General features: G+C 38.6%; 1 protein-coding gene and 1 pseudogene across 1 annotated transcript; one reads left to right on the forward strand and one right to left on the reverse strand.

The window, feature by feature from the left end:
- Window positions 1–1,130: 1,130 nt before the first annotated feature.
- On the reverse strand, window positions 1,131–38,020 carry LOC105734011 (zinc finger protein 267-like). Its single transcript, XM_021670092.2, is given in 4 exon segments — window positions 1,131–12,792; window positions 34,027–34,122; window positions 34,660–34,786; window positions 37,925–38,020. Coding segments are annotated over 3 exon segments (1,872 nt in total). The 5' UTR covers window positions 34,694–34,786; window positions 37,925–38,020; the 3' UTR covers window positions 1,131–11,050.
- A 24,359-nt stretch (window positions 38,021–62,379) lies between these two features.
- LOC105734012 (lysosomal cobalamin transporter ABCD4-like) lies at window positions 62,380–63,922 on the forward strand (annotated as a pseudogene).
- Window positions 63,923–72,089: the final 8,167 nt, after the last annotated feature.

The following is a 72,089-nucleotide window of genomic DNA, read 5'->3' on the forward strand; positions in this document are numbered from 1 at the left end:
TCAGGGATTCAATTTCTTCCCGGTGCAGTCCTGGGAGGCTGTATGTTTATAGGAATGTATCTATTTCTTCTAGGTTTTCTAGCTTGTGTGCACAGAAGTTTGTAGTTGTCTCTTAGGATATTTTGTATTTCTGTGGCATCAATGGTTTTCTAGCTTGTATGCACAGAAATTTGTAGTTGTCTCTTAGGGTATTTTGTATTTCTGTGAAATCAGTGGTATTGTCCCCCGCTTTTTTTTTTATTCTTTATTTGAAACTTCTCTTTTTTTCTACTCTTCTAGCTAGTAGTCTACCTAACATTAATTTTTTTAAATAATCAACTTCTGAATTTTGATTATATGGGCTTTTTTGATCTCCGTTTCCTTCAGTTCAGACCTGATTTTGGTTACTACTTGTCTTCTACTGGCTCTGGGGTTAGTTTGCTCTTATTTCCCTAGTTCCTCCAGTTGTGATGTTAGATTGTCAATTTCAGATCTTTATAACTTTTTGATGTGGGTGTTTAGTGTATAAACTTCTGTTAACACTGCTTTAGCTGTGTCCCAGAGATTCTGGTATGTTGTATCTTTATTGATGTTCTGTCTGATAGTCAGTGTCTATTTATTGTTGAAAGTGTGGTATTGAGGTATTTATTTGTTACTGTAGAATTGTTCATTTTCTCTTGAATTCTGTCAATTTTTAACATTGTATATTTAATATATTCCATATATTTGAGGGTTCTTCTGTAACATATGCATATGCTTATAATTTTTATATCTTCTTACTGGATTGACCCTAATATCAATAAATAATGCCCTTTGTCTCTTGTTACAACTTTGATGTAAAGTCTGTTATTTTCTGATATTAGGATACCGACCACCATTCCTCTGGTTACTATTTGCATGTAATATCCTTTTTTATTCTTTCATTTTTAAACAATTTGAGCTTTTCAATGTTATGTAGACAGCATACAGTTAGATAATGGTTTCTATTATCCATTCTGTGCCAGTAAATGGCACAGAGTAACAAGTTAGACAAAGAAGCAAGATCCGATAGTATCTTGCTGTCTTTGAGTGAAACATCTCACAGGCAATGATACCTGTAGGCTCAAAGAAAAGGGATGGAGAAAACTCTACCAAGCAAACAGAAAAAAGGCTGGGATTCTTATTTTATTCCAGACAAAACAGACTTCAAATTAACAAAGATCAAAAAAGACAAAGAAGGACATTACGTAATAGTAAATAACTCAATTAAACAAAAACACCTAACTATCCTAAATATATAGTCCCATATCACAGCAGTACCCAGGTTCATGAAGCAAATTCTTAGAGATCTGTGAAGAAACTTAGATAACCACACAATAGTGGGAGACTTCAACAACTAATTCAGAGTTATTAGATAGATCATTGAGGCAGAAAACTAACAAAAGTATTCAAAACCTGAATTCGCCACTTGACCAAATGAACCCAATAGACATCTACAGAATTCTCTTCCCCCAAACACCAGAATACACATTCTTCTCAACTGCACATGGCACACATATTCTAAGACTAACTGAACAATTACACATAAAATAATCCTCAGCAAATTTTTAACAAATCATACCAACCACACTCACAGACCACAGAGCAAGAAAAATAGAAATTAATACTAAGAAAATTGATCAAAACCATACAATTACTTGGAAATTAAACAACATGCTCCTTAATTACTTTTGGGTAAACAATGAAATTAAAGCAGAAATTACAAAATTCTTTGAAACTAATAAAGCCCCTGTAAGCTCAAGGCCACTCCTGTCCCCTGTGTCCAAGCTGTGCCATATTAAGGCCTCCAAGGCCCTGAAGAAGATGATCTGCAGGTTCCAACCCACAGCCCTGAAGGTCATGACCATGGTGTGAGCAGCAGTGACTGTCAGGAGAAGCCTGGTGCACACAGAGGCCCTTTCCATGCAGTGTCCTGTGCATGTCCAGGTTTCAGTGTCATCTTGCCAAGTTGCTTTATCTTCTGAGGCCACTGTTTAACAGGAGTCCCCTCAGATGGACTCTGCCCTGTTGAGTATGGCCGTGAGTCCCCATCCCAGTGAAGACTTCCATCCAGAGCTCTGGTTTCAGATGCCAGCAGCCTCCCTGGGTGACCTAGCATCTCTTCTCAGTGTCTCCCCAGGACACTGCTTCCCAGCAGGTACCTTGTTTCTGCATTGCCATCCTCCCATGTATAAATAAAGTATAAGATAGTCAGTAAGCAAATTTCAGATAACGAATTACATATAGAGTATCCAAATACTTATGCTACAGAGTTAGTAGCTGTCTTTCTGTTTTTAGGATGTAACTGTGTGTCTGGTAGTTTTACCTGCTGAATCTATGAATAGCAGCATAAAATAATCATAGGATCTGAAAACATGATGCAAACCTGGGAGAAAAGCAAAAGAAGAAAAATCTGCAGAGGTCACATAGATTGGAATGAGCATGGAGGAGAATTGGGTCCTATCTGATACCATACAAACATGTGGATCTGAATGCACATCTCAGATGGCTCTGAGCAGTGACAGTTTGTCCTTGGGCTGAGGGTGAAGCCCCTGAGTACTCTCAGAGACAGATAATGCAGATCAAGTTCATCTTCCTTATTCTTACTTTCATCTTAGCTTGTTTATGATATTGCAGGCGTGAAAGCATCTATGCAATCATGGAAATGTTAGGGAAAACATCATCAAGTGAACCAGGAACTAAAAACTAATCATAAAGTCTATGTGCTTAGATTAAATGTCAGAAAAAAATAAGGACTTCAAAGAAAGAAACAAGCCATTTCCAAAACCAATGTTATTTCATATTGTGGAATGTTATCTTAGACAAAAATAAAGTTTTACAAGATTTATTTCCTCAGTTTTATAATAATATCTACTGTTTAGTGTTGCATTATAACCAAGCCCCTTGAGATTTCAGCACCCCAGCATTTTTAGTGACTGAAATAATAAAATGTATAATTAAATCCTTGCTTGCTTGCACAAAAGCCAGCATCCCTTGTTTCTACAATAAAATTATAAATTGTTGAGGTACTGTTCTCTGTCAAGCAGGAAGAGGTAATTTTCTTTGTCAAGCAGGAGGGTCACAAAAACATTCTGCAGAAGAAATACATGCCTTGAAGGACATTGTTACCAGCTGATGACACTGAGAAGTCTTGTAGGTCAAGTTATCTGAAACTGAAGAAATACAGACTTTTCCTTTCAATTCCCTTAAACTCCCCTTTCCTTATCTTCTAGATGAATAAATATCCCCTCATGCTGCTTCTTTTTTTCAGGTGGATTTGAGAAATTTTCTCTCCTACATTCTTACTTTGGCTCCATTGAATAAACCTTTCTCTATCTCCAAGCACTAGTGACACTGTCTGGTCTCAGCTGTGCATCAGGTACACAAGCCAGAATTTGGAATTCTACAATATCATTTTATGAATAATATTAATTGTTACTTGCATTCTTCTGACATATTTAAGTATAGCTATATATCACAAAATATCCTGTGTTTTATTAGTATAACAATCAAATGCATCATATTCCTCATCAATTTTACTGTATCTTATAAATAGCATTGAAAAACATATGACTACTCATGAACAGCACAAAGCAATTATGAGAACTGCAGATTACCTGGTTTGGTGAAGGAAAGGTTTTTTCATTCAGTGGCAATAGTGGGAACCCAAGACATACAGCTGGAAATAGCAGAAAAGGGAATTGCCCTTCCTGGCTAGAACAGTTTTGTTAAATATTTGTGTAATATACAAATGGCAAGATAAGAATTATGATACTTTAGATGCCATCAAAAAATTGAAATGCATCTACTATTCCTTCATTATTTTTTTTGTTTTATTCTTTTTTTTTTAAACTTTAAGTTCTGGGTGACTTGTGCAGATCTTGCAGGACTGTTACACAGGTATACGCATGCCATGTTTACAATAGCAAAGACCTGGAACCAACCCAAATGCCCATTAATGATAGACTGAATAAAGAAAATGTGGCACAGATACACCACGGAATACTATGGAGCCATAAAAAAAGGATAAGTTCATGTCCTTTTCAGGGACATGGATAAATCTGGAAACCATCATTCTCAGCAGACTGACACAAGAACAGAAAACCAAACACTGCATGTTCTCACTCATAGGTGGGTGTTCAACAATGAGAACACATGTACACAGGGAAGGGAACATCACACATTGAGGTCTGTTGGGGATGGGGGGCTAGGGGAGGGATAACAAGGGGTGGGGAGATTGGGGAGGGATAACATTGGGAGAAATACCTAATGTAGGTGATGGGGGGGTGGAGGCAGGAATCTACCATGGCATGTGTATGCCTATTCTTTCATTATTCTTATTTTTTCTTTCATTATTTAACACAGTAAGATACATTGGAAATCATGGACACTCACAATCTTAAGACATTTTATTCTCAGCTCATGTGAGAAAAACATGAGCCAGAGAAGGTAACTGCAGCGTTAGGAGACAGAAAAACATTGGACACAAATCCTGAGCTACAAATAATCGGAAACTTTAAAAATCCTGTCTGCCAGTGCATGGTTCTGACCACAAAACCGAAAAAGATGAGCAAAATATAACACTTTTTTCTTCCTAAAAGATTTAAAGGTCTTTTAACCTCCTATTTCTGTGTAGCACAGTAACAAGATTATAGTAATATGAACTACATCAAATATTACATCAGGAATGAAATGGAGGGTATGTCCTCTGTGCTTAGGAACCTGATTAAAATTAGTCAAGACCCATGGTCTCAGACACTCCAGTGTTCTCTCCTTGACTGTGGCCAAACTGTTTATGAGAATCCCAAAAGAGGAATATGTTCTTGAGATTTCTTTCACAACATGGTGACTCATTTAGATAAACAAAATTCAGGAAAGTTTAACAGCATTTTAACATCTTTCTATGTAAGTTTTAATGTATAGTTATAATATTTTGATTAGATATGCTGGCCAATTTTTTGGAAAAGATATATTTAACATTATAAACAAGGCAGGTTCTGGTGTCCCTGGAAGTGCTGGTTTTGATGTCAATGCTTGTTTACACTTATAGATTCTACACTGACCACCCGAAGCCCTTCACACAATGGCAGCAGGTCCATGAACAAGCTCTAAAAAATTCTGGGGGCCCCACCTTGAGCCATCCTCCTGCTTTATGGAGTCTATATTGATCTCTCATGATACAAGACAGGTCTGCCCTGCGTTTTCTGTAATCTTGACTGAAGGCTGCTCTTTTTTTATGAATTTCAGGGGGACACAAATTCCCCTTATATGCAAATTCTGTGGGAATCACACCTGTTCTGTATTCTTGGGTTTGACAGCAATAAAAGTTGGAGAAGAGATTCCTCCCAGGAAGGCTGCTATAGAATATTCTGAAGAGCCCCAGGTCCTGCATTCAAAATTTAGAGGTGCAAATTTAGGTCACCAGAGAGGCAGGGAAGTAGAAGAGGCCAACTCAATGCACAGGTACTTGTCTGTTTGGGCTTCCAGGCCCCATGTTCTCTGAATCTATTTCTGTTATAAAGTCTCCAGGTGCATTGAAAGACATGGCTGGAACTGATGATTGCCACTTTTTGAGGTTATTTTATTACAAATCTTTTCTAACTGTGCCCCAGATGGAAATGCAGAGTCCAAATAGGCAGTGAGCTCATACTACATTCAGATTTTGAGGGCAGGCAAGATCTTCACTGAACAATTGTGGCTTTGGGGAAGAAAGCCTGAGAGAAAATTTGCTGGGTATTTGCCAAAGGCCCTTCTAGTAGGAAGCCTGTGAGTACCTTTTACATTTGATCTTGTATTTCTGAACAGTGCTTGGGAAAATAATTAAAACAAAATTGTCTCCCAATCTAGAATGCCTCTCTGCAAAGGTAGAAGAGAGATAAAACTGTTTTATATAACTCAAAACAGAATGTGATGTGCATCAGAGGCAAACATAGTGTTTAAACGTCATAGTCTGGTTTGAGTTATAAAACATATGTGTTGTCAAGATTAATAATAATAGTCCTCAAGTAGGAAGATTTGACAGCACCAGCTGCCATGGTTTATCCCAAATTCACCTGGTAACCAGAAAGATGATCTAGGCTTGGTAATTGGCTTTATTAAATGGAAAAAAAAACTTCTAATCTTTGTGATAGAAAACGGTTTTGCAACTTGGAGCTAAGTTCCTGATGAAATTAGGCTTCGATCCTACTGCAAAATTGTGAAATCGGGCACTGTCTTTTTTCATATTTACATTTCAAATACATTGTTCCCAGGTCCTGGAGAAAAGCATTTCTGAGTTTGTTTTCTAAAGCTTTTTTTTTTTTTTTTTAAAGAGTATCAAACCAGCCAGCTAAATGTCAGAAAGTTGCATGTTTTGGAGACTGATTTAGTTGGATAGGTGGGCTTCTTAACTTAGCTTGTTTCTTAGATTGCTGGCTTCAGGGTGGAGCCACTTCATAAAGCAAAGAAAGCATGCATGCAGTTTTTAGAGCTTAATATTTAAATATGTGCAAAGCAGGAACAGCTGGAAGGCGTAACACTTAGATCCCCAAAAATCAAGAATCCCATTTTTACATTGAATTCTGGACTCCGAAAACAAAGGTAATGCCAGAGGACTGGACAGTTCAATGATTCCACAGTGCACCTCAGTAGAGAGACACTCCTTTGAGGTTGGTGGGCAATCCTATGCCAGTTAGCACACACTATGATGAGTCCATCCCACATGGGTGTCCTACCCCTCAATGAGGTGGCTGGGAATGTTTCTGTAGACTCTAGTTTCCAAACCATGCTTTTTCTATCCAATCATCACCCAAAGAAATAAGCAACTCTCTAGAGTGATAAACATTTACCGTAAGCAACTGCTGCCAGCCTCTAACACCGCAGCTCTTGCCAATGACTCACCAGCAATTACATGCACCTAGTCAAGTTCTCTCACAATATACAATGTAATCTCTGACATCCCCCAAAGCCAAGGAGATCAAGTGATGCAATACAAAAAAAGGGCAGAGTGTTAGACCTCAGAGGAATCTGTCTGCTTACAACTCTGAGGGCCTCATGAGAAAAAGCAGGTTCCTTTTGGGAGGAACCTGCTTTTCTGTTTTCCTTAAGTCACTCTAGGCTAGAATTCTGTTAGCAATCTTTTCTTGGGGGGTCCCCTCATGTGGCATTTGGGGTGGTGAGAGAAAGGAAAGACAAGTAAATGGAGAAACAGAATTCATTTGACTGATTGTTTTACAGAGAAGCTTAAAATAATGCATATGAGTATGTACATAGACTAAATATCAGTTTTAATAAGTCAACGTTTGACTGTAGAGCTCTTTAACAATCCTTTTCTTAATTATAATTACTACTCAAGCCATTATACTTTTGCTGCTAGCTGGACCTCTGTAGCCAAATGAGGAGCTGTTAAAACCTCAGTCATTGCTCACCACCCTTCCTCACTGCAGTGTGAGAGACAGCTCTCAGATAACAATCATGCTAAACCTGCCAGAAGTATCCCAACCAGTGACCCTATCTTGAATAAAGGCCAGGTAAAGCCAAACTTGTGGCTGGGCATGGTGGCTCATGCCTATAATCCCAGCACTTTGGGAGGCCAAGGTGGACAGATCACCTGAGGTCAGGTGTTCAAGAACAGCCTGATCAACATGGGGAGACCCTGTCTCTACTAAAAATACAAAAATTAGCCAGGTGTGGTGGTGGGTGCCTGTAATCCCAGCTACTCAGGAGGCTGAGGCAGAAGAATGGCTTGAACTGGGAGGCAGAGGTTGCACTGAGCCAGGATCACACCATTGCATTCCAGTCTGGGCAACTGAGCGAGACTCTGTCTCCAAAAAAAAAAAAAAAAAAGCCAAACCTGCAAACCTGCTGGATTACTTCCCAAGGGGGTTGGGCGCTCTTGCTCCCAAGATATTTATGCTTGAGACACTGAGTTAATGATGTTGACCAACTCAATAAAACTCAGAACTTATAAAAATGTCACAGTATTTTAAGAAAAAAAGCATTAAGTTTTCCTTTAAAAATAATACACTCATAGATTCTTGCTAAAATCAATAGTAACATAGAAAAGTAACAATACTAATAGCCTGTCACAAGCTGATTACAAGCCTCTGTAAAAAAGTACACTATTCTTCACCTATATAACCATTTGAAATGGGTGGATTTCTCCTCTTGCTTTCTAAGGAAGGCCTACTCTAATGGAGTAGTAGCTTTCAATAAATTATCTCTTCTCACAGCAAGGCATTCCTCTTCTTGTTTTCTGAGGCTGCCCTACTCTGTAACTGAGTAATCTCTAATTAACTATTATAACTTTACTTTACTCTGCAACTCACCAAGAATTCTTTCCTGTGTGAGATCCAAGAAACCACTCTTGGGGTGTGGGACAAGATCATCACATCTATTCTAGAGACTCTGCCAGAACTTCAGTGAGGTGAAGTCCCAACCCAAGGAATGAGGTCCCAACCCAAACGAAATGGACTCCACAGAACCAACTGGCTGACACAAACTCTGGCTGTAAATTTTTGACAAATAAATAAACCCATATGACCTCCACCTAGTTTAGAAACAGAACGTTTTCATCGTCTTTAAAAAATTCACTTGTATTTTGTCCCAGGAATCTTTTTTTCCTCAACCAGAGGCTATCAGTGTGATTTATTTCACCATAGGTTTATTTTGCCTGAAATAATACAATACAAAAATACACAAAACACATTTTTTTTTTTTTGAGACAGAGTCTCATTCTGTCACCCAGTGGCATGATATCTCACTTCAACCTCCGCCTCCCAGTTCAAGTGATTCTCCTGCCTCAACCTCCTGAGTAGCTGGGATTACAGGCATGCACCACTATGCCTGGCTAATTTTTTGGATTTTTTTTTTTTTAAGTAGAGATGGGTTTTCATCATGTTGGTCAGGCAGGTCTCAAACTCCTAATTTCATGATCCACCCGCCTCAGCCTCCCAAAGTGCTGGGATTACAGGCGTGAGCCACCATGCCCAACACGAAACACAATTTTATGTCTAGCTTTTTTCATTTAGGAGGTCTATGAGATTCCTCTGGGGTGTGAGCTTTAGTTCTTTGTTTCTTCATATGGCTGAGTTGTATTCTGTTATATGAATGCTATACAATTAATTCAAACCACTGCTTTAACCCAACACCTTTTGGTGAACTACTTACGAACTGGCTCTCAAATGAATGTAAAACATTTGTTGCTAGGTTGTGGCCTTTCAGTCTTACTTGCATTAATCTACTCATAACAAGATAGTCACTATGAGAAAACTATTCTCCAAATTACTGAAAGTTTAAGTCCTCCAAAAAAGAAATATTAGGAAGACATTTCACAGTTATCCCATAGTATATTATTTTCATCTGTTGACCACAATCTTAGATAAGACAGAATAGTTTAATATTAGTGGCAGTACATTTCATTCATTGTACATCAGTGTCAAGACATTAAAAACCATCTAATTTTATTAAAAGAAATGTAAGTTCACCCATAGTCTAAGCAAAGCATTTTAAAATCCACTATATTCTTCCTGGTCAAAATACAGTTGCAAGTACTCAAGAAGCATTCTTTTTTCCCAATATACTAATCTTGCAGTTCTGTTTCTATGATTTTTAAAGTGAGGCTAATTAGTGAATGTTGACAGGAACTATCTTCATATTTCCCTGATATAGTTGAAGATGTTATTTTCATCACATCATATACTCAACTCTTTCAACGTCTTCTATCACATCAAATAATACTAAAGACACCTACTTTATTCTATTTTAAGGATATGTTAGTACTTTAACTCAGTGGTCTCTAACCTTTTTGGCACCAAGGACTGGTTTTATGGAAGACAATTTTTCTACAAACCGGCAAGGAGAGAGACGGTTTCGGTATGAAATATTCTATCTCAGATCATCAGGCATTAGTTGAAGTCTCCTACGGAGCACAAACCTAGATCCCTCACATGCACAGTTGACAATAGGGTTTGTGAAAATCTAATAACACCACTCATCTGAGAGGAGGCAGAGCTCAGGTGGTAATGCTGACTCACCCACCACTCACATCCTGCTGTGCTGCCCAGTTTCTAACAGACCACACAGACCACACACTGTACCAGTGTGCAGCCTGGGGAATGGGGACCCCTGGTTTAAATGAACTTTGTTTTCTTTTGTTTTGTTTTACTTACAGGGGAATTGGTGAAGTAATTTGTCTTAAAATTTCAGAATATCTCTCATTATAATACAGAAAAATGCTCTGAACACATATCATATATTTACATCAATTACCACTTTATTCAAACACAAAGAGCATATTTTTAAACATTCTCTTCATGTGTTTTACATTTGGCATTAAACTTCCATGAAAAATGTGGATAATAATGATGTTCACCTACTGTAGAAGGATCTCACATTGTTCTGATGCAGAAAAAAAAAAACAGAACACATATTTTCACATGAACACCATGGATTAAGGAAAAGCAGCAATGGATTTGAGAGCTGAATTATATAAATAATATTTGCTTTCCAAAAACCTTGAATACTGTAAATACAAATGAAGTATCCATGAAATGTACCTGTCAAAATATCAATGTTCTAGCTACTTTAAAACACATAAGCAAATAATCTAATTATTTTGCCTTTATTCTGTATAAAAAAATACTCTTATTTAGCGTAAAGGCTGAAAGTGTCTGTGCTTCAGTCCTTTCTTGAGTAAATTCTGACACATTTAGACTTCATTTTTTATTAAATACTTCCTCACATTTATCACATCTGCAAACTTTTTCTATGAACCCCTAGGTAACTCATAAGTTTGATATCTTGAGTAAAACTTTTCACATTTTTATATCTATACTGTTTCTCTAGTATGGATTACCTTGAGTAAGGGTTAATTACGGTTTAAATAATTTGCCACATTTCTAATATGTGTGTGGCTTTTTTCCAGTTTATATTCTCTGCTGTTGTCTAAGGCTTGAAAAATTGTTAAAGGTTATGCACATTCTTAACCCTCGCAGAGTTTCACTCCCATATAAATTATCTGATGCACAATAAGACATAGGTAACAAGTAAAAAAAATGCACCATGTTTTATATTTTTAAAGTTTTTCTCTAGTATGACTTCTCTGATGTGTAGTGAGGTATGACCTATAGCTAAAGGCTCTGCCACATTCTTCACATTTGTAGGGTCTCTGGCGAGTATGAATTCTCTGATGCTGAATAACATCTGAACTATAACTAAAGGCTTTGCCACATTCTTTACAGGTATAGGGTTTCTCTCCAGTATGAGTTACCTGATGCACAGTAAGACTTGAGGAGTCACTAAAAGATTTGCTACATGCTTTACATTTGTACGGTTTTTCTCCAGTATGAGTTCTATGATGCTGAATAAGGTGTGAACTATAAGGAAAGGCTTTGCCACATTCTTTGCATTTATAGGGTTTCTCTCCAGTATGAATTCTCTCATGCACAGTAAGATTTGAGAAACAAGTAAAAGGTTTGGCACATACTTTACATTTGTAAAGATTTTCTCCAGTATGAATTTTCCAAGGTTGAGTAAGGCATGAACTACGGCTAAAGACTTTGCCACATTCTTCACACTTTAAAGGCTTCTCTCCAGTATGAACCCTCTGATGCATAATAAGATTTGAAGAACGAGCATAAGATTTGCTACATACTTTACATTTGTAAAGTTTTCCTTCTGTATGAGTTGTCTGATGTTGAGTAAGGCATGAACTACAGTTAAAAGCTTTGCCACATTCCTTACATTTATAAGGTTTCTCTCCAGTACGAATTCGCTTATGTTTAGTAAGGTATGAATTAGAGCGAAAGGCTTTGCCACATTCTTCACATTTGTAGGGTTTCTCTACAGTATGAATTCTCTGATGCACAGTAAGATTGCAGGAACGAGTAAAAGATTTGCTACATGCTTTACATTTGTAGAGGTTTTCTCTAGTATGAATTCACTGATGTTTAGTAAGGTATAAACTACAGTTAAGGTTAAAAACTTTGCCACATTCTTTCCATTTATAAGCTTTCTGTTTGGTAGGAATGATCTGATTTTGAGTAAGGTACAAATTATGGTGAAAGTTATCACCACATTTTTCACATTTGTATGGTTTCTCTTCATTATGGATTACCTGCTTTCTAAGATTTGATGATTGACTAAGGACTTTATCATATTTATTACATCTACGTGAGTCTTCTCTGATAGGGATGGTCTGATGTTGAATATGTTTTAATGACTGGGTACAAGCTTCTACACATTTATCACATTTGTAAGACTCTTCTTGCTTCTCTTGCACATGCATACTCTGAAGAAAGACTTTCTCAAATTCTTTATATTTGTATTGTTTCTCTAGAAAATAATTTTCCTGATGATTTTTAGGGCTTGACCTTTGGTTCAAGATTTTATCAGAATTATTGCACTGATAATTTTTCTCTCCAATAAAAATATCTTGGTAACCATTTAGAGTAGAGACCTGCCTAAAGAACACTGAAGGTTTATCATATATGTGATATTTTCCCCAAATATCAATTTCCTGTTGTTGATTAAGCAATGATGAATGAGTAAAGATCTTCCTATATTGATCAAAGTTATAGCTTTTGGCAAAAGAAGAAAGTATTTGTTGCTGAAACAAACTTTCAATAGAGGACTCATCAAGTTGATCATATTTAAAAGTCTTTTCATCATAACACCCACCGTGCCCTTCACACTCCTCCCTTTTCCAACTTTTCCTTATATGTAAATTCTCAAGATCACAGCTCTCATGTCTCCTCGGTATCACTTTTTGGAATGACGCCTCTGTCAACAGGTCCTTGTTATAATGCAAACACATATCTGAAAGATATAAAAATTTTAAGAATTCCAATTACTAGATTCAGGTACATGTATTTTATAAATCTAATATACAAAATTATGCTAAGTTAAGAACACAACAGTTGAGTAAAAAACTTGAGGTCCTATTTCCTCAACTGATATGAAACTTTACTACAATAGCCTTACTACAATAAAGTGGCATGTGAACTACTAAGACACCAACAGTGGAGGAAAGGGAGTGCTTGTGCCACCCCTCCCTTGCCCCTCAGCAGCGTCTGCATGACACTAGGAGAAAACTGTACGTTTTGGAGACAGAGAGCACAGTGACTAGAGGACTACATAGAACCTAGTGCTGCTCTGTCACAGCATAGACCTGACAGGATTCATCACCTTCTGACTTAGGAGCTGCTGGTCTCTGAATAATCAACAGTGATACTCCAGTAACACATCATGAACATTGGATTCTGAGATGTACTAGCTTCAGGTGTGACCCAGAACATTGCCCACTGTGGTGGGTATAGTGAAAGACACTTCTGTTTCAGCAAAGAAGGGGAAGAAGCAAAGGGGACTCTGTTTTGCACTGCTTGGCCACAGTGAGGTAGAGAATCAAGCAGAATCTTGGGGGTCCCCAAGCCAGCATTTCTGGACCTGCCCTAGACCAAAGAGTAAGTCCCAGACATGGAAGCAGTCATCCCAAGCTGACTGAAGAGCACTTGGGTGTTGAGTGAACATCAGTGATAGCCCAGTGAAAACCCCTGTGGGCTGGTGGTGGTGACTGGTGGTGGTGGCAGAGAGCATGAGGCTCCTCTGCCTGCAGCAAGAGGAAACAGGAGTGGGAAGGATGTTGTCTTGTGATTTGAATGCCAGCTTAGCTGCAGTAGAATAGAACATGAGATAAATAAGGTTTCTGACTTCAATACCTGGCTCCCACACAGTATCTCTTGACCCACCTGGGGCCAAAGGGAACTTATTGCCCTGAGGAGACACAAATCTGGCTTGTTGCCACCTGCTGCTTGTAGACCACTAAGGTCTTGAGTAAACTTAGGTGGTAGCCAAGTAGTAATTACACTGGGCCTTGGGTGAGACCCAGTGCTGTGCTCACTTTAGATCTAAATTACCACAGTCCCAGTGGTGGGGGCAAGAGGGAAGCTTGTGTCACCCCACCCCAGCCCCAGGTTGCACAGCGAAGAGAGAGAACTCCATTTGTCTGGAAGAAACTAAGGGAAGAGAACAAGAGTCTCTGCTTGGTAATCTAGATAATTCATTCAGATTTTAACCAAGACCAACAACATGGTACCTCTCTGAGTCTGCAAGAACTATGTTACTGAGTTTGAGGTCCAAGTACCTTCAAATTCCTAGAAAGCCTTCCCAACAAGGGTGGGCACTAAACCCAGACTGTGAAGGCTACAATCAATGCCTAGACACAGACAAACATGTACACATTAAAACCATCCAGGAAAATGTGGCCTCGCCTAACAAACTGAATAAGAGACCAATCCTGAAGAAACAAAATAAGTTACTTTTCAGACAGATAATTCACAATAGTTGTGTTGAGGAAACAAATTAAATATAACATGAAGAAGGAATTCAGATTCTATTAGATAAATTGAACAGATTAAAATAAAAGGAATCAAGCAGCAACTGAAGTTTAAAAATGCAACTGGCATACTGAAGAATGCATTAAAGTCTCTTAATAGCAAAACTGATCAAGTAGAAGAAAAGATTACTGAGCTTGAACACAGGCAGTTTGAAAATATGTAGAGAAGACAAAAAAAAAAAAAAAAAAAAGAATGAAGCATGCCTACAAGATCTAGAAAAAAGCCTGAAAAGGGCAAATCTAAGGGTTATTCACCTTAAAGAGAGAAAGAGACAGGTATATAAAGTTTATTCAAGGAATATGATCAGAGAACTTCCCAAATCCATAGAAAGATATCAATATCCAAGTACAATCAGGTTACAGAACACAAAGCATATTGAACTCAAAGATGACTACCTCAAAACATTTAAAAATCAAACTCCCAAAAATTAAGAATAAAGCATCCTAAAAGCAGCAAGAGAAAACAAACAGCATAAAATGAAACTCTAGTATGTCTGGCAGCAGACTTTCAGTGGAAACCTTACAGGCCAGAAGAGAGTAGCATGACATATTTAAAATGCTGAAGGAACAAAGCTTTTACCCTAGAATAGTGTAACCAGTGAAAATATCCTATAAGCATGAAGGAGAAAAAAGATAACCTTCCCAGACAAACACTGAGGAATTTCATTAAAACCAGACCTGTCCTACAAGTAATACTAAGGGGCATTCTCTTTCATCTGTAAGAAGAGAATGTTAATGAACAATAAATAAGAAGTCATCTGAAGGTACAGAACTCATTGGTAGTAGCACAGAGAAAAACTGAATATAATATGGTAATTGTGGTGTGTAAAATACTCAAGTAGAAATACCCATCAATGAATCAATACAACTACAATAATGTTCCGAGACATAGACAGTACAGTAAGACATAAAGAGAACCAACAAAGTTTAAAAATGGGGAAATAAAGTTAAAGGTAGAGTTTTTACTAGCTTTATTGTTGTTTATTTGTTCAGTCATCAGTTAAAAATAATAGGCTATAGAATAGTATTTGTAAGCCTCATGGTAACCTCAAATTAAAAAAAAAAACATACAACAGATAAACAATGCAATAAAAAGCAAAAAATGATACCACCAAGAAAAATCACATTCACTAAAATGAAGACAGGAAGGACAAAAGAGAAGATACAAAACCAGAAAACAACAAAATGGCAGGAGTAAACACATACTTATTAATAATAACACTGAATGGAAATCCACTAAGCACTCCAATTAAATAACACAGAATGAGTGAGAAAAAGAACAAGAAAGACTCAATGGTCTGCTACCTACAAGAAACACACTTCACCGGTAAACATACACAAAGACTGAAAATAAAGGAATGGAAAAATGTTCCTTGCCAATGGGGGAAAAAAAAAAACAGGAGAAGCTGTACTTACACAAAATATATTTCAAGACAAAAACAGTAAGAAGACAGAAAGGAAGTCATTTTATGATGATAAAGGAATCAATTCAGCCAGAAAATGTAACAATTTTAAATATACATGCACCCTACACTAAAGCACTGAGATATATAGCAAATCATATTCAGCTAAAAAGAGAGGCTCCAATACAGTAACAACTGAGACTTAACACACCACTTTCAGCATTGTACAGATCTTACAGACAGAAAATCATGAAAGAAACATCAGACTTAATCTGTACTATAAGCCAAATATACCTAATAAATATTAACAGAACATTTTATCTAATGGCTACAGAACACAGATTGTTCTCAACACATAATTTTCAAAGATACACAACATTTTAGGTTACAAAACAAGACTTAAAACATTCAGAAAAGTAAAATAATATCAAACATCTCTGCTCACAATGGAATATAACTAGAAATCAGTAACAAGAAGTTTGGAAACTATACAAACAAATAGAGATTAAACAGTATGCCCCTGAATGAAAAGTGAATCAATAAAGCAATTAAGAAGGAAATTGAAAAACTTCTTCAAACAAATAATGAAAAAAACCACATACCAAAACCTATGGGATACAGCAAAAGATGTACTAGGAGAGAAATATATAGATAATGTGTTTATATCAAAAAAAGTAAGAAAAAAAATCAAATAACCTAAAGTTGCATCTTGAAATAAACAATAGCAAAACAAACCAAAAATTATAATAAAGATCACAGCAAAAATAAATAAGATTGAAATTAAAAAATACAAAAGATCAATGAAATGAAAAGTTGATTTTTGAAGCAGATAAATAATGTGTATAAACCTTTAGCTTGACTAAGAAAAAAAGAAGACTGAAATAAAATCGGAGATGAAAAAGGAGACATTATACCTGATACTGCAGAATTTCAAAAGATTATTAGTGGCCATTATTAACAACTGTATGCCAATTAATTGGAAAATCCAGTAAAAATGGGTAAGTTCTTGGATATATACAACCTACCAAGATTAATCAAGGAAGAAATCCAAAACATGAACAAACCAATAACAAGTAACAAGATTAAAGCCATAATAAAAAGTCTTCTAGTAAAGAAAAGCCCAGGACCTGATGGCTTCATCACTAAATTCTACCACTTAAAGAACTAATACCAACCCTACTCAAAAACTCTTCCAAAACATAAGAGGAGGAAGGAATACTTCCAAACTCATTCTCTGAGGCCAGTATTACCATAATACCTAAATCAGAAAAAGATACATCAAAGGATGAAAACTATAGGCCAATATCTATAATAAAGATTTATGTAAAAATAATCAACAAAATATTAGCAAACAGAATTCAACAACATATTAAAAGATTGTTCATTATGACAAAGTGGGATTTATTCCAGGGATGCAAGAATGGTTCATCATATGCAATCAATCAATATGACAAATCATATCAATAAAATGAAGGACAAAATCATATGATCATTTCAACTGCTGCTGAAAAGGCATTTAATAAAATTCAACATCCTTTGATGATTTTAAGAAAACCCTCAAAAAGCTGGGTATAAAAGGAACATGCCTCAAAATAATAAAAACCATATATGACAGATGCACAGCTAGCATCATATTGAATGGAGAAAAAAAAAAACCTGAAAGTCTTTTCTCAAATATCTGGAACATAACAAGGATGCCCACTTTCACCACTGTTATTCAATGTAGTACTGGAAGTGCAGTAAAGTACTAAAGCAGCAGTAAGACAAGAGAAAAAACTAAATGGCATCCAAATTGGAAAGGAAGAAGTCAAATTATCCTTGTTTGCAGATGGTATAGTCTTATATTTAGAAAAACCTAAAGACTTTACCAAAAACTGTTAGAACAGATAAACAAAGTTGCAAGATATAAAATGAACATACAAACATCAGTAGCATTTCTATATGCCAACAGGGAACAATCTGAAAAAGAGATCAGAAAGTAATTCCATTTACAATAGTCACAAATAAAATTAAATACCTAGACATTAACTTACCCAAGTAAGTGAAAGATCTCTACAATGAAAACTATAAAAGATAAATGAAAGAAATTGAAGCGGGTGGCTGGGTGCAGTGGCTCACACCTAGTAATCCCAGCACTTTGGGAGACTGAGGCAGACAGATCACTTGAGGTCAGGAGTTCAAGACCAGCCTAGCCAACATGGTAAAACCTCATCTCTACTAAAAATACAAAAAAATTCACTGAGCATGGTGGCACATGCCTATAGTCCCAGCTACTCAGAAGGCTGCAACAGGAGAATCACTTGAACCTGGGAGGCATAGGTTGCAGTGAACTGAGATCGTGCCATGGCACTCCAGCCTTGGCAACACAGTGAGACTCCATCTCAAAAAAAAAAAAAAAATTAAAGAGGACACACATACACACACATACACAGGAAAAATATTCCATGTCAATGGACTGGAAGAATCAATATTGTTAAAATATCCATACTACTCAAAACAGCCTACAGATTCAATGCAATCCCTATCAAACTACCAATGACATCCTTCAAAAAAACACAAAAAAATCCTAAAATATATATGGAATCACAAAATACTCAGACTACTAAAGCTATCCTAAGCAAAAAGAACAAAACTTAAGGATTTACATTACCAGACTTCAAATTACACTACAGAGCTATAATAACCAAAATGGCATGGTACTGGCATAAAAACAGACACAGAGATCAATGGAACAGAATAGAAAATCCAAAAAACAATTCCACACATCTTGAGTGGACTAATTTTCAACAAGAACATACACTAAAGAAAGGACAGTTTTTTCAATAACTGGTACTTAAAAAAACTGAATATCCACATATATGAAGAAAAATTATTCATTAAAAAAAAAACCAGAAACTAGACCCCTGTCTCTCACCATATACAAAAATCAGATCAGAATGTATTAAGGACTTAAATCTAAGACTTCAAACTATGAAACTACTACAAGAAAACATCAGGAAAATTCCCTAGGACACTGGTTTGGGTAAAGATTTCTTGAGTAATGCACTAAAGCACAGGCAACCAGAGCAAAAATGAACACATGGGATCATGTCAAGTTATAAACCATCTGGACAACAAAAGCAATAATCAACAAAGTGAAGAAACAACCCACAGAATGGGAGAAAATATTGACAAACTACCCATTTGACAAAGAATTAATAATCAGAATATGTAAGGAGCTCAAACAACTCTATAAGAAATAATCTAATAATCCAATCAAAAATGGGCAAAAGATGTGAAAGGATATTTCTTAAAAAAAAAAAAAAAAACGGCTAGAGAACAGTGGCACAATCATAGCTCACTGCAGCCATAAAATTCTGAAGTTAACTGCTTCCCCTGCCTCAGCTTCCTGAGTACCTAAAATTACAAGCATGCACCATGACACCTAGTGTATTTATTATTTTTTTATAGACACAGAGTCTCACTATAATGCTCAGGCAGGTCTCAAACTCCCAGCCTCAAATAATCCTCTGACTTCAACCTCCAAAGTAGTTGGGATTACAGGCATGAGCCACATAATGGTCTAAAATATCTATATTAAAAATGCTCAATCAATTAAAGGAGAACAAGGAACTAAACTAAAAGAGAAAAATTCATGATGAAAATAAACAGAGAGATTAAAACTATAAAAGACAAAGTGTGGAAGTAAAAACTAAATTTAAAGATTCACTAGATGAGGTACACAGCAGACTTGATATAGCAGGCAAAAAATCGCCAGCGAGCTTGAAAACAGGTCATTTGAAATTGTAGAGTCAAGATGCAAACAGGATGAAAAAATGAAGAAAAAAAGACAGAGCCTAATAAACCTTTGGAATACTATCAAGTAGGCCAATATACTCATGAGAATTCCAGAATGAAAGAGAAGAGGCCAGGTGCAGCAGCTCACACCTGTAATCCCAGCACTTTGGGAAGCTGAGGCGAGTGGATCACCTGAGGTCAGCAGTTTGAGACCAGCCTGGCAGGAGAATCGCTTGAACCTGGGAGGCAGAGGTTGCGGTGAGCCAAGATTGTGCCGTTACACTCCAGCCTGGACAACAGAGCAAAACTCCGGTTTTTTTTTTAGTCAAAATAATGACTAAGAATTTTCCAAATTTGTTGGAGAAAATGGCCTAAGATGTAAACTTCAACTAACTCTAATTAGTAGCAACACAAAGAGAGTCACATGGGACATTATAATCAGAAATTCAAAAGTTACAAAGAGAATCTTGAAGTCAGAAAGAAAAAGATGACTAGGCATGTACAAGTCCACTCTTATAAAATGATCAACAGATGTCTCAGCAAAAAAACTCACAAGCCAGAAGATGGTTGGATGATATATTGAAAGTGACAAAAAAAGACAACTACTTCCTGTGAACACTACATCTGCCCAAACTGTACTTTAAAAATGAATTAGAAATAAAGAATTTTAAGTAAAAGCTAAATGAATTTATATCCATTAAACCTGTCATACAAGAAATACTAAAGGAGTCAGTCCTTTACACTGAAAAATAAAATGGCAGGGAGGAAAACAAAATCATGTAACAATATTAAGTTTTCTGGTTAAGGTAATTACACATATAAAGTATTCTGTATTACTGTAATAATAGTATATAGAATACTTTTAATTCTACTATGCATTTGAAAAGACAAACACTTAAAAATAACCATAAATCTGTGTTAATGGATCCACAGTACAAAAGGTTATAATTCGTGACATCAATAAAATACAATAAGGGGACATAAAGAGGCAAGGTTTTTGTATGCTATTAAAGTTATCAGGTTAATACAAATTTATTATCAGATTATCATATATTAAAGTTAACAGTTTATAAATTTAAGATGTTTTGTGTAATGTCTATGGTAACCACAAAAATACCTATAGTAGAGACACACACAAAAAATGAGAAAGGAATCAAAACATGTCACTATAAAAAAATCAATAAAACACTAAAGAAGACAGCAAGGGGAAAACGGGAACAAAAATGCTACAAGAGCTAAAACAAAGAAACAAACAAAAAGCAATGTCATTCCCTTTAGGTAATTACTTTGTATATAAAAAAATTAAATCACTCACAAGACAAAATTTGGCTTAATAAATTCAATAAACAAGATCCTACTCTATGCTTTCAATAAAAGGCCCACTTTAGATACAAAAACACACATGGGCTGAATGTGAAAGCATGGAAAAAAGAAATTAAATATAAAGTCAAATACTGTCAGACAAAATACACATTTCATCAAAAACTGTCACAAAATACAAGAAAGGGCATTATATAAGAATAACAGTGTTTACTGACCAGAAAGCTGTAACAAGCATAAACATATATGCAACTAATGTTATACCTCCCATGTATACATAGCAACCTTTTATAGAATTGAAGCAAGAAGTAGCCAGCAGAACAATAATAGTAAGAGACTTTCATATCCCACTTTCAGTAATACAAAAATGAACAGCACCAAAAACAGAAAGATCAATAAGGAAACAAAGGACTTGAACACTAAAGACCACTTAGACCTAATATATATACATAACTTTTCACCCAACAACAGCAAAATACACAATATCTTTAACTACATATGGTATATTATTCCAGATAGACAAGTTTTTAAGCCATAAAATGTCTTAACAAATTTAAACTGATGGAAATCACACAAAGTATTATTTTTGACTACAACAGAATAAAGCTTGAAGTTAAAAATGAAAAGAAAACTGGCAGGTCTACAAATACGTAGAAATTAAATAACAAAGTCTCAAACACATGCTGGTTTAAGAGTTTGAAGACTCAATATTATTAAGATGTCAATACTATACAAAGTGATTTACAGATTCAATGTACTATCTATCAAAATACCAACAGATCTCTTTAGAGAAGCATTAAAATATTATAAAATGTCTATGGAATTTCAAGAAATCATAAACAGTCAAACAATCTTAGGGGGAGAAAAAGACAGAGATACCTACTTTCTGATTTTAAAACATATTACAAAGCTATAATAATCAAAACTGTGGTACTCACATAAAGACAGACAAGTATTAGAGATGATATAAAGATGAGAGAGTCCAGGGATAAATCCTGATGTATATAGTAAATTTATCTTAAATAAGGGTTCTAAGAACACACAATAAGGAAAGAACAGTCTCCTCACCAAAGAGGGTTGGGAATACTAGAAATGTGCATGGGAGAGAATGAAGTTAAACCTCACTTTGAACCATATACAAACATAAACTTTAAATGAACTGACTTACTTTTTGTAGCTATTGTAAATGGAATTTTGAAATTTTTATTTCAGTAGTTTGTTATCAGAGTAAAAATGCTACTGATTTTTGTATGTTGCCTTTATATTCTGCAACTTTAATGAATTTGTTTATTGGTCCTAACAGTTTTGTTATTTTGGGCTGTGTGTGTGTGTGTTTTATTTATTTTTTGGTGTTATGTTCAGGTTTTGTATATACAAGATCTTTTTGTCTGCAAACAGGAACCATTTGACTTCCTCTTTTCCAATTTAGATGCCTTTTATTAAAATTAAGATACCTAGCAATGAACTTAACTAGAAATATGCCTACACTAAAACTACAAAGCATGGATGAAAACAGAAATACATGTGAATAAATGAAAAGATATTTTGTGTTCATAGATGGAAAACATATAATTAAAATGGCCATCTTAGGCCAAACAATCTACGGATTTAATGCAATTCTGATCAAAACATCAACAGCATTCTTCACAGAAATAGAAAAAATAATCCTAAATTTATATGAAACCACAAGGGACCCTGAATAGCCAAAACAATCCTAAGCAAAAAGAATAAATCTGGAGACAATATACTACCTTACTTCAAAATTTACGACAAAGCTATAGTAAGCTAAATATTATTGTACTGGCACCAAAATAGATATATAGATTAATATGCCTGATAAGCCAAAAATAAATTCATGCAAACTGATTTTCAAAGGTGCCAAGAATACACTTTGGGGAAAAGACAGTTTCCTCAATAAATGATGCAGGAAAAATTGAATATCCATATGCAGAAGAATCAGACTATACCCCCTACTCACCATATACCAAGAAAATCAACTCAATCTGGATTAAATAATTAAAAGTAATCAGCCCAAACTATGAAACTATTAGATAAAAACATTGGGCAAATGCTTTACAACAGACTTGGAAGGTATTTTTCAAATGAGACTTCAAAAGCATGTCCAGTTGCAGTGGCTCATGCCTGTAATCCCAATACTTTGGGAGGCCAAGGTGGGAGAATCATTTGAGGTCAGGAGTTTAAGAGTATTCCAGGGCACATGGTGAGATCCCATCCCTACAAAAAAATTTTTTTAATTAGCTGGCTGTGGTGGTGCATGTCTATAGTCAACCTGCTCAAATGGATGAGACAGGTGGATCACTTAAGCCCAGGAAATGAAGGCTGCAGTGAGCTATGATCATGCCACTTCACTCTAGCCTGGGTGACACAGTAAGGCCCTATCTCTTAAAAATAAAAATACTTCAAAAGCAGAGATAACAACAACAACAACAATAATATATATATATAATTATATCAAACTAAAAGAAGTTAATTAACAAAATGAAAATACTAACGGAGTGAAAAGGCAACCTAGACAATGTGAGAAAATATTCACAAACTATGTATATATGACAAGGTGTTAATAGCTAAATCATGTAAGAAGCTTTACATATAACCCAATGTAAAAATATATGGAAGACCTTACTAGACATTCTCAAAAGAAGAAATATAAATGGCCAATAAGTACATAAAAAGATACTCGAAATCATTAATCACACAGGAAACGGAAATCCAAGCCCAATGGGACGCCCCTTGCTCCAGTTACAATGGGTATAATAAAAAAGACAAAGCATAATAACAAAAAAGTATTGATGAGGAGGTGAAGAAAAGGGAAGACATAAACACCGTTGATGGAATTGTATATTAGTATAGCCATTATAGAAAATGGTATGAAGATTCCTCAAAAAATTAAACATACAAGTACCATATAATCCAGCAATTCCACTATTGGAATATATCCTCCAAAGAAAGGAAATCAGAGTGTGAGAAAGATATCTGCATTCCCATGTGTATTGCAGCACTATTTATACCAGCCAAGATATAAAACCAATTCAAGTGTACAGCAACAGATAAATGGATAATGAAAATGTGCTGTACATACATACAATGAAATACTATTCAGCCATTAAAAAAGAATAAAAATCCTGTCACTTGAAACAACACGGATGGACTTGGAGAATCTCATGTCAAGTGAAATAAGCCATATGTATAAAAACAAATACTTTGTCTGCCAGTGTCTGGCCACGGGGTGCCTTCATCAGCTCCTCAGCTCAGCTGGAGCTCGCACTCACCTACCAGCCACCGCAGAACCTCCTTGCCTGCTCCCACTGACAAACAAGATATGAGAGGTGATGCCAGCCATCAGCGAAGCAGTAGGCCCCCTGGGAAGAAGTGGGAGCCATAGGTCTGTCTCCCCTTCACAGCCAGATGCAGATTCATATTTTGAATGGTTTATGGTCTCCATGCTAGAAGAAAGGGGCTGTTTTCTTGATACACTGAGAGAGATTCCAGAAACTCTGGCCCTAACCGAGGGGAAGTTACACAAGGTTGGTCATGAAAGAGATTCCTTGCAGAGACAGCTCAACACTGCACTTCCACAGGAGTTCACAGAACTTACTAAAGAAGTCAATACATGCAGCCAACAGCTCCTCAAAAAGGAAGAAGAAATTGCTGAAATGAAAGCAGAAAGGAACAACACAGGCTGCTATTAGAGCACCTGGAATATCCTCTCTCCGGGCATGAGTGGTCTCTTAAGATGACAGTGGTGAAGAGACAAGTGCAGTCCCCAGCAGGCATGTCCAGCAAAGTTGAAGTGCTAAAAGCACTTAAGTCATTATCTGAACACCACAAAGCTCTAGATGAAAAGGAGAGAGAGCGATTACGAGTAGCATTCGAAAGATGTAGTTTGTTAGAATAAGAAGTAGGTGTCACACACAAAGAGCTAATGATTCTTAAAGGACAGAATAATCAGAAAAAAAACAATAACAGATGGAGTGCTTGATGTAACCATGAACAAGAAAATACACCAAGCATGAATGGAAAGAGATCTTTGATAGTTCTTCAAACAATGAGGAAAACCTTGCTAAATTGAGCTCCAAGAAATCGTAACAGTCAAGGGAGCAGAGCCAAACGAAAGAGCGCCTCGCTGCCCTCTCCAGTCACATGACTGAACACTGCTAGAAAAGATCTCATCAAATCTGATGAAATGAACACAAAATTACAAGATGTCCATGAAGCCATGGCCCAAAAGGAAGACATGGAAGAGAGAATCACTACTCTTGAAAAATGCTACCTTGCTGGTCAACCTTAGACACTGCCCTTGACCAAGTGGCAGGTTTGCTAATCATGGTCCTGGCTACAGAACAAAACTTGCCACATCCCACTCCAGACTTAGCTATAACCCACTTAGCTTTTTTCCTGCCACTAGGACCATCTGCCAAGAACCAAGGATAATTTATACCTGCCTAAGCCTTAGGTGACATACATGCAGAATTTGGTCCTCTATGTGACTCATGAATCAGGCAAAACCCACCCTCTTCACCTCTCAGCCACGGTCTGGAAAAAAATCCTTCCCACACAGAGATCCTCAGGGAAAAATATCTATCTGTGGTTCTATATGTAGGACCAACAACAACAATCTGAATGTAGACTGTAACCTGGCTCCAGCTTCATGCAGCCACAGTTCAGGAGCAGTTATGCTCAACCTTGAGACCTCCCTGAAGGCACACACATCTGTGCCCATAAAGGCATGCCTGCTACCATTAGTCTCACCATGAATCTTAAAGCAGCTCTGTAACCTAGGTGACTTGGGTGCTGTCAAAGGCATTCAGTTTTATAAGGGAAGCAGAGCATCAAAGTTCAAAAAATTTACAGCCTAACAATGTAACAGAAAAGAAAATCTCATTTTCTGAGGAGAAATTAAAGTCAGCTGCAGATATTTCCATAAGTAACAAGGAGCCAAATGTTAATCACCAAGACAATGGGGAAAATGACTCCAGGGCATGTCAGAGGTCTTCATGGCAGTCCCTCCCATCATAGGCCTGGACGCCAAAGAGAAAAAAGTGGTTTCCTGGGCCAGGCCCAGGGTCCCTATGCTGTGTGCAGCCTAGGGACCTGGTGCCCTGCATCCCAGCCACTCCAGGGTAGCTGAAAAAGGCCAACACAGAGCTCAGGTTGTGGCATCAGAGGATGCAAGCCCCAAGCCTTGGCAGCTTCCATATGGTGCTGAGCCTGCAAGTGTACAGAAGTCAAGAACTGGGGTTTGGGAACCCATACCTACATTTCAGAGGATGTATGGAAATGCCTGGATGCCCAGGCAGAAGTTTGCTACAGAAGCAGGGCCCTCAGAGAACCTCTGCTAGGGCAGTGCAGACGGGAAATGTGGGGTCGGAGCCCCCACACAGAGTTCTTACTGAGGCACTGCCTAGTGGAGTTGTGAGAAGAGGGCCACCACTGTCCTCCAGACCCCAGAATGGTCTGGAGGGGTCACACCATTCTGACAGTTTGCACCATGCACCTGACTGTTTGCACCATGCACCTGAAAAAGCTGCAGACACTCAACACCAGCCCGTGAAAGCAGCCAGGAGATGGGGCTTTACCCCGCAAAGCCACAGAGGCATAGTTGCCCAAGGCCATGGGAGCCCACCTCTTGCATCAGTGTGACCTAGATGTGAGACATGGAGTCAAAGGAGATCATTTCGGAGCTTTAAGATTTGACTGCCCCACTAGATTTCGAACTTGCATGGGGCTTATAGCCCCTTTGTTTTGGCCCATTTCTCCGACTTGAAATGGCTGTATTTACCCAATGCCTGCACCCCCATTGTATCTAGGAAGTAACCAACTTGCTTTTGATCTTACAGGCTCATAGGTGGAAGGGACTTGCCTTGTCTAGGATGAGACTTTGGACTGTGGGCTTTTGAGTAAATGCTGAAATGACTTTGGGGACTGTTGGGAAGGGATGATTGGTTTTGAAATGTGAGGACATGAGATTTAGGAGGGGCCAGTGGCAGAATGATATGGTTTGGCTGTGTCCCCACCCAAATTTTATCTTGAATTCCCAAGTGTTATGGGAGGGACCTAGTCAGAGGTAAATGAATCATGGGGGCAGGTCTTTCCTGTGTTATTCTCATGATAGTGAATAAGTCTCATGAGATCTGATGGTTTTATAAATGGGAATTTCTCTGCACAGGCTCCCTTTCTCTTTGCCTGCTGCCATCCATGTAAGACATGACTTGCTCCTTTTTGCCTTTCACTGTGATTGTGAGGCCTCCTCAGCTATGTGGAACTGTAAGTCCATTAAACCTCTTTCTTTTGTAAATTCCCAGTCTCAGGTATGCCTTTATCAGCAGTGTGAGAACATACTAATACATCATCTGAGACCACCTCAGCCTGGATTTTGTTATCCATATCATTATCAGCATTTTGGTCAAAGCCATTCAACAAGTCTCTAGGAAGCCCCAAATTTTCCCACATTTTCCTGTGTTCTTCTGAGCCCTCCAAACTGTTCCAACTTCTACCTGTTACCCAGTTCCAAAGTCACTTCCATATTTTCAGGTATCTTTTCAGCAGCACCCCACTCTACTGGTACCAATTTACTGTATTAGTCCGTTTTCACACTGCTGATAAAGACACATCCAAGACTGGGTGATTTACAAAAGAAAGAGGTTTAATGGACTCACAGTTCCATGTGTCTGGGGAGGCCTCACATTCACAGTGGAAAGTGAAAGGCATGTCTCAGATGGCAGCAGACAAGAGAAGAGAGCTTGTGCAGGGAAACTGCCCTCTATAAAACCATTAGATCTTGTAAGACTTACTATCAGGAGAATAGCACAGGCAAGACCTGCCCCCATGATTCAATTACTTCCCACTGGGTCTCTCTCACAACAGGTGGGAATTATGGGAGCTACAATTCAAGATGAGATTTTGGTGGGGACACAGCAAAACCATATCAAATGCTAACAAAAATACAAAAAAAAAAATTAAAAGTATAAATGTCATTGGAAATGGTAAATACATAATGAAATTCAGAATACACTAATACCATAATGTTGGTATACAAATCACTTTTAACTCTAGTATAAAAGCCACAAAACAAAAGCATTAAAATAACTATAGCTGCAATAATTTGTTAATGAATGCAGAGTATAAAAAGTTATAAAGTATAACATATATAGTAATAAAATGTGTGAAAGGGAGAAAAACTGTAAAGTTTTTTCTATGCATAGATGTTAAATTATCATCTCAAACTAGACCTTTACAAATATATTTTATCTAAGTCTCCTGATAACCTCTAGGAAAAAACTGTAGTAGATACACAAATGGAAAAAGTTATCAAAACATAAAAACAACAACAAAACAAAAAAAATTAACAAAACAGAAGACAACAAGAGAAAAAAAGAAACTATAAAACAGAAAACAACAAAACTATAATAGTAAGTCCTTATGTATCAATAATTACTTTACATATAAAGAGATTAAATTATCCAATAAACAGATACTGGTATAAACTGAATGTCACCTCCAAAATTTAGGTCAAAATTTAATAGCCATTGTGATATAATTAAGAGGTGGAATCTTTAAGAAGTGGTTAGGCCATTAAGACTCTGCCCTCATGAATTAATTATTGTCCTTGTGGGAATGTGTTAGTTATCACAAAAGTGAGTCTGTTATAAAAGGGCTCTCTTCTCCCTCATGTCTTTGGCCATGTTATTACGCAGCAAAAAGGACTTCACCAGATAACAGCATCATTTTCTTTGCCTTCCAAGCTCCTGGAATCATGAGCCAAATAAACTTCCATTGTTTATAAATTAGGCAGTCTGTGGTATTTTGTTATAGAAAATAAAACAGACTAAAATAGACACAGAGTGTTAAATAAATTTTTTTAAATTAACAGTATGCTGCTTAAAAGAGATTCGCTTTGATTTAAGGACAAACATAATTTAATTCAAAGAATAGTAAAAACACATTGCATGCAAATAACAACCAAGAGCCGGGACAATTAAAGACAAAATAGACTTCCATGCAAAAATCTGTCACAAGAGTCAAAGGAGTTCACTACATGATGATAAAGAAGTTAATTTGTTAAGAGGATATAGAAATTAAAAGTATGTATGCACCCAACACTGGAGCACCTAAAGAAAACATTAAATACCTGTGTTGAGAAACTGAGATACAGTAACAGGAAACTTCAACATCCTACTTACAACAAAGCATAGAATATTTAGACAGAAAACTAAGAAGAGAGTCCACCTATATAACACTATAAACTAAATACAATATTTTATCAAATATGAGAATACACATTCTTCTCAAGAATACACGGAATATTCTCCAGGATAGATATTATGTTAAACCAAAAATAAAAAACAAGTCTTTTTAAATTTAAGAAGATCAAAATTATATCAAGTTTTTGATCACAATGGTATAAAACTAGAAAATTAATAGCAGGAGTAAAACTCAAAAACTCACAAACACATGTGATACAGTGTGGATGTTTTGTCTCCCACCATAAAACTCATGTTGAAAAAAGTAATCCCCAATGTTGCAGGTGCACCTAATATGGGGTATTTGGATAATGGGGGCAGATCCCTCAAGAATTCTTTGGTGCTGTCCTTGATAGTGAGATCTTATGAGATCTGGTTGTTTAAAAGTGTGTAGCACCTGGTAACTCACTCTCTTGCTCCTGCTCTTGTCATGTGACTGCCAGTTCACCCTTTACCAATTATCATGATTGCAGACTTCCTGAGTCCCTCACCAGAAGCCAAGCAGATGCTGGTGCCATGCTTCTGTACAGCCTGAAGAACTGTGAGCCAATTAAATCTCTTTTCTTTATAAATTATCCAGTCTTAGGTATTTCTTTAGAACCATGTAAGAATGGACTAATACAGTGTTGACATTCCAACAACCATGAAATCAAAAGGGTAATCAAAAATTATCTTGATACCAATGAAACTGGAGACACAAGAAACCAAAACTTCTGAGATGTAACAAAAGCAGTTCTAAGACAGAAGTATAAAATGATAAAGGTCTACAATAAGGAAAACAAATATCTCAAATAAACACTCTAATCCTCAAGGAACTTTATCAAGAAAAACAAAATAATCCCAATGTTGGCATGATTATGGAAATCATAAGGATTAGAGCAATAAGAGAGAAAACAGAGACTAGAAAAATAATAAGAAATATCAAAAAACTAAGAGTTGAGTCTTTTAAAGAAAACAAAATGAAAAAACTTTTCCTAGATTATCTAAGGGAATAAAAGAGAGGGGACTCAAAAAGTTATTAATGAAAAAGTAGTCATTCCAGCTGACATCACAGAAAAAGAAAAACTAAGAAACTATTATGAACAATTACATGACAAAAAAGATAACTTAGAAGAAACAATTCTTAGAAAGAACAACATATTGGAAAGAAATAGAAATACCAAAAAGACTAACAATGAGGAGAAGACAGAATAAAAAATCTCCCAATTTAAAAAAAGCCCATGACCAAATGACTTCCTGTGTAAACCGTATCAAGCATTTAAAGAATTAATACCAATGCTTCTCAAACTCTTCCAAAAAACTGAAAGAAAAAAACACTTTCAAACTCATTTTACGAGGCCACCAACACCTCATAATGAAGCCAGATAAAGACACTACAAAAAAGAACAAGCCAATATTCCTTATAAAGATACAAGCAAAAATTCTCAACAAAATACTAGATACCAAATTCAAAAACACATTAAAAGGATCATACATCATTATCAAGTAGGATTTATCCCTGAGATGCAAGACTGTCTTAATACAATAACAAAAATATGAAAATCATATAATCCTCTCAAAAAATCTATTAAAAGCCTATGATAAAATTAAGCACATTTTCATAATAAAAACTCCAAACAACATACATACAAAAATATCCATCTCAACACATAAAGGCCATATACATAACAAGCATTCAGGTAATACTCAACAGTGAAATGCTGAAAGTTTCCTCTAGTATAAGAAACAAGACAAGGGTGCCCAATCGCAACACTTCTATTCAACAGAGTAGTGAGAAATCAAGTCAGAACAATTAGGTAAGAAAAACAAACAAAAAAACCATTCAAATCAGGAATAAAGAAGTAAAATGCTCACTGTTTACAGATGAGGTGATTTTAAAATATAGAAAACCCTAAAGACTATACCAAACCAAAACAAAATATAGAGCTAATAAATCCATTCAGTAAAGTTGAGGCCAGAAAAATATACAAAAATTAGTTGCGTTTCCATATACTAACAATAAACTATCTGAGAAAAAAGTTACAAAAAATCTTATTTATAATAGTATAAAAAATTTAAAAATTTTTATAACTTCATTTAACAAAGGAGGTGAAAGATCTGGCCAAAATCTATAAAACACTGATGAAAGTAATTGAAAAAGACACATATATTTCTTTTTCATGGATTAGAAAAACTAATATTGCTAAAATGTCCATACTTCACAAAGTGATTTACTAATCCAGTGCAATCTGTATTAAAATTTTAATGGCATTTTTCACAAAAATAGAAAAAATTCTAAAACTTCTACAGAATCACAAATAACTCCAAATAGACAATGCAATATTGAAAAAGAAGAACAAAGCTAGAGGCATCACACTTCTTCATTTCAAACTATTACACAGCTATACTAATCGAGAGTATGGTATTGACACAAAAACAGATACATAGACCAATGGAATAGAATACAGAAACCAGACAGAAACCCATGGTGTATACAGTCAACTAATACTTTGACAAGGGAACCAAGATACACAAAGGGTATAGTCTCTTCAACAAATAATGCTGAAAAAAAGTAGTCATGTGCAAAAGGATAAAATTGAACATTTATACCATGTACAAAAATTAACTCAAAAGAATTAACACTTAAATGCAAAACCAGAAACTGTATAACTTCTAGAACAAAGCATAAGGAACAATCTCTTTGACACTGGCCTTGGCAATAATTTTTCTGGATATCACACCAAAAAATCACAAGTAAAAAAAAGGAAAAATAAAAACAAGTAGCATTACATCAAACAAAAAGGTGTGTGCACAGCAAAGAAAACACAGAACATGAGAAAGCAACCCAGGGATTGGGAGAAGATATATCTGATCAGAGTTTTATATCCCAAATATGTAAGAATCTCACACACTTCAATAGCAAAAAAAAAAAAAAAAAAGTAAATCCGACTTAAAAATTTGCAAAGGACCCAAGTAGAAATTTCACCAAATATGACACGGAAGTAGCAAACAGGTTTATGGAAATGTTCTCAATGTCATTATTCATCAGGAAAATGCAAGTAAAACCTCCATAGATATCACCTCACACTTGTTAGAATACTGTCAAAGAGTCAAGAAGTAAATATTCACACTTGCTAGAATGACTGCTGTTAGAGTCAAGAAATATTAACAATAATAAGAGTCAGAGCGTGGAGAAAAGAAAACCCTTGTACACTGTCAGTAGAAACATAAATTGATCCAGTCATTATGAAAAATGGCATGAAGGCACCTCAAAAAAATTAAAAATAGAAGTATCCTACTTCTAACTGTATAAGCAAAGGAAATAAAATCAGTATGTCAAAGATATATCTGTACCCCTATGTTCATAGCCAATTATTCACAATATACAGAATATTTTTCAGCTGTAACGAAGAAGGTACTCCTGCAATTTTGACAACATGGATGAATAAACCAGGTGGACATAATGGTAATGAGTACAAACTTTCATTTACAAGATAAATTCTGAATATCCAATGTAAAGCCTTGTAAATATAGTTAACAATACTCTATAGTAGCGGTCCCCAACCTTTTTGGCAGCAGGGACCAGTCTTATGGAAGATAATTTTTCCATGGATGGGGGTTGAGTGGGGGATGGTTTGGGGATGAAATTCTTTTATCTCAAATCATCAGGCATTAGATAGATTCTCATAAAGAACACACAACCTGAATCTTTTACATGCACAGTTCACAATAGGCTTCACGCTCCTATGAGAATTGAATGCTGCCACTGATCTGACAGGAGGCAGAGCTCAGGCAGTAATGCTTGCTGGCTCAATAAAGGTCACCTCCTGCTGCGTGGCCAGATTCCTAACAGGCCACAGACCAGTACTACAGACCTCCGCTCTATAGTATACTTGAGAGTTGTTAACAGTGTACATCTTAAGAGTTCTCACCACACACAAAACAATTGGCATCTAACGTGAGATAACTGATATGGTAATTAACTTTGTTGTGTTAGTCATTACACAATGTATATGCATATCAAATCATCAAGATGTACCCTTTAAATAGATACCATTTATACTTGTGGAAAGAATCATATGTCAAGAAAAATAAAAGAACTAAAGGACATATTCTCAGTAAGCTTCACACTTAACCAGACGAAATTATAAAATGATAGTTAAGATACAAGGCAAGAGTTTAGGGTTTGTTATATACTAGGCAATGTTCTAAGCTTCCCATAGACAAAAGTTAGATAAGAATTCTACATAATGAGTAATATACATTAAACTATTTTATATTTGTGGAATTTGTGCCTATAGAGTTTAAATTTCTCATCTTAGCTCAGGCTAGGAAAAATGAAAAGTTGAAGTGAAACATAAAATTAGATTTTCTTATATTTAGGAAGATGCTTTGTGGTTTGATAAAATTACTGCATCTTAATTTCTGTAGGATCACCCCAAAAACCACAATAGAATTAAAAATTAATATATCAAAAATATGTGACATCTGTTCACAGAATTCCTGGAACTTCTGAAAAAAATCCCACTGTCCGTCACTCCCCTCACACTCTTCTCACATGAGTCAAAAACAGAACTTTAAAAGTGGTTTCACGTAGAGGTAGAAACATGCACAGACTTTCCCAGAGCCCCCACATCAATGGAAGAGCAGTCAGATCACACAGGCCCTCACAGGCCAAGGGAAGCACTTTGGCTGTCACTGTGAATTTGATAGTGGATCGCAGAAGGGAAAGAAGAATCATTAGATAATTTCAGAGCATGAGACAGAAGATGTCCCTCTGTGACAGCAAGAGAAATAAACTCAGGCTTCTCAAAAATCATTTCCATTGGAGAACTTCCCAATCCACATTTCAAGGTCTGGTTCTTCCCTGACCTCTGGACCTCTCACCCATGTCATCTACTCATTCACTCCCACCTACCTGGCTGGATGGCTACTGTCTCCGCACTCTTCACATTCCAGGGCTCTTTCCTTTGCTCCAAAAAGGTGATCAGGTCTGGCTTAGAGACAGCGAGACCTGTTTTATTAGAAAAAGTCACATGATTCTGACAGTTCTTTTTATGTTTTTATACTTTTTTTGGCCCCACAGGACAGGATTAATTTCTAACCATTTCTAATTTCTTTGTTCTACTGTGCTCAGTAGAAAAAAGAAGACATTATAGAAGATTCTAGAAAAGTGTTTCTCAAAATACTGTTTCCTACTAGCTTCTTTAGAATATTTGGGAAACACTTTAAATTTGGGGATCCTGAGTTCTCTTATAAATCTGACTGAATCAAAATTTTAAAATATTGGATTTTAAAGTGTTGGCAACAATAGTTTATGTCAACCAATTTCTAGACTCTACTAGAGTGAAACTTGCACATTACCTCAAATAAAAAGGCAAATGTCAAGATCAAACATTATGAAATTTTTCTACATCAACAAAACCCCCATTTTTTTAATCCTGAAAAGAAGAATCTGAAACTAATTCATACAAAGCACAAGAGACATTCCAAAAAGAAAAGAAATAAAACTCTTTAGTTATTAGATACTCTGAAGGCAAGCGATCCTCACCCAGAGAGACCAGGTTTCTGTAGTTCTCTAACATCACATCCCAATACAAATTCTTCTGAGCTGGTTCCAGGTATTCCCACTCCTCCACAGAGAATTCTATGGCCACATCCCTGAATGTCAACAGTCCCTGAAATAAAAATAAACAATACATTGACCATGTGGCCATAGCAGAGTTCTTCATTTGTCCCCAGGTTCTGATTTACAAGAGTGACCTGAATTATTCAATAAGATAATTTTTAACACATTTAGTAATATTTTCTAATGTAGTCTCAATCTCTGTGGAGAGTTACATAAAATCCTCAAAACTAGTATAGATATTATTTACACAGAATGTAAAATATAAAACTAAGGCGTATGTAAAATATAAAACTATGTCTTTTCCGCTTTAGGTCTTTGCTCCTTCACTTTTTTGTAAAGTTAAGTTGTAACCTGATGGTAATTAGCTGGCTTCATTATTTTGTAGTACAACCAATATGTTCATTAGAATTTTTTGCATTTAATGTAAGTTGGTACTGTAAAGGTATCTTGTTCCCCTCAAATGAATCAACACTGCCACCTTCTGTATAATTTTTTTTTTCACTTTGCAAAAACACTAGAAAGGCTGGGAATGTTTGTTTTCATAATCTGTTTATAATCTGATGTAGAGAAAATTTCATGTTTGATCTTGACATTTGCCTTTTTATTTGAGGTGATGTGTAAGTTTCATTCTAGTAATGTGTCTAGAAATTGGTCGACATAAACTATTGTTGCCAACATTTTAAAATTCAAACACAGGAATATACATTTTTGAGTGCTATATTTCCACCATCCAGAATCAGTTGTGTATAATTCTCAGGTGGAAAAGTCATGGTGACTTAGAGGCATACTTCCCAAGTTTTATTGTATACAACAATAAACTGGATATCTTATTCAAATGCAGATTCTGATCTAGGTTTTGGCCTGAGTTTCTGCATTTCTGTGTTGTTTAATTTTTTATTTTGACACCGGGTCTCACTCTGCCACCCAGACTGGAGTGCAGTGATGGAATCTTCATTCACTGCAGCTTCGACCTCCTGGGCTCAGATGATCTCCTTGTCTCAGCCTCCCAAGTAGCTGAAGCTACAGGCATGAGCCACCACAGCTATCTGAGTGTCTACATTTCTAACAAGTTCACCAGTAGTGTTAATGCTTCAGGCCCAGAAGCCACTTTTGAATAGCAGAGGAAGAACACTGAGGAAAGAATTCAGGCATGATGTGAAACTGAGAGTTTTATGAAATTTACAACATAATAGCTAGAATGGTAGTAATCCTTTCTGAACATACAGTGTATAGCAGATGTCATCCTAACAGTTGTTTACATATACAAAACCCAATAAATAATCTATGAGAAAAATTATAGGATTCTTCCTCTTCTATAAAAATATTTTCCAAATGTTTGCTACATAGTAAAGCTTGTATTTTGCCTCAGTTTATCTGATTTAGAATTTATCTCAAAGGGACATACAGGCCAATATACAAAAACAACCTTAACAGAATGTTTAGAGAAAATTTCATAACTGAGTAATGAAAACAAGAAGGCAGCCACAGAATATTGATCAAATAATGCTTTCATTTTTTGCACACACACACAGAAATGGTAACTATATACACATTAAAAGTAAGAGAATATTTCTGTGTAAATAGAATTAGAAAATATTTTAAATTGTATAAAAACTATAAAACTCTTTGTGGATGATGATTTTTTGTGTTTTTAAAGAACTTTATAAGGGCCAATACATATAATGATATAAACTAAAAGCTCTTGTTTCTGAGTCTGGTACCTTTTTTCAAGTTTTTGTTATGTTTATTCTATGTGCTATTATATATCTTAGAATTTCAAGACAATAGATATATTTGCTATATTTACTATATGTTAATAGACAATAGATATATTTACTATGGTATATTTACTGTACGTTAATTCTTGTTCTTTCTCTGAAAATATAGAGAAGCAATAAGGATATGCTTGTGACATGAGAGGAAATAAAATGGAAACCTACAGAACTAAGAGCTGCTTCAGAACTTCCAGGCTCAAAAGCTGTTATCTCCTGTCAACAAATGTAAGAGCCTTCACTCTGCAAAGAAAGCTACAAGCAAAGGGAAACTAAAAAGAAATGGGAGTCTCTGGGTTAAATGTGATGGTTTATACACATCACTCGGTAAATTCTCCCTCCTAGATACTCATTAAAGACAAAGAGAAAAATGATTAAGTTTATAGTGGAGGAATCTGGCAAAGAGCACCTGAACCAGGTGAATGAAGTTAGCATCAGCTGTAATAAGACAAATTCTTATTAGTACTGATGCACAGATGGGCCCATAAACACTGCTGTGATATGAGTGGAGGGGAAAAGTAAATCATAATCTTAATATAATCATAAAAAGCAATCTGTGGGGGAAGATACAGGTGATGATAGTTCCTCAAACTGGCCAGGTGACCCTACTTAGAAGCCTGGGCTGAGAATCACTTAGCTAAGCATTGCCTCTCAAGGCTCAATATGCGTACATATCATTTGGTATTCTGGGCCCCCTCTAAGTAATGTGATTCTGCATGTTTGGAAAGTTTCCATGAACTGGCTTCTTTAACAAGTCCCCAGTCAATGCTGCTATTGCTCCTCCTAGACCCATTATCAATAGCACTCAGCTAGAGGAAGCAGACACAGCACACAAGGTCCCTCATACACAATACTTTTAATCACAACATAAATACTTTTTGTTCACAGCGAGAACCACCAACCACTGTCCTGAAAGATCACATCCTTTGCCAGCCATTTAAAGTCTACAGAGGCTGGAGAAGACAGTAACATCTAAGACAGCATTTGGAAAACAGCATGGATACATGCACTAATGCAGTGTTTACTGAGCTTGTACTATGTGCTCACAGCATGCACTGTGCTAAGAACATCACATGATGTGAGTTAAACCATATAAACCCCTGGGATGCAGGTCCTGAGTATCCCATAATTCCCAGCAGGATTTAGATGATGGCCCAGCCTTTCTATTTCTTCTTCTGTTTCCCTATCACTATAAAAGCTAATTATAGACATATGGGAGGGATACAGAAAGGAGTAAAATTTAGTTTAGAAGAATTTCTTGGCCAGGCACGGTGGCTCACGCCTGAAATCCCAGCAATTTGGGGGGCCAAGGCAGGTGGATCACTTGAGGTTAGGAGTTCAAGACCAGCCTGGTCAACATTGTGAAGCCCTGTCTCTACTAAAAATACAAAAATTAGCTGGCCGTGATGGCATACCTGTAATCCCAGCTTCTCGGGAGGCTGGGGCAGGAGAATCACCTGAACCGGGGAGGCAGAGGATGCAGTAAGCCAAGATCGCAACACTGAACTCCAGCCTGGGAACAGAGCAAGAGAAGAATTTCTCATTATTGTCTTTACATCTTTACATTGACTTCATTACAACTTGTGGAGCAACTACTGGATCTGCAGAAATGGAAAAGAGGTTACCAGGTGGAATGTTTCTAGAGGTACTGGTTTTAATAAGAAAAATTAAATTTCCAAACAATTTTTAAAGTGAGTCCTTTGCTCTCTTTTACTTGCTTTTGGATTTGGGGAAATTGTGAGCACCACCTCTGAAGAAATGGCAGCAGCAGCCACCCAGAAATCTGATCTCCTCTAGTCAGTTCTATGAGGGGAGGCTCCAGGGTAGAGGCAGACCTGGACAAGGCTCAGAAGAGGGTGGATTTGGGCAGAGCAGATGAGGGTGGATGTCGGCCCTAGGCTTCTCATCTCTACCCTGCTGGTTTATTTTCAGTTCTGTCTTTCCTAAGCCTGACCAACAAGAACTTGACTCCCGTGGTTTGCCTTGTTTCAATTGTTTAAGCTTCATCCTATTTCGTAACATGCAATAACAAGCAATTTAACCAAAACACGTAGGGCTTTCTAAGAAAATTATATTAGTAGCTACACAATTATCCTTAACAAGAAAAAAGCAATATAAATAATAATTATAATAACAGCTCTTTTGTCCATGGGCAGCCCTTCATGTGTTGACATCACAACTCACAATGTTAACATACAGGCAGTGTCCCAAATGAAGCCCAAGTTCCCTATACACCTGTTCTTGCTCCTAACATGATGGTGGATTCAACCATTATCCATCTGCTCTAGACTGAAAGTTCCTGAATAGTAGGGACTATGGCTGCTACATCTGTTTTTCTAATGGCCATATGAAATGGAAGCATTGGTTTACCTATCAGTATGAGTCTTCAGACCTCCTCCTTGTTCTTCATCCACACATTAGAAAACTGGAGCAACGCCCATTTGGATACCAAATAAAGAGATTCCTTATGTTAAAGGAGAAACAAAACCTGAATAACTCATTCCTCTTCCTCTGAGACTGAAGCAAGATTAGTCCATTGTCAGCCTGACCCCTGTCTGCACAGGATATAACCAAGTGTCTCAAGGATCCCTAGGTGCTGGTGAAGAGTCCCTGGTAACCCTGGGATGAAAACCCAATGGTAATTTAGGCAGGCAAGACTCAAGTTGTCTTTGTGGAACCAGAGTAGAAAACTGAGTTGTCATGGTAGGGTCCCAGTTCCTGGATCCAGATATGTTATTACCTAGACCTGATCAGCTACCTCTTGGGTACAAGAGAGGACAAGATGACCCTACTCCAGTAACACAGCACACAGGTAGGTGTAGCTTCACTCACGGATCTGGATAGTTGTGGCCCTGCCCTCCCTCTGCTAAGGTGCTGCTTTACACTTACAGATTCTGCCACCAGATTGTTTATAAAAGGAACCCCTCACAGAACTGCTGTAGCTCACTGGGCAAGATCTTGAAAACTCTGAGGGCCTCACTCCAAAAGGAGGGCTTTACAAAGTCCATGTTGATCTCTCACAATGCAGAAAATGTCCCCTGGATTTTCTATATATCCTTGGTCCAAAGTCTGGCCCTGTCTTGTGGATCCCAGGTGGAGACCAGCCTTCACCTCCAGACTCCAGGTGGAATCAACCTGGCTCTGCAATTCTTGAGGGTTGCTGTGAAGAGCAGAAAACTAGAGGAAACAGCTCCTCAGGAAGGCTGCTCTCACACATCCTAGAGAACCCCTGGACCTGGGTTCAGAATTTGCAGCTGCAGATTTAGGTATTGGAGGGGCAAGGAAGTGGCAGGCGCCCTATGCACACTCATGGGCATTTGGGCAGGAGGATGAGGGGAATGTTGAGATTCTCAGGCCTACTCAATGCACATGTGTGCGCCTGGTTGGTTTCGGGGACTCATGGTCTCTGAATCAGTTTCAGGTCTGAAGATACCAGGGGCATGGAAAGACAGAAGTGGAACAGCTAAATGATGCCCTGTGAACTTATTTTTGTAGAAATCTAGTCAAACTGTTCTAGAAGGGACTGAAGATCCCAACTAAGCAGAGAGACCATTCTGCCTACAGACTCTGGGGGCAATGGGCACTTAGCTGCACAACTGTACATTGTGAATGAAAATCGAAGAGGGAAAGGACCCTTTGGAATGAAGTCTTATGGGCACCTTACATGTTTATATTCTGCAGAGTAATTCTGGGCAATGTTTGAAAAATGTTATTAAGAAGAAAATCATAAAATCATCTCCAACCCCAGAAAAACTATCCACAATGGTAGAAAAGAAAGAAAAGTTTTATTACACAATTAGACTAGAATGTAAAGGACACGATAGGCAAACTGCAAAGAGACTGGAAAAATGCCCACTGGTGAAAGTTACCATAATTAGTCCTCAAGTAGAAGACCTAACAGCACTATTTGTCAGATATATTTCACGCTAAATTCACCTGGGAATTGGGAGGCCATCTTTGTTTTTTAACTGGCTATATTCAATGGAAAAATAACTTCATGTCTTCGTGACAGGTAGCTTTGGAACTTGGAGCTAGGTGCCTGCTCTCCTAGAGAAACTGTGGGATACAGCTGTATCTTCTTTGCTATTTACATTTTACATCAATGATTCCCAGTTCCTAGAGAAAGGCAGTCCTGAGTCAAAAAGACTGACAAATGGCCTATTTAGCTGTTAGAATGATTTAGACTGATTGTAAAACAAAAATAATTTACATATGAAACTTTTCCAAAGTAAATGCTTTAAGAAAAAAAATATTTCTTTCCTTTTTTTTTTTAGAGACAGGGTCTGGCCCTGTCTCCCAGGCTGGAGTGCAGTGGTGCAATCTCGGCTCACAGCAACCTTTGCCTCCTGGTTTCAAGCAATTCTCCTGCCTCAGCCTCCCAAATACCTGGGACTACAGGCACATACCACCCACCCAGCTTATTTTTTGTTATCTTTAGTAGAGACGGAGTTTCACCGTGTTGGCCAGGCTGGTCTCGAACTCCTAACCTTGTGATCCACCCGCCTTGGCCTCCCGAAGTGCTGGGATTACAGGCATGAGCTACTGCACCCCACCCTCTTATTTTCAAGAAGGATTAAGTCTTGTATTCCTAATTCGTATTTGCTCTTACAACAGCCAGGTCTAGGGCCATGGTCTTGAGCTCATGGACATCTGAATTCCAACAGGTGCTGGATTCAGGCACCTGAGGGGTGACCTTGGGAACACTGTACACATGAAAAAACAGGGGCTTGTGGGGAAGTAAAAGGCAGAAGAGAAGAAGATGCTATTGGGGAACCATGAGCAGGGGGCAGTGCCAAGTTGGTGGAAGGACTGGTTTGTGCTACAGATACTGGCCCAGGTGGGGCTATGCTCTGACATATTCCTGGGTCCATGCAGGCAGGTGAGATTATGATTATGTGGTCCACAAGCCTAGGTTGATGGAGAAAGTAGTCCACTGCTACAGATTCAGCATCTGGGATGACAAGTCAGGAGCCCTCAGGCACTTGTGTGAGTTTCTGGCAAGAAACTGGAAGCAAAGTCACTGTGGATGCAATTCCTGAGGGTCAAGCCTTCTCCTGGGAGGGGTGGGGACATGTCAATGCCTAGTGGGTATGTTCAGGAGTGGGCGGGAATCATATGGTGGCAGCTAGGTTGGGGGAGGGGGTTTCTTCCCAGAACTCCTTTCCTCTCAGTCTTCAGTCCCCTGTCACCCTAGCACTCCTGGAATCAAAGGACGATGCACAGTGGGGCAGCCTATGTGCAGAACAGAGCCTCCCTTCCCCAAGACACCTGGAGTCTCTCTCCAGCCCAGGCCCCTGTGAGGTCTGTCTTCTGACACCAAATGTGTAGAGTTTGATGAACAGCAACCAATCCTCCAACAATTAAGGTGTTTAGCAAACAACTTAATTCTGACACCACCCAGAGTCAGCACAGGCCCTACAAGTTCTGGGCTCAGTCCCACAACACTGCCCCTACTTCAGATGCCAGTCACAATTCCTGGAGGCTCAACTATACTTCCAAGCTACTGCCTATAAATCAAGGGCACCCATAACCCTAACCTTAAGTTCAATCGTTTCAAAGATCTACTCACAGAACTCAGCAAATCACTTTACTTACGTTTATCCGGTTATCATAAGGATACAATTCAGAACAGCCAAATGGGATAAATACATATAGGGCCAAGAAAAGTAGTAGGAAAAGATAGGAATAGTAACCTGGTAAATAGCTGTGATTAAAGAAATCCCCTATCTTCTGTGTTCTCCAAGGGCAGCTTACTGCAAACACCCACCCTATTATGACTTCGATGACGCTCCCTGATTTAGTCATCACAAAGCCACAGACTCTCCACACTCCCCCTTTCTGACTCAGCTGAATAGTTGTGTCTTCAGTGTTCAGAATGAACTATTTAACCAACCTTTTCTCTCCAGGTTGCTGGATTTTGACATACCCACAGCCTGGTCAACATCCAACCCCTCCTTATGCCCCTCCTAAGAACAGTCTGACCTTAGAGTGAAACATTCTCTGATCTAGAATCTGATTTTGACACCTAATCCTACCTTTCCCCTCCCACCTTCTTTCTGAGCTTGTTTGTTCCTCCCTGTGAATGAAAGCCATTGTTTGCCCAACCTTTGAGATCCACAAAGATCTTACAGAGGGTGCTTTCCCCCTATAGCAATACTTTAGAATTAAGGAACTTCTTACTTAAACCTATATTTGTTTTATTTGACAAAATCAAATAAAACATGGGGAAGGAACTGGAAATTAGTATTTTACTGCAAGCCTTAGGCTGGGGGAACACGGCGGTGGATTTGAGATTCTGCATGCCACATATTAGGAAAACACAGGGGGAAAACCAGTTGGGGGCAGTGTTAAAATGATTAATGAGTAGGTGATTATACCATATGGAAGTTGTTCTAGTGCCCCCTGTTTCTAGAGAGAAAAAACAAAACCAAATAGACCCAGGACAATGACAATTTCTATCCTCATAAAAAGCCTCCCAACCCTCCTTCCATCCCAACCCTACCTGCCTCTTTCTGTGGATTTTCAGCTTTCCAGGGTTCTGTAGCTTCTCAGTATAAAGTGCTCCTTCCATGGTTGAGGTGCACAGGCTAGGATACCTGCAGGTGAAGCTCCCCAGGAAGAACTAACTGGGCCTTCAGTGACCTCTTCTTGCAGGCTCTAGACTGGGTTAGTTTGCACTCACGAGCTCAGGCTTCTGCTTCCCAGTCAGGGTTATTCACTTAGTATTAAATGAGAAAATGCCCAGTGTTTGAAAAAAGCAAAACTGCTCAGTGTTTCTAGAAGTGAAGGAAACTAAAACACCTTTACAAGTTATACTTCAACAGAAAACACAAAAGTATCCATCCCTTTCAGACAATAAATGTGCCACTTACTTATTTCCATGACGACAGATCATTTAGTAAATAATTAATCATATATAAACACTTCTAGCAGGTGCCAAGTTCTGTCTCATAAAATTTAGCATTAAAGCCATACATCCAAGGCCAGGCATGGTGGCTTGCGCCTGTTATCCCAGCACTTTGGAGGCCAAGGTGGGAGGATTGCTTGAGCCCAGGAGTTTGAGACCAGTCTGGGGGCAACACAGTGAGACCCACATCTCTACAAAAAGAAAACAACAACAACAAAAAAAACAGCCAGGCATGGTGGAGCACCCTGTAAGTCCCAGCTACTCAGAAGGCTGAGGTGGGAGGATCTCTTGAGCCCACGAGGTTGAGTGAGCTATGATCACACCACAGCATTTCAGTCTGGGTGAAAGAGGGAGATCCTGTCTCCAAAAAACAAAAAATAAAAAATAAACTCAACATCCAGACAAGAAGATAAAGAACAAAGATATCCACTGTCACAACTTCACCCTACAAAAAAAGAAAAACTGATGTTTTGATGAATCTATAGAATTCACCAATTAATCTACCACACATTGTTGTGAAAATGTATTCATTTTCTACAGTCAATAATGAAAGAAAGATTTTTCTCCATTTCTTTTCCCGGACAGCATTTCCAAAGGTGAGCTCTGAGATTCTTTTAAATTACTCCCAAAATAGGAACACCCTGAGAAACTTACTATGCTCACTCTGCCGAAGAAAAGGATAAGAATTTTTAACAATGAAGTATATCCACCTTCTGAAATCCATCTTTCATGGCCTTGGAAATGTTTTTTTATCTTTCAAGCTCTAGTGATGAAATTTACACTAATTAAAAAACTGAAATTGAAATAAATGAACAAATCTTTCTAAGCCAGCAAACTCAGGGAATGGCAATGCTAATTGGAACACAGTCATATTTGGCTCAAGTGTCAAGTCAGGTCACGGTATCATTTGGGACATTCTCCTATCCCAACACTGCTCATTAAAATGCTCAGGGCCCATCTTCCCAGGAGATCCTGAACTGTGCCACCATGGACATCACAGCTGAGTTTGCATCACCTCACTGGGGTGGGGTTTTTGTTTTTTGGTCCTTTGGAAGTTTTTCTCCCTTCACAAATCTGAATGAATCCAGAGGGCAGGAATCATTTATGACTGTTTCCTCTAAATACCAGCAACGCTTGGCTGACCAGCAATGTGTCTCCATGGGATGTAAACTAGGTTTGAATAAAATCTTTATGTCCCATAGGGGTTAGCTTTTTAGGTTAGATTTCTCTCAGCCCCAGGGCATCCAGCTACTCCCCTGCGGGGCTACACTTCCATACCTTGGGTGGTCCTCTAAGAGATGACATTGGGCTGACAGTCACTAAACACTCCAAGACACATGACCACTGTGGGCATCTTGAGTCATCCCAGACAGTTCTGAATCTCAGGAACTGGAAAAGACTGGACGGAGGGTGGCTACACAGGGCCCTGTAAAGTTTCCAAAGCAAAACCCGAAGTCAAAAGACATTCTTTCTGATGTCTCTGTGCCTAGGGAAGATGAAAGAAAAAGAGGCACAAAGACTTTTTTGCAGTGCAGTGTCAGGGATTTATTCTTGCTTTCCTCTCACATGAAATGTATACCAAAAAAACCCAAATCTTTAAAAAAGTGTCATCCACTGCTCTGTGAAATAATGATTAACGAGTAAAATATTCTGTCTGAAATGTACAGTAAATGACCAACAGTTAATAATGTAGTGAATTGGAGAAGGGAAACTAGCCTTTGGATATATCAGGAAGAAACTGGAAATTTAATATTTTACTGCAAACCCCAGTTAGGCTGGGGGAACGCAGTGGTGGATTTCGGGCTCTGCGTGCCACACGTCAGGAAACCGCAGGGGGAAAACCAGTTCTGGGCAGTGTTAAGATGATTAACAAGCAGGCGATTATACGGAAGTGGTTATAGTGCCCCGGGTTTCTAGGAAGAAAAACCAAACCAATGCATTTCTTGTAAATTACAACTTTAGGAGAAAACAAAATTCAGATTTAAAGATCCACAACCCTTCAATTCACCCCTGACTATATAACCAGGAAATTTCACCTGCATAGTCTAAATAAGGCAACTACAGAACTGTAACCCATCGGTTATTTAATTTGGTCTGCTTCCCCATGCACCTTATAAAAACCTTTCCTTCAAGCCCCTCTGGAGACCTCCAAACCACAAACCAGGACTGCAGGCTTCCCATGTCACAAATCGCTATTGGCTGAAATTCCTCACCGTTTTAACAGTGACTCCCTTTAATTCTTAATAGGAGTAAGGAGCCACTGGGGATCCCATGAAAGACAATTTCTTCCTACACACAAACCACACACAGAGCCCAGGTCTCCCCTGAGACGCTCCCGTCCTCACCGCACAATGCTGGGCTGCGGCGCGGAGCTGCCTAAAGACAGCTCAGGCCAGGGCCGAGATCGCTCCGCGTGGACGGGACAGGATGCGCGGGGTCCCCGCTGACAGCCCGGCCGCCATCTTGCGGCGGAGGGGACCGAGGGCCGCGCTGAGCCCGCGGGGACTCGGAGCCCAGACCCCAAAGCTGACCGCGGGGAGTCCCGGGTACCCCCACAGCGGTTTCCCGCTGCTTCCGACAGCCCCCCCCTCCTCTGGGGACCCCCCCAAACCCGCAGACTCACCATTTCCCAGCTTCCGGGATGCTCTGGCGTCTTAGATACGGATCTCCCAGTGCCGGCAGGTCACAAAGCAACAGAAGCTCCGTTTATTCTCAGAACGTGAATCCGCCTGGGCCTCCCAGAACCGAAGACTCGCAGCCTTAGCAACAAGACGCGAGCTCTGACTGTAGCTGACAAAGGCCCCAGCCAAATCCCCCAGCCAAATCCCGGAAGCCGCCCCTGCTCTCCGGCTTCACTCCTGATTGGACGGTTTCCACTCCAGCACCCCTGATTGGATAAAACTCCAGGCCCCGCCCCCTCATTATTAGTGGGTTTTGGGTTTTTTGTTTTTTGTCTTTAAAGGGAGACCGGCTCATTGAGGTGGGGCCGCCTGCTGCGGGAATTACAGCTAGCTAAGGGGTGAGCTGCGACTTGAAATGCATTTGCTCTTTCTCTTACCTGGTTTTGCTTGCATAAAGCATCTTATTAGCTAATTAAGTTTAAGAAGAAGGACGTTTAGACACCTTTAGGGCAAGAAAGACCCTCATCCTATCCCTTATCACCTCTTACCACACTGTAACGCCACCGTGGGAGGGGCCCCTCAGCTGGGAACAGAAGACCGTACACTTCACGTGTTTTCAATTAGGCCTTTGTATGATATGTACACTGAACCAGTGCAAAAGCATCTTATAGGCGGGATGCAGGCTGAGGTCCCAGAAGGATGATGCGGGTGGTGGAACATGGAAGAGAGGCTGGCCTTTTCCTTTAATCTGCTAGCCTGCATGATAGGTACAGATGACATTGGGATGCCAGGAATTTTTTCTTTGAGGGACAACGTTTCTCAGAATAACTGAACAGACCCCTGAGGAATAGGTTAAAGGGGTGGATCTTGAGCCAAAGCATGGAGTGATGTAAAGTGAAGTTCATCGCCCCAGATGTCATGTGCTGCAGATCCACAGATCACCTGATGGTCTGATAACAAACAAACAGGCAGCTCCTAGATAAGGTGAGCAGAGTGAGGAGGCATGGGTAAGAGGAAGGCTGCTGATGTCTCCCTCTAGGCCTGTGCCACCGAACATCCTTCTCATAATGCCACCACAATGAAGAGTACAGTTAAAATCATACTCAGCGATGCAGCTTAACAGCTAACTAACCTTTACCAAATCACCCTGTTAAGGTGTCTAAACACTAACTGCGGTACCAAGCACATACTACAATAGTCGATAGGTGATATGAGATGTATGGCCATGGTTACTAATGTCATTTCTTAACATGCTAAAGACATCCCTGGGCCCTCTGCACATGCTGTGGGGCATTCAAATAAATACTGAGCTGTTATTGGGTTATCGATGGTGCAGGAGATCTGACCTAAGAAGAGAATCTAGAAATCTATAGCGGCTATGCTAGTTTTTTCATAAACTAACTCAGTTTTGCCCTGAGTTAGTTTATGAGATGCTGCCACAGTGAATGTAGTAGATGGGCCACCTGCTAAAGGTTAGCAGGAGTATTTCCCTGCTATGAGTTTGTTGTGTCCTGTGTCTCCTGGTTTAGAAGGTCACCACTTAAAATCTTGAGATTAAACTAAAGTTGTCAGTGTTTGAATGAATTGTGTCATTTTAGTGAGATTATCTATCTGTACCATGCAAATTAGGAGGTGAAATTCAGGCTCACTACCTCTCAACATGTTAGGATCAGGAGAGAGTAGAATCAGTTTTCCTCTCTGAAGTTAGGCGACTATGAATCACTTGATGTTGAAAGCCATTATCCTCAGCAAATTAAATGCAGAAAACCAAACACTTATCAATGGGAGCTGAGCAATGAGAACACATGGACACAAGGATGGGAACAACACTGGGTCTGTCAAGTAGGGTGGGTGGTGGGAGGAGAACATCAGGAAAAATAGCTAATACATGCCAGGCTTAATACCTAGGTGATGGATTGATTGATAGGTGCAGCAAACCACCATGGCACACATTTACCTGTATAACAAGGTAACTTGTTATACAGGTAACTTGTTATACATCCTGTACATGTACTCTAGAACTTAAAACAGGTAATAATAAAAAAGAAGCTTCCATGGCCATCAGTGGTCGGTCAGGAGAAGAGTGTGTCTCAGGTGTCCCACAGAGCAGCAAACTCCCCACCCACTGCATTCAGCTGGCCTTCTCACATGTTTGCCTCCTAGAGTTTGCTGCTTCTTCAGTCTGTCTGCATCTGGCAAGGCAGAGAGTGGGCAATGCACTTCAGACACGTTTCACTTAAAAGTATGCACTTTCCTGACCACTTGACCCTTATGTAATGTTATGACCATTGTCTAGTATAGTGGACACACATCATGATGTGGTGGATAAAAGAGTTCCAGCCCTGGCATCAGACAGCCTAGCTTCAAATTTGTCTCTGCTGTGTGACATTTAAAAAAGTTATGTAAAGCCAGGTGCGGTGGCTCACACCTGTAATCCCAGCACTTTGGGAGGCTGAGGCAGGTGGATCAAAAGATCAGGAGATCGAGACCATCCTGGCTAACATGGTGAAATGTCATCTCTACTAAAAATACAAAAAATTAGCCAGGCATGGTGGCACGTGCCTGTAGTCCCAACTACTTGGGAGGTTGAGACAGGAAAATCACTTGAGACTAGGAGATTGCAGTGAGCACCATTGCATTCCAGCCTGGGCAAGAAGAGCAACCATCTGATCATTGACAAACCTGACAAAAACAAGCAATGGGGAAAGGATTCCCTGTTTAATAAATGGTGTTGGGAAAACTGGCTAGCCATATGCAGAAAGCAGAAACTGGACCCCTTCCTGACACCTTACACTAAAATTAGCTCCAGATGGATTAAAGACTTAAACATAAGACCCAACACCATAAAAACCCTAGAAGAAAACCTAGGCAAAACCATTCAGGACATAGGCATAGGCAAGGACTTTATGACTAAAACACCAGAAGCATTGGCAACAAACCCAAAATAGACATATGGGATCTAATTAAACTCCAGAGCTTCTGTACAGCAAAAGAAACTATCATTAGAGTGAACCAGCAACCAACAGAATGGGAAAAAATTTTCAATCCACCCATCTGACAAAGGGCTAATATCCAAAATCTACAAAGAACTAAAACATATTTACAAGAAAACAAACAAACCCATTCAAAAGTGGGCAAAGGACATGAACAGCCACTTTTCAAAAGAAGACATATATGAGACCATCAAACGTATGAAAAAATGCTCATCATCACTGGTCATTAGAGAAATGCAAATCAAAACCACTTTGAGATACCATCTCACGCCAGTTAGAATGGTGATCATTAAAAAATCTGGAGATAACAGATGCTGGAGAGGATGTGGAGAAATAGGAAAACTTCTACACAGTTGGTGGGAGTGTAAATTAGTTCAACCCACTGTGGAAGACAATGTGGTGATTCCTCAAGGACCTAGCAATAGAAATTCCATTTGACCCACCAATCCCATTACTGGGTATATATCCAAAGAATTATAAATCATTCTATTATAAAGACACTGCACACGTATGTTCTTTGCAGCACTGTTTACAATAGCAAAGACCTGGAACCATCCCAAATGCCCATTGATGATAGAGTGGATAAGGAAAATGTGACACATATACAGCATGGAATACTATGCAACCATAAAAAATGATGAGTTCGTGTCCTTTGTAGGTGCATGGATGAATCTGGAAACCATCATTCTCAGTAAACTGACCCAAGAACAGAAAATCAAACACCACATGTTCTCACTCATAGGCAGATGTTGAACAAGGAAAACACATGGACACAGGGAGGGGAGCATTACACACTGGGGTCTGTTGGGGGGGACTATGGCAGGGACAGCAGGGGGTAGGGAAGTTGGGGAGGGATAACATGGGGAGAAATGCCAGATGTAGGTGACAGAGGGATGGTGGCAGCAAACCACATTGCCATGTATGTACCTATGTTGTGCACATGTACCCCAGAAACTAGAGTGCAATAATATATATATTTACTATATATATATTATCATAATAATATATATAATATATATAATTATATGTATTATATAACCCCAATTATATAATATATAAAAATATATAATTATATATATTATATGTATTATGTATATTTATATAATATATACATTTATTATATATATTAGTTATATATTATAAATAATTATTTATGCATTATAATATATCTAATAAATATAAATATGAATATTATACTATATATTGTATATATTGTATAAATATATAATAAATGTGTATATATTTACTATACATATTATTTATGTATAGTAAATATATATATTATTGCACTTTAGATTCTGGGGCACATGTGCAGAACATGCAGGAATTCCACTTTAGGTTCTGGGGTACATGTGCAGAACATGCAGGATTTACCATATTGGAATTTGCTGTAGAAAGCTTGTTAGAGAAAAAAAAAGTTATACATTTATAAGATGGATAGAGTTGTCCCTTAAATATAAAGGAATAATTAGTAATCACGGTACAATAAGAAATATTATAGATGGGAACTTGAAATAATGGAAAAGCACATATGGATTAAAAACAATTACATCGTATCTGGACAAAAGAGAATTGAAATGAAGAGAACTTTGACATGGTGCATAGGAGCCATAAGAAGTCTATAGATCCACATCTGATTTACTTGACAGAGGAAACTGAAGCCTGTGAAGGTTAAAGATTCACCTGTCACAGCTAGTTAATGACAAATGCTAGGCCAGAATGTCTTCTTTCTCTTAAGAAATGATTTTTTATGATTTTAAAAGTAGTATATGCTTGTTATTTGGTATTTCATTATTCAGTTTCCCCTTTGGTGTGCAACTGAATATGTGTTATTTCCTAGATTGTGTAATTATCAAGAGGATATAGTATTTCACCTTGTTTTTATAAATGAATTAAAACTAATACATCCTACATATTATGTGATTACCTGTGGTTTATCTTATGAGAGAGGTCTAAGATTCCTAAATAGCCATTAGAAGGATAGTGTTTTTCCAATCCTTAAATAATTTTTCCTTCCTTTGACTTGGATATGGCTATCTGCCAAGTAAAGACAGTTACAAATCCTTTTAAGCAAAGGTTGTAAATGTGCTTTAAGAGCATGTGAGCTTCCCTGTGTGGAGACACCACTAAGTGTTTTTAATTAATAATGATTTAATCTCTTCCTGTGTGATAGACAAAGAAACTAACAAAATCTGTCCCTCCAAAATGAAAGTGAAAGGGACTCCAAACTTCTCTTTCTCCCCCTCAGATAATTTGCATGACCAGCAGACTTTCCATCACTTACTTTTTTCTGGGTTAACTTGAAGGTCTAAATCTCCCAGATGATGTGGTTTTGGATTTATTCACCTTAAAATGTTTTTTAGGAATGCAGTCTCATGAAATATAACCTAATATAGGATGGGTAAACTAATTCACAGACGTAGAGTAATTCATATAGGTGGCAGGACATGTGAATATTCAATTAGTTTTACTATCTGATTGTTACAGGAGGAAATGAATTAACATTACCACCACTTCAAAACTGGACTGGCCATTTTATATGCAGGTTCTATTCCTTATGTCTGCCAAAGGCAAAGAAAGCCATATGTTCACTTAGGGACTTTTCTCAGGTGTAGGGAAATTGGCTTTAGGATCATTTCCTGTCACTTTCATTAATGGTCTTAAACATGTGCATAGCTGTATGCTAATAAAGTACAGACATTCATAATATTACAATTCAAAATGATCAATATCTGATTAGTATCAGATCAATCATGTGAAAAATGTTCTAGAAGACTTTCTAATCTCCAAATTATTTTGCTTTTATTCCAGCTATATAAAATAAATTCCCTCATTAAATCCTCATTTACTGTTCCCTGTAAATAACCTGACCATTAATTTAAAAGTCATTCCTTCAAAACTTTTTATTCCCAAGATACTAAACATTTAATTGTTTCATTCTTATTGGAGGAGAAATTATATTTAGGTATATTTGGAATCAGCCTAAAGTGCACTCAAATCAGACGCCGATGCTTAGCATACTATGTGACCTCTTTGAGCCTCGGGTTCCTCATCTGTGAAAAGATGATAGTATTAATAATATGTATTTGTTAATATTAAGTGTAATACTATATGCGAACAGGTAGTCCTGACTCTCACATACATGGTAGATATGTATATATTCAAGTATATGCTATCATTCCATGGCCCTGAGGGAAACTGGCTGACAGTTTTCCACTTAGCTGAAAGGTCCCTCTCATGTAGATGCTGTTGACTGAGTAATAAATTGCTGAAGAAGAAGCATGGCTATGAGTTTGCTTGTGGACTATTTGAGACACGGGAACATGCATATAAAAATGTCTAGAAAGTAGATGGATACATGGAGCTACAGCCAAAGACAGTGAACTCGTGGAGCTGCAGAGCTGAGATTGTCAGCCTTTAAGTATTAGTTGGAGCCTGTGACTTCACACATTGCCCAGCAAGTATTTATTAAGTACCTAGTTCATATTAGAGACTGTTTTAGATACTGGAAACACAGGGTCAACAACACGATACCACTGCTCTCCTGGGGTTTGTATTCAAAAGGGGAAGAAGACAATTAAAAACTAAGAGAAGTAAGAAATTCTCTGATGAAGATAGTATTAGGAAGAAAATAGTGTGAAATTCCAGTGTGAGACAACTATATACAGAATAGCCAAAGAATGCCTCTCTGAAAGTTGAAAACTGAAAGAAAATCAAGAACCACCCACACAAAAATCAGAAGGAATAATAATCATCATTAATAACAACAACAACTATCCCTTGCTGCAAAGTACTAGTGTATATTGACTATGTACTCATTTTTATGCCACTTTATAGAGGTAAGATTGACATACAAAATTTCTGCATATTTGATGTATACAACTAAATGAACTTGGAAATAAGTATACACTTGTGAAATCATCACCACCCAATCTATGCCATAAACATATTTAGTAAAGTTGCTGGATACAAAATCAACATACAAAAATTAGTTGCATTTCTATACACTAACAAGGAAATATCTGAAAAGGAAATTAAGAGAACAATTTTATGTACAACAGCATTAAATATAAAATACTTAGGAATAAGTATAGCCAAGGAGGTGAAAGATTTGTACCCTGAAAAGTATAAAACAATGTTAAAATAAATTAAAGCAGATACAGATAAAAGGAAGGACATCACATGTTCCTAGACTGGAAGAATTAATATTGTTAGAATGTCTGTACTACCCAAAGTGATCAACAGATTTGATGCAATTCCTAACAAAATAGCAAAGAAAAAGGTCATAGTTGTTAGAGTGGTGTGTATAGCAGACAGAGGAGATTATAGGCAAATAATTCAGGACCTTGAAAATCATAAGGCTTGTGGATTGTGTTATAAGTGAAATAGACATTACAGGGACTTAAGAGGGAAACAGTATGATTTCTATTTTTATAGGTTATTTTAATTTCTATTTAAAAAATATAACTGGTTACCTTTTGGAAATACACTGTCAAGTTTGGTGAGGATACAGAGAAAGGTAGTCGGAGGTGATTGTGCTCATTCAGGTGAGAACAGATGCTGATTTGGTCAGTTAGCAGAAGGGAAGAGAAGCCAGGGAATATTTTTGAAACATGGCAATAGTTATGGGAATTGATTCACTAGTTATGGGAATAAGGAAAACAAAGAAATTGAAAGTAGCTTCTTCATTTTCAAAAGTGAGCTATTAGATAGCTATTTCCTGAAGGAGGAAAATGGAGGCAGGGAAAGTGTGCTGTGGGGAATTTGGAGGCAAAAATCAAGAGCATTTTAGGGTGCATTAGGTCTGAGAGGCCTCTTAGACATCAATATAAAGATGCTGAGTGGGCCGCTATTGTAATACAGCACTCAAGTGGATATCAGGCCTGGATGAGAGTCCCGGGGGAGAGGATGAGAAGATGAGAAAAAAGCCAAAAAAATTGTAGTCCCAACAAACTAGAGGTCTAATTGTATCAATCATTTGAGAAGAAATTATATTTTGCTATTTTTGGAATCAGCCTGAAGTGAACTCAAATCAAGCTTTGCTTCTTAGTACTTGTGAGATGTCTCTGACAGTCAGGTTTTTAACCTGTGAAAAGATAATAATACATGTTTCATAGGATTGCATGAAATAATGTATGACAATATTTAATATCACAACTAGCATATATATGAACTATATGTAAATATATATGTATGTATACATAAACTCATACTGTAAATATATGCCATATATACACATATAAAACCATATAAGTTATGGAATGCAGATATGTAAGATACAGATATAGAGAGATCTACAGAGATGTAGATATATATCTCTATTCCATCATTCAACCATTGTAAGACTCAATTTCATCACCTATGATGAAGAATATTTATGAAGGAAGGAAAAAATGGAAAAGAAACTCCATACCTTGTGGATGATAGGGTCTGAGCACACGCACTTGAAACATGATTCTGAGCCACGCACAAGGAAGAGTGCTCTGAGAAACATAGTGGGCTCCAATGTATTAAATTGTCTTTTATTAAAAAAAACAACAACAACTTCAAATTAAGCCCATTTGGATATTTGACTTCCATATTCTCTATTCTTCCTTTGCCCAAACATTGTAAAATAGTACTTTGATTCTCTGCCATTTAAAAAAAATCTCATTCGTTTCTCAACCCATTGAAATCTGATTTGAGGATGATAAGTAATTGTTGAATGACCAAATCCAAACCTACCTTCCACTACCTCATTATCTCAACAGCACCTGGTGCAGCTGGCCATCTGCATCTTCCTGAGAGCCTCTTTCTCCTTTGCCTCTACAGTACCACACTGCCCTTCCTTCCAATTCTAGGACAACTCTACCTGGAATAAAGCTCAGTTTCCTGTATCTGAATGCAGGGCTAATAAAAACATGTCTTAGGGATATGGGAGGCTTAAGCGAGCTGACCTGTGGCTCTTGGCATTCTGAGCTGGCAGAAAGGACAAGGCTGGAGGAACCCTCAGTGTCCACTGCACCCCTTCACCCCATTTGTTTGGAAGCTCCATGATCAGAGCCGGTCTGGTTCACTAGTGCTGGAGAATAAACCTCTTGGTTCTCATTCCATTTTGCCTGAGCTTCAGGCTTTAACATAATCCCTTCTGTTTTTCATTGTCCAGGGATTTCTCATCATTTCCCATCTATGAAGAGTTGTCTTGTTTATTTTAAAACATGATGGTAATTGTTGGAATGTGGAGCATAAGGAAAGTCCTGATGAAATAAATTAAATGTTTTATTAAACATACGTTACTACAAAATGAAGAAATTTTTCCCAATATTTATAAAATATTTTTCTTTCACTGCTTTTTAAGTTTCACACACACCCTTGTATTAGACACCTGTCTCAGTCCTTAGTTTCACAACTTTATGCTCATAAGTAGTCAAAGATATAAAATTGTACTACTTCATAGTCTGAATTCTTATTCATAGAAACACAGATCATGGTATTCCCATAATATCTAACTAAATACACAATGTTTAAGACATTTTTATACTTTACTAAATTTTGCTTTTAGACCCAAAGATTTTGAAATGACTTTCACTTCTACTGTAATATATTGATGCTTTTCTTTCAGCTCTCTGAAAGCCATAGTGACCCAATTAAGTTCAGAAATAAATATTTTTGAGCAATACGATATTTCAGATTCTATACTGAACATTGGTAAGCCAAAATAAATAGGGCACTTGCTTCTGTTTGGTGTAGATGTGGAAACAGGAAGACATATATAATCACACTACTGTGAGACATTCACAATAATAAAATACAGACACGGCACCGAGCAGCCAGTGGCTGACTCTTTGCGAAATGGTCAGTGAGGAAATGATACCTGAGCAGAATGTTGAACAGGCAGACAATTAAGGCAAGAGCAGGTGGCAAGGTGTGAAGGTGCTGACAAGGATAGGAGTTTCCAGGAATGGCAAATAGGTCAGTCTAACCGGAGAATTATATTACAAGAAGTGAAGAAAGACGATGTGCAGGGCCATATAAAGAAAAGCCTTTCATAATGAGAAACTTGGACTTTATGCTACAGATAACAGGAAGACAATTCCATATTAGAAAAGGTGTCATGGAGGTCAGATTAGCATTCCAGATAGACCCATTTTTGTAGGAATTTGGAGGACAAATTGGAGAAGCAAAACCCAAAGAAAAGCAATAAATGAGGGGCCAATGTTTATAGTCCAGGAGGGATATGGAAAGAACTAGAACTAGAATGTTGAGAATAGAATAGAGTCAAGTAAGTAAATAGGGGCCTTTTTAAAATAAGCACAAATTATTTAGGTCCACTGTTATCTTTCCCATGCATGACAAGTGGTTATGAGCCCAATTGTCTATATAGTCAATCACTGACCAAAGTCATTCTGACAAACTTGACATTCAGCACAATTTGTCCTTCTTGATAAATATTCCAAGGAGTCAAGACAGTCACCTGTCAAAATTGATAAGTGAGATGACAGTGGGGAATGCAGGCTTATTTGTAATGGCACAGCTGCTAGCATTTGCAGCCTGTTTACCTCTAGACTGGTTCTGTCTCTCTCTGGGACTTTTCTTTGTCCATCCAAATAGCCCCCAAACACATTGAGGCCATGCCTACCTATGTGAGATACTCATTTCAGACCAGTCTGCAAGTGCAGGAGGAGGATAAAGAGGCTACTTTCATTAGGCTATTCTCACAACTGAAGAGTTTCAGTAGGTTTGAAAGAGAAAGCATGAACTTCACGAATCCTCTGTAGGCATTTAGCAAAAAGGTAGTAAATTCTGTGAAATAGAAAAGCCCACAGGATTGTGGTAGCACCTTAATCTTAAAATGTGCATCACCTCAGTCATGGATGGTGTCTGAGGAAGAAGGAGCCATTTTTTATTAAAAGGACTTAGTTCTGAACCATACAGTGGCTGCTATTTTTAAGTTAAATAAACAAGAAGGCACTTAAACTTCATCTTCTGTTTTAGTGACAGAAAGACATGCAAGTCTCAGAGGACCACCCGGGGTGAAGTCCACGGTGTGCTCTATACAATAAACTTCTTTCTTTTCTCTTTACAAATGGGATTGTGGTCATTTATGTACATGAACACATTGCTTGCAAGACCTAGAAAGAAAAGGACCAAAATCTTAACGGAGCAGCAGCAGCACTTTGGTTTACCCACTGTGTGGTCATTAGCAAAATTTCCATTCATGGTGGAAACTCAAAAATTCTTGAACTTAAACATGAGGTGTTAGACAAACTCTAATTATGGCAGACTCACAGCTACTCCTTTTTAGTTCCAGACCATCCAGCCTAATATTGTTTATATTAGGAAAACATATTTTTGAAAATTAAACTGATTTTTATAAAAGGAAAATAACAGTTGTTTGAAACTGCAATTTCCTTTACTTTCCAGCACACAGCAGTTAACACATAAGTTTTCAAAAAGTGCTATAACCCTGGTCATGTTCTCAAGGTCTGTGTCTTGCCTGCTGCAGACATTTACCCTATTGACAGTTTAAATCTAAAATTCTTTGCTGTTTTTTAAGTCTTTTTTTGATACAGCCTTCACATTCACCTGCTGAGATTATTTCAAGACCTAATAGACTCCACCATTAGAAAACATTTTATACTCAAATCAGCTTTTCCTATGTTGAATTTCATCCAGTTTTTCATCTCCGTTGCCCATTACAGAAGTAATTTGCAGAACCTCTGAATTTTAGCCAGGAGCATTCAGGGAGAGTGACTTCCTGGGGTGCTGGATACCAATGGCATTGCCAAGCTGGAAAGGACTGAGCTTTCTAGGGCTGGTATATATTCAAGAGAATCGTGAATGCATTTGCGTGTGTGTGTGTGTGTGTGTGTGTGTGTGTGTGTGTGTGTGAATTTCTGATATCCAGTCTACCTAAATTACTGTCTCTCTCTATTACACTCATTTCTCATTCCCTTTATAAGTTGAAGGAAACATGTGTTTGCACAGGCCTCTTTCCACATCCATATTTGTCCTAGATTAGATATTGAGTTAAATTTTGTTACACCTAATAGTATTAGACTAATTCAAGAGGACTTCAGTGCTACCATAATCATGCACCATCTTCTTTTTAAAAAAATGTTATCCCTCATATCTAGCATCAGACACACTTAAAGATGTTTTATAGATGTTCTGTTGGATTTATGCATTTATGCAAAAAGTGTTTATTCTTATTCATTTGGTAAGGTACTACTAGGATGAAACACATATGCACTCTCTGGCCACAGTAATTTAATATTATTCATTATAAGTTCACAAATAACAGATGTCCAGTTTTCTTAGAAAATGTGGCACACATACACTGTGGGATACTATGCAGCCATGAAAAAGGATGAGTTTATGTCCTTTTCAGGGACATGGCTGAAGCTGGAAACTATCATTCTCAGCAAACTAACACAAGAACAGAAAATCAAACACCACATGTTCTCACTCGTAAGTGGGAGTTGAACAATGAAAACACATTAACACAAAGAGGGGAGCATCACATACCAGGGCCTGTTGGGTGGTGGGGAGCTAGGGGAGGGATAGCTTTAGGAGAAATATCTAATGTAGATGATGGGTTGATGGGGACAGCAAACCACCATGGCACGTGTATACCTATATAACAAACCTGCATGTTTTGCACATGTACCCCAGAACTTAACATAAAATAAAATAAAATAAAAATAAAATGCCAACTTTAGGCAGTTATGAAACTATTTTCCTGAATCTACTCTTTTCTCCATGTTGTTGTGGGAGTTCATCAAGTCACTCCTCAAAACCCTTCCAGAATATTCTGAGTGTCCTTAGGGTATGTGTCATATGTGATCTCAAACTCTTTTGTTGCTATTCCATGAAATCTGACATCTTCCTTCTCTCTGGCTTCAACTGTGCTGATCATATCCTCTTCTGAACCTAATTTTCTAAGGCCCACTCTCTTTCTCTCTCTCCACTTCTGACTGGCTCAGAGAGCTTGCCCAGATCATAGCATAAGGCATGCCAGGTTCTAACAATTATCTCAAGGAGAAGAAGCAACCTGTGCCTGTCTTTATGCATTTGGTGTCATCAAGAGCTGAAATGGGTCTTTCATTTTCACTGTTTCTCTATTACACTTTTAGAACAATGGCATAAGACTTCAATGGCAGATCTACAATACTTGAGTGATAAATACAATGCTACGATATCAACTTGCCTTCAAAGATTCAGTGAATGACGTCTACTCAACACCCACTTTTAGAAAAAGAACATGATTATGACATTGCAGTTCTGTGCATGCCTGAACCACTATTTTGAATTTTATGTTTATTATTATCTTGCTTTATAATTATGCCACATAAGTTTGTAGCTCTAAACAATGTGTTATTTAGCTTTGTATGTTTATATATGTTCAACCATATGGAATACAGAATGGTTCTTCTGAAACCTGTATATTTTTTTCTGAATATTCTGAACCTAGTTCCTAGTTCATCCAAGTTGTAATGTGTAGCTGTAAATCAGTTGTGTTCACTGCTATATAGGATTAACGTTTTTTAAAATGGTGCAGTTTATGTATTCACTTGGTGGGCATTTGGGTGTTTTAGTTTTGTAATACTATGATGTGCTGCGAACATTCTTTTATGCTCAGACTGGTGCATATTAAAAGAGTTCTCTGGGGGCACTCCTGGGCATAGGATATGCACATTGTTATAATACATTTACTAAGAAGTTAGTGCTTGAGCCAATTCTGACTCATACTAATTATGCAGAGGTGCTCCTAGAGCACCACGTTCTCACACACACTGAGTGGGCATGATCGGACTTATGATTTTCCTTTTAATTTTCTGCAGTTGGTTTGAAATGGCATTATATTGCGGTTTAAAATCTTCCTTCCCCTGATACCTAATGAAGTTGAGCATTATTTTGAAATGGGAAAAGTTCCCTTGTCCTACTTGCATGGAGTGTGATGGGGGTGTGGCTCGCTTCTTCAGTGCCCCACTGCTCAGACCTCTAGGGGAGCATACAGACCAGCAGGCGGTGGGGCTCTGACCCCACAGCAGCGTCTAGGGGTGGATGTTTACAGCTCTTGAAGCCCCAGCTGGCAGGTGCTACTGTGTGCTCTTTTAGTTTTGGCAGCTGCTGTTAACCAGCTCAGTTGGACCCTCTACTTTGTTGCCAGGACAGAGGGCTTTCTGTATCCTGCGTTCTTGCCTTGGTGTACTAGAAGAATGTGATCACATCTGGGTCTGGAGAATGAGTTGCAAGGCTTTATTGAGTGGAAGTAGCTCTTGGGAGATCAGGGAGCCAGAAGGGAGATGATTTGCCCTTGGAGTCTGCTGCTCAATGGCCCGGGCTCTCCTCCCACTGCCCCAGCCAAGCTCCATGTCATTCTGTTGGTGGATGGCCTGCCAGTGTGCTGGTGCCTGTCGGTGTGCTTCCGATGTCCTGTCGGTGTGCTCCCGATGTCCTGTCAGTGTGCTCCCGATGGCCTCTCTACATGCAGCTGCTTGTGTCTTCTTCCGCCAACCTGCTCTTCTTGAGGTCCAGCCTCTTGAGTGTCTGACCACGAGGGTCTCAGGTTTTTATAGGCCCAGGATGGGGCCATGGCAGGCCAGGGTGGTCTTGGGAAATGCAACATTTTGACATGAAAGGAAAAATGCCTGTCCTCACCTAGGTCCGTGGGGCTGGAGGCCTAGCTAGGGACCATGCCCTTCCATTCCCTGCACTTCTCTTCCCCCACTTTCATATCATTTAAAAGGACCAAGCTCTTTTCTATCCAGCACTTCCTTATCAATTCGATATGTTTATTAGTCTATTCTGTTTTCCTCTTTCTTATAATGCTCATTTCTATGTGGATTGTCTTTATTTACTTTTTAGCTCTTTATATATTTTAAAACCAATCCTTCATGTGCTGCAAATAGAAACACTATTTCCCAGTGTGTGACTTACTTTATGCTTTTTTATGGTATTTATGATAAACACAAGTTCCTAATTTTAATGCCATAAAACAGATATATATTTATGGTTCATGATTCTATCTAGTCTAAAAAACATCCTTCTTACACAAAGAAAAAGTAGTTTCTATTTGTATTCTAAATTTTAAAAAACGATTTTGTCTTTGACTTAAGTTTTTAACCCACACAGGTTATTTTTTATTGTGGTTAGAGTTTGGGACCCAAATTTATTTTTCTGTTATGTACAACATATTCTCTCTAATTGAAACTCCATTTTTTACCTGACATGTAATTAAAGCTCCACCTTAAATCAAGTTTCTGTGTATGCGTGAGTCTGTTCCAGTCTCTCCAATCTGTTTCATTAGTCATTTTGTCGAGCTCTGTTTCATACTACACTGTCTGAAATTGTTTTATATCTTTATTAGAAGTCTTGGTAGCTGGCTGACTAAGCCTCTTACTTTATTCTTCTTACAAATATCTTCACTATTCTCTGTCCTTTGATAGTTCATATACATTTCTGAATTAACTTTGCCTGTCTACAACAATGTTGTAGATTTGAATCTATACATTCATTTAGGAAAAACTGACTCTTTTGCCATTGATTCTTTCATATCATGAGCATGAGCTCTTCTTTTCTCTAGGTCCTCTTTAATATTGTCCACAGATTTTATAATGTTCTCCATAAGATTGCACATATTTTTATTAGCTTAATTCCCAAGTAGTGCATATTTTTCGGCAATATTATGCAGTAGGTAAGAGAACAGACTTTGGAAATCCCAGCTCTTCCATTTTCTGACTGTATGACCTTGGAAAAATCACTTAGCCTCTTTGTGCCTTGGCTTTCTCATCTATAAAAAGGGAATATTTCTATGCCAAACCCCTGGAATTGTTGTGAGGACTAAATGTATTCTAAATTGTTTGCAACACTGCCTGGCACAAATAAATGTAATGTGTTTGCTATTATTATGTTGAGGAGAACATTTTTCATAAAGGATTAATTCATGCCTGAAAAATATATATTTTTGCATTTATTGGGAAGAATAGTCCATAACTGTACACTCTATCAGCTTTTTAACCATATTGTTCAAATCATCTACGTGCTTAAAAATATATTATCGAATTGATCTATCAATGACCATTATGTTAATAGATTTGTCAAACACTACCTCTAATTCTGTCATTTTTGTTTCCTGCAATTTGAGATGATGAGTTGAGATGCATCCAGGTTCAGAAATGTTTATTTCTTCCTTGTCAGCTTTACAAACAAATTAAGGCAGTCCATTGGGTGTCAGGTCATGGCAGTCTCAGGGCCTGCGCCCAGAGCTGGCGCCAGAGAAATTGGTGATCTACCAGGTTGGCTTGATCCCCAGTCCATACTATGGGGTCCTGGGAAACAAAGACTTGGAAGCATTTAAGACTCTGACATTCCTGGCTGTCATGCTCATTGTTCTGAACTCCACGGGCCGTGTGCACTACGCTCTGAACGTGTGATGACATCGATAACCCAGACCAGCGCATCGGCCAGGATGTGGAGCGATTCTGCCGGCAGCTCAGCAGCATGGCCAGCAAGCTGATCGTCTACCCCTTCACCCTCATCTCCTACACTTACCAGTGCTTCCAAAGCACAGGCTGGCTCTGGCCTGTGAGCATCTTTGGGTATTTCATCCTGCGGACTCTAGTGAACAAAACTTTGATGGGGCCCATTGTGACGAAGCTGGTGCATCAGGAGAAGCTGGAGGGAGATTTTAGGTTCAAGCACATGCAGATTCAGGTGAATGTGGAGCCTGCTCTACAGAGATGGGCATGTGGAGCAAATGAGGACAGACCACAGGCTGCAGAGACTCCTTCAGACCGACAGGGAGCTGATGTCCAAGGAACTCTGGCTGTACACAGCATCAACACCTTTGACTATCTGGGCAGCATCCTGAGTTACGTTGTCATCGCAATCCCCATTTTCAGTGGGGTCTATGGAGAACTGAGTCCCGCAGAGCTTAGCATCCTGGTCAGCAAGAACGCCTTGTGTGCATCTACCTCATCAGCTGCTTCACTCAGCTCAGCGACCTGTCCACAAGGCTCTCGGATGTGGCTGGCTACACGCACAGGATTGGGCAGCTTCGGGAGACGCTGCTGGACATGTCTCTGAAGTCACAGGACTGTGAGATCCTGGGTGAGAGTGAGTGGGGCTTGGACAAGGCCCCGGGATGTCCAGCAGCAGAGCCAGCAGACACGGCATTTCTCCTTGAGTGGGTCTCCATCTCTGCTCCCTCACCTGACAAACCCCTAATCAAGGATCTGAGCCTACAGATCTCCAAGGGACAGAGCCTGCTCATCACAGGCAACATGGGCACTGGTAAGATCTCCTTGTTCTGGGTTCTGGGTGGCCTCTGGATGAGCACATGGGGCTCAGTGCAGATGCTGACAGTCTTTGGGCCCCATGGGGTGCTATTTCTGCCACAAAAGCCATTATTCACTGACGGGACCCTTCGGGAGCAGGTGATATATCCCCTGAAGGAGATTTACCCTGACTCAGGTTCTACTGATGATGAGAGGATCTTGAGGTTCTTGGAATTGGCAGGCCTGTCCAGCTTGGTGGCAAGGACAGAGGGTCTGGACCAGCAGGTGGATTGGAACTTGTATGATGTTCTGTCCCCGGTGGGGAGATGCAACGGCTCTCCTTTGCCCGACTATTCTACCTGCAGCTGAAGTACGCAGTGCTTGATGAAGCCACCAGTGCCCTGACAGAGGACGGGGAGAGCGAGCTCTATCACATCGGCCAGCAGTTGGGGATGATGTTCATCAGTGTGGGACATCGGCAGAGCCTTAAGAAGTTTCATTCCTTGGTTCTGAAACTGTGTGGAGGAGGAAGATGGGAACTGATGAGAATCAAAGAGGAATGAATCTCCAGCTTTTGGAAGGAGAGCCACACTCTGGTGGATTGGCAGCCCTCAGAGAGACCAGGAGGACTGACGGGGAAGAATGAGCCCAGGCTGGCCACATAGGTCCTGTGTAGGAGCCCTGGCTTGGTGGGCTTAGCCCAAGTCTGGGTCTCTGGGGGGGACACTGAGTCTCCCAGGGTTCTGTCTCCCAGAACTCTGCTGCCTCAGCCAGAGCCTCCATATGCTTGAAGTGCTGATTACCTACAAATGATTTCAGATCGTGTTTGCTAAAGAGAAATCTGGAAGTGTGAGAAATGAAAGGTCAGGTTGGAAAGAAATCTCTTGGAGTCAAGACATCTGGAAATCTTTTAATTAGTTAAATTGTGCAGCAATAGATTTTTAAATTTAATCAAAAGATTGTTTAAGATTTTTTATATAAGTTTTTTACAAAGAAAAGCTAAACATTAAAAATAATTGCAGCTTTTTCTCTTCTTTATCATTAAAAAAATTTAGTAACTGTCATTATTTATTATGATGTTTGTCCAAATATATTTTTTATTTGAAAATATAGCTATACCAGCTTTCTCTATGTATTTTGTGGCATATCTTTTGCCAATCTTTTACTTTCAACTTTTCTGAACTGTTATGTTTTAGATGTTTTTCTTATAACTTCTTAAAGCTTCTAATTGCAGGTGTTTTCTGTGCATTTTTGGTATAGCTGGGTTATTATTGCTTTAAGGTTGTGGTGATTCTCATTCACATTTTCATTTTTGTCATTTTCTATCTTTTGCTTTATTTACACTTATTATAATTATTTACTTAGAATTATTTCTAATGTGTTTAATGACTTATATTAAGGTGATTCATCAGGCTGTAATGTACCAGATGAATTCAAGAGGGTAGAACAGTTAGGAACGAGATTACGTTGTCTCGAACTGCAGCAGCAACAAAGGGAATAGGAAGGAAGGGGGAAAAGAACCCTGAAGAGAAAACCTAAACCTGGATAACTGGCAAAATGATAAGGTCATTAACGAGCTTGGGAAGAAGTTCAGGTTTGTGAAGAGTCACTGAGACAAACCCGCTCATCTGGAGATCTGGTTCTGGTGCCAGCACAAAGAACTTCAGGCACTAAACTCCACAGCTGAAAAGCTTGGCTGCACTGCACTGCATCAATCAAATTCCACATTTTTGTTGATTTTTAATTAATATTTTCTAGTAAACAGGATGATCAGATAGGAGAGAAAGAAAACATATGAGCATATTTTTATGGCATATCCATTATTTATTTTATTAAGGATGATTATTTGTATTTTAAAATCATGTTTATTTTTTATTTTAATTTTAATTTATTTCGTTATCTTTAGGTGCATACCATATCTAGCATTTCTCCCCATGTTATGCCTCCCCACTCTCTCTTCCCTCCGGATGCCCCGCTGTCTCTCCCCTAAACCCCCCAACTGCCCCCAGTGTGTGATGCTCCTCTCTCTGCGTCCATGTGTTCTCATTGCTCAACACCCACCTATGAGTGAGAACACGTGGTTTTTGGCTTTCTGTTCTTGTGTCAGTTTGCTGAGAATGATGGTTTCCAGAATCATCCAAGTCCCTACAAAGGACAAGAATTCATCGTTTGCTTTTTTTTTTTTTCATTGCATTTTAAGTTTTGGGGTACAAGTGAAGAACATGTAAGATTGTTGCATAGGTGCATAGTGCAGTGTGATTTGCTGCCTTCCTCCCCTTCACCTATATCTGGCATTTCTCCCCATGCTATCTCTCCCCAACTCCCCACCCCTGCTGTCCCTCCCTTACTTCTCCCCGACAGACCCGAGTGCATAGTGCTCCCCTCCCTGTGTCCATGTGTTCTCATTGTTCAACACTCACCTATCAGTGAGAACGTGCGGTGTTTGATTTTGTGTTCTTGTGTCAGTTTGCTGAGAATGATGGTTTCCAGGTTCATCCATGTCCCTACATAGGACACGAACTCATCGTTTTTGATGGCTGCATAATATTCCATGGTGTATATGTGCAATATTTTTCCTGTCAAGTGTATCATAGATGGGAATTTGGGTTGGTTCCAGGTCTTTGCTATTGTAAACTGTGCTGCAACGAACATTCATGTGCATGTGTCCTTATAGTAGAATGATTTATAATCCTTTGGATATATGCCCAGTAATGGGATTGCTGGGTCAAATGGAATTTCTATTTCTAGGTCCTTGAGGAATCACCACACTGTCTTCCAAAATGGTTGAACTAATTTACACTCCCACCAACGGTGTAAATGTGTTCCTATTTCTCCACATCATCTCCAGCATCTGTTGTCTCCAGATTTTTTAATGATCGCTGTTCTAACTGGCGTGAGATGGTATCTCAATGTAGTTTTGATTTGCATTTCTCTAATGACCAGTGATGATGAGCATTTTTTCATATGTTTGTTGGCCTCATGTATGTCTTCTTTTGTAAAGTATCTGTTCATATCCTTTGCCCACTTTTGAACGGGCTTATTTGTTTTTTTCTTGTAAATCTGTTTTACTTCATTGTAAATTCTGGATATCAGCCCTTTGTCAGATGGGTAAGCTGAAAAATTTTTTCCCATTCTGTTGGTTGCAAATTCACTCTAATCACTGTTTCTTTTGCCGTGCAGAAGCTGTGGAGTTTGATTAGGTCCCATTTGTCTATTTTGGCTTTTGTTGCTTTTAGTGTTTTGGTCATGAAGTCCTTGCCTATGCCTATGTCCTCAATGGTTTTGCCTAGATTTTCTTCTAGGGTTTTTATGGTGTTAGGTCTTATGTTTAAGTCTTTAATCCACCTGGAGTTAATTTTAGTGTAAGGTGTCAGGAAGGGGTCCAGTTTCTGCTTTCTGCATATGGCTAGCCAGTTTTCCCAACACCATTTATTAAACAGGGAACCCTTTCCCCATTGCTTGTTTTTGTCAGGTTTATCAAAGATTGGATGATTGTAGATATGTTGTGTTGTCTCCAAGGCCTCTGTTCTGTTCCATTGGTCTATATCTCTGTTTCAGTACCAGTACCATGCTGTTTTGATTACTGTAGCCTCAGAGTATAGTTTGATGTCTGGTAGTCTGATGCCTCCCGCTTTGTTCGTTCTGCTTAGAATTGACTTGGCTATGCAGGCTCTCTTTTGGTTCCATATGAAGTTTAAGGTGGTTTTTTCCAGTTCTGTGAAGAAGGTCATTGGTAGCTTGTTGGGGATAGCATTGAATCTGTAAATTACTTTGGGCTGTATGGGCATTTTCACGATATTGATTCTTCCTAACCATGAACATGGAATGTTTCGCCATCTGTTTGTGTCCTCTCTTATTTCATTGAGCAGTGGTTTGTAGTTCTCCTTGAAGAGGTCCTTTACGTTCCTTGTCAGTTGTATTCCTAGGTATTTTATTCTCTTTGTAGCAATTGTGAATGGCAGTTCATTCTTGATTTGCCTCTCTTTAAGTCTGTTATTGGCATATAGGAATGCTTGTGATTTTTGCACATCGATTTTGTATCCTGAGACTTTGCTGAAGCTGCTTATCAGTTTCAGGAGACTTTGGACTGAGATGATGGGGTCTTCTAAATATACAATCATGTCATCTGCAAATAGAGACAATTTGACGTCCTCCTTTCCTAATTGAATACCCTTTATTTCTTCTTCTTGCGTGATTGCTGTGTCCAGAACTTCTACTACTATATTAAATAGGAGTGGTGAGAGAGGGCATCCTTGTCTAGTGCCAGATTTCAAAAGGAATGCTTCCAGTTTTTGCCCATTCAGTATGATATTGGCTGTTGGCTTGTCATAAATAGCTTTTATTATTTTGAGATACGTTCTGTCAATACCTAGTTTATTGAGGGTTTTTAGCATAAAGGGCTGTTGAATTTTGTCGAAGGCCTTCTCTGCATCTATTGAGATAATCATGTGGCTATTGTGTTTGGTTCTGTTTATGTGGTGAATTACATTTATAGACTTGCGTATGTTGAACCAGCCTTGCATCCCTGGGATGAATCCTACTTGATCATGGTGGATAAGCTTTTTGATGTGCTGTTGTAATCGGCTTGCCAGTATTTTACTGAAGATTTTTGCATCTATGTTCATCATGGATATTGGCCTGGAGTTTTCTTTTCTTGTTGAGTCTCTGCTGTTTTGGTATCAGGATGATGTTGGTCTCATAAAATGATTTGGGAAGGATTCCCTCTTTTTGGATTATTTGGAATAGTTTCAGAAGGAATGGTACCAGCTCCTCTTTGTATGTCTGGTAGAATTCGGCTGTGAACCCATCTGGACCTGGGCTTCTTTTGGGTGGTAGGCTCTTAATTGCTGCCTCGACTTCAGACCTTGTTATTGGTCTATTCAGGGTTTCAACTTCTTCCTGGTTTAGGCATGGGAGGAGGCAACTGTCCAGGAATTTATCCATTTCTTCCAGGTTTTCTAGTTTATGTGCATAGAGTTGTTTGTAATAATCTCTGATGATGGTTTGAATTTCTGTGTAATCTGTGGTGATATCCCCTTTATCATTTTTTATTGCATTATTTGGTTATTCTCTCTTTTCTTTTTTATTAATCTGGCTAGTGGTCTGTCTATTTTGTTGATCTTTTCAAAGAACCAGCTCCTGGATTTATTGATTTTTTGAAGGGATTTTCGTGTCTCTATCTCCTTCAGTTCTGCTCTGATCTTAGTTATTTCTTGACTTCTGCTAGCTTTTGAGTTTTTTTGATCTTGCTCCTCTAGCTCTTTCAATTTTGATGATAGGATGTCAATTTTAGATCTCTCCTTTCTTCTCATGTGGGCACTTATTGCTATATATTTTCCTCTAGAGACTGCTTTAAATGTGTCCCAGAAATTCTGATATGTGGTGTCTTCATTCTTGTTGGTTTTGAAGAACATCTTTATTTCTGCCTTCATTTCATTGTTTATCCAGTCAACATTCAAGAGAAAGTTGATTGGGGTGTTTTCTGAATTCTGAGTTCTAACTTGATTGCACTGTGGTCTGAGAGACTCTTTGTTATGGTTTCCATTCTTTTGCATTTGCTGAGGAGTGATTTACTTCCAATTATGTGGTCGATTTTAGAGTAGGTGTGATGTGGTGCTGAGAAGAATGTATATTCTGTGGCTTTGGGGTGGAGAGTTCTGTAAATGTCTATTAGGTTTGATTGGTCCAGGTCTGAGTTCAAGTCCTGGATATCCTTCTTCATTTTCTGTCTTGTTGATCTGTCTAACATTGACAATGGTGTGTTAAAGTCTCCCACTATTATTGTGTGGGAGTCTAAGTCTCTTTGTAAGTCATTAAGAACTTGCCTTATGTATCTGGGTGCTCCTGTGTTAGGTGCATGTATATTTAGGATCATTAGCTCTTCTTGTTGCATTGATCATTTTACCATTATGTAACGTCCTTCTTTGTCTCTTTTGATCTTTGTTGTTTTAAAGTCTATTTTATCAGAGATGAGAATTGCAACTCCTGCTTTTTTTTTTTCTCTCTCCATTTGCTTGGTAAGTCTTCCTCCATCCCTTTATTTTGAGCCTTTGTGTATCCTTGCATGTGAGATGGGTTTCCTGGATACAGCACACTGATTGGTTTTGGCTTTTTATCCAATTTGCCAGTCTGTGTCTTTTGATTGGGGCATTTAGTCCATTTACGTTTAGCGTTAATATTGTTATGTGTGAATTTGATACTGCCATTTTGATGCTAGTTGGCTGTTTCGCCTATTGGTTGATGTAGATTCTTCATTGTGTTGATTCTCTTTGCCATTTGGTATGTTTTTGGAGTGGTTGGTATTGGTTTTTCTTTTCTATGTGTAGTGCCTCTTTCAGGAGCTCTTGTAAAGCAGGTCTGGTGGTGATGAAATCTCTGAGTACTTGCTTGTTCTCAAAGGATTTTGTTTTTCCTTCATTTATGAAGCTTAGTTTGACTGGATATGAATTTCTGGGTTGAAAGATCTTTTCTTTAAGGATGTTGAATATCAGCCCCCACTCTCTTCTGGCTTGTAGAGTTTCTACTGAGAGGTCTGCTCTGAGTCTGATGGGCTTCCCTTTGTGGGTAACCCGACCTTTCTCTCTGGCTGCCCTTAGCATTTTCTCCTTTATTTCAACCCTGGTGAATCTGACGATTATGTGTCTTGGGATTGCTCTTCTTAAGGAATATCTTTGTGGTATTCTCTTTATTTCCTGGACTTGAATATTGGCCTGCCTTGCTAGGTTGGGGAAGTTTTCCTGGATAATATCCTGAAGAGTATTTTCCAGCTTGGATTCATTCTCTTCATCACATTCAGGTACACCTATCAAACATAGATTAGGTCTTTTCACATAGTCCCATATTTCTTGTTGACTTTGTTCATTCTTTTTTACCCTTTTTTCTCTAATCTTGCCTTCTCATTTTATTTCATTGAGTTGATCTTCGACCTCTGATATCCTTTCTTCTGCTTGGTCAATTCGGCAGTTGAAACTTGTGCATGCTTCACGAAGTTCTCGTGTTGTGTTTTTCAGCTCCATCAATTCACTTATATTCCTCTCTAAGTTGTCCATTCTCGTTAGCATTTTGTCAAATCTTTTTTCAAGGGTTCTTAGTTTCTTTGCATTGGGTTAGAACATGTTCTTTTAGCTCATGGAATTTTCTTATTACCCACTTTCTGAAGGCTGATTCTGTGATTTGATCACACTCATTCTACATCCAGTCTTGTTCCTTTGCTGGTGAGGAGTTGTGATCCCTTATAGGAGGCGAGGTGTTCTGGTTTTGGGTGTTTTCATCTTTTTTGAACTGGTTTCTTCCCATCTTTGTGGATTTATCCACCTGTCGACTTTGTAGTTGCTGACTGTCTGATTGGGTCTCTGAGTGGACGTCCTGTTTGTTGATGATGAATTTATTTCTGTTTCTTAGTTTTCCTTTTAATTGTCTGGCCTCTCTGCTGTAGGACTGCTGAGGTCCACTCTAGGCCCTGCTTGCCTGGGGATCACTTGCAGCAGTTGCTGAACAGTAAAGGTTGCTACCAGTTTCTTCTTCTGCTTTGTCCTGGAACGATACCTGCCAAATGTCAGTCTGAGCTCTCCTTTATGAGGTGACTCTTTGGATATATGGGGTCAGGGAGCTGCTTGAGAAAACAGTCTGTCCTTTATAGTAGCTCAAGTGCTGAGCTGTGAGCCCGTTGTTCATTCAGAACTGCTGGGCAGGTAAGTTTAAGTCTGCAGCAGCAGAACTCATAACCCCCTTTTTTTCCCCAGGTGTTCTATCCCAGGGTGTTAGGGTTTTATGAGTTTCCACTATGCTGCTGCCTTTTTTTTTCTTCAGGGCTGCCCTGCCCACAAGTAGGCAACCTAGTCACTCTCAGCCTGCAGAGGCTTCGCTGAGCTGCTGTGGGCTCTGCCCAGCTGCGGAGTGAACTTCCCTGCAGTCCTGTTCATATGGGTGTAGTTAGAACTGCCTCGGCAATGGTGGCCCGCCTCTGTAATGACGGACTCTCTCTGTAATGGCGGGTTGCCTCAGCAATGGCAGGTTGCCTTGGCAATGGCAGGCTGCCTCAGGACTGGCAGACTGCCTCCATAGTGGTGGAGTGCCTCACTAATGGCAGACATCCCTCCCACACAGAGCTGGACCATCCCAGGTTCTGCTGTGCTTGCTGTGAAAGTCTCAACCCAGAGCATTTCCAATTGCTGTTTTTGTTTTTGTGGGTGTGGGACCAGCCGGGCCTGATCACCTGGCTCCCTGCCTCAGAGGATTTTGTTTTTTAGTTGAATTGTAGGCTCTCTCCCAGGTGTCCTGATCTCCTTTTGAATAGGCGCCAGGATCTATGTGATTTCCCATGTGGTGACCCACTGCACTGGCTGAAACCGTGGCTCTGAGATTCGTGGTGCTTTTTTGCCCAGGAATCTCCTGGCCTGGCTCCCTGTTTCAGCTCCCTTTGCTGGCTAAGTGGGGACACAGTCCCATTTACTCTGCACTGGGAGCCGCTGCACTGGGACGCAGGCAAAACAGCCACGCCAGCCAAAACAGCCACCCTGGTGACCCGTGGGGCTCCTCCGCCTGGGAACTCCTGCTCTGTGGGCAATAAAAATCCATCTGGAAATGTGGCGTCCACTCACCCTCTGCCCTTTCACTCAGAGCTGAAATCCTGAGCTGCTCCTAACCAGCCATCTTGGATCTTCTGAACTCATCTTTTTATGGCTGCATAGTATTCCATGGTGTATAGGTTCCACATTTTCTTTGTCCAGTCTATCACTGATGGACATTTGGGTTGGTTCCAGGTCCTTGCTATTGTACACAGTGCTGCAGTGAACATA

Source organism: Aotus nancymaae, unplaced genomic scaffold (assembly GCF_030222135.1).
Source record: "Aotus nancymaae isolate 86718 unplaced genomic scaffold, 86718_ANA_hifiasm-v0.15.2.pri h1tg000049l, whole genome shotgun sequence".
NCBI lineage: Eukaryota > Metazoa > Chordata > Mammalia > Primates > Aotidae > Aotus > Aotus nancymaae.